At 39.5% G+C, this 72,089-nt stretch overlaps 2 pseudogenes; one reads left to right on the forward strand and one right to left on the reverse strand.

Annotated features, from left to right (window-relative positions):
* Window positions 1–37,143: 37,143 nt before the first annotated feature.
* Window positions 37,144–37,716, reverse strand: LOC147900192 (putative pentatricopeptide repeat-containing protein At3g11460, mitochondrial pseudogene; annotated as a pseudogene).
* A 3,915-nt stretch (window positions 37,717–41,631) lies between these two features.
* On the forward strand, window positions 41,632–42,206 carry LOC147900193 (ribonucleoside-diphosphate reductase large subunit pseudogene; annotated as a pseudogene).
* Window positions 42,207–72,089: the final 29,883 nt, after the last annotated feature.

Consider the following 72,089-nt stretch of genomic DNA (forward strand, 5'->3'; position numbering starts at 1 on the left):
CAAGGAAAACCTACTTGGGCAAAGAACTTGTGAGCATGGAGTGGCTTTGCCTCCCAAAAATTAGAAGAGGTTAAGAAAGAGAGAGAGAGAGAGAGAGAGAGAGAGAGAGAGGGCGGGGGGGAGAGAGAGAGAGAGAGGTGTTTAAGTTTAACTTTAGGTTTTTGAGTCTTTTTTCAGGTTTCTCTATTTTTTTACCTTTTCTGGGTTAGTTTTTAGGGGGAAAAAGCTATAAGTATCACAACCTACTTCATTTTAGCATCATGTTGGTTCTCTCTTTACACCTCGACTTGTTGCTTATTTTGCAAAAGTTTTAACACATCAAGTAGCAGGTAAATTTTCAATTTTTTGATTGTGCAACACCTTCAAAAATATTTGGTTTTTTTTTTTTAATGTTTAAAATTTTGAAACGTGACTGTCTCCCAATCTTTGGTGTGTGCACCACCTTCAAAACTCTATCTCTATTTCTTTACCAAAAAAAGCTCTCAAAATCTCATAAAGAAAACCTCGCAAAGAACTATCTCATGAACACCATAAGATTCAAGAAGGTTCAAAGAGCAGTATCTCCCTCATCGAAACTCATATTGACAAGATTTCTATGTCAAAATAGAGAGAAGATGAAGCTTGAGAGTAAGAGAAAAATAGATAAGAAGATTCCTTAAGAAGCAAGGATTGAGCCTAAGGGTTTGCACTCTTTGACAAAGGATAGAGCATGAATGGCTCCAATACCATGTTGGAGGACCAAAGGGAGAGAGTGTGGAGCACACAATAGATGATGAACTATACATTATGTTCTATTGAAAATGTTGATGAATAAATACATCTTTAACCCTTAGTCTTAAGTATTCTCCCTATATCCTTATAGTCCTCTCTAGAAGAGTACATTTTACACCATCCTTAACACAATGGAGTATATCTTAGAACCCACCAAGGACAAGATAGAGTATGCCACTAGACTAGGAGAGAGGATACAAGAGAGTTACTAGAGTATGCTACTAGACTAGGAGAGAGAATACAAGAGAGCCTTTGGTGGAGGTATTTCAAATTTGGACCAATCATCATTTTCTTTGATTATACATATTTCTTTGGATAAATTAGTTTCTCTGTTAATGGCCTTTTTAAAAACTAATATTTGATTTATCATGCTTGAATATGACTAGAATGGTAATGTTTGTTTTCACTTCAATAAAGATAATTATTTAGTAAACATATGTATATCAACAATTAACATCTACAAGATGGATGTAGGAGTGGAGAAAGAGGGATTTGACCAACAAATGCAAAAGGTTAGCTGAGCATAGATAGTAGGATGATCATAGTAATAGCAATGATAATAGGAGATTGTGGGTCATTATTGCCTTTAGCTCCTATTTTGATGCTAATCTTTGATGCTTATTACTTGATTTTTTTGGTGGAAAACTTATCCATGAATATTTTTGCTGAAAATTTGTTACTCCAAATTTTTTATCAATAATAGTGTTGAAATTAGCATTGATATTTGTGTGTCTGCTGTTGGAAAAAGTGTCAATTTAGTAATGATATTTCTCTAAACAAATTACAGCATCAAAAAAAGAGTCAATATTCAAATTGCAATAATTAAATCAAGTTGAAATGCTTTACAACCAAGTTGAAATTGTAATAATTAAATCAAGTTAGAAATATATTAGTTGTGGGGGTTAAAGGTCACTGTGCCTTTACCCCAGTTATGTACAATACTCAAACACATATATAAATGAATGAAAAAGAAGATTAGGGTGGTTCTGCACCCACCAAAACTTGTGTGGATCTCTGTCTCCCTCTCTCTCTCTCTCTCCTTCTTCCGTTCTTGCTTCCGTTGAGAGCACTCTCAACTGGTATCAGAGCCCGAGTGATCTAGCTGAGTGTGCGTGAATGCTTGGAAGCTCAGTAGCTCTGTGGGAGGAAAGAGAAGCTCTGTGGGAAGCTTTGTGGGTGACTTTACTTACATCCGAGTGTGCAGAGACCTTAGAGGAACCTTTGGAAAAGTCACTTTGGCTTTGCGAAGTGGTTTTGAGAGCCTGTTAAGTAGTTTCAAAGAAAAAGTCGTTTTTTGAGCTTTTCTCTGTTCCGTCCGATGACAGAGACTCCATATTGACTTGTAGAGGCAACTATTGCTTGCTTTTGGTGTCCACTTCACTTCAGGAGCTTGGAAACACCTTCATTCTTGAATCTGGGATCATTTCATTGGATTTCTGACTCACTGTATCAGTTCCTGCGTTTTTTGCCTGGGTGTTGGAACTCAAGTTTGGAGCAACCATTTGCAGATCTGTCAGTTCCGGTGGACTCAGGAGGTCCTAAAACTTCTATGTTGCTCATTATTCGCACTCCGATGGAGTTTACAAATAGCTCTGTTTCAAAAAACGTTTTTCAGTCCGTGTGTTGGACCCAGTGATTGAGACCACGGTTTCTAAAACCGTCTGTCCCATTGCATTCCGGACGCCCAAAAACCCCTACCTATCAGTTCTTGCGTGATTCGGTGGAGGATTTTCAGAGTTATAAATCTCTGTGTATTCGATTTCGTCTCTCTGTTATGCATTTTTCATACTAAGGTTTTGAAACCTTAGATTTATGCCACATGGCAGTGGATAAGTGTTGACTCTCATTTCTCACTCATCGGTTGGGATTTTGGAGTTCTAGCAGAAGAGAGATATTTGCAGATTTTCTTGCTGATTCCGATTATGCAATGGCGCCCATGTTTTGAGGCATCTCAGGTTCTATTTTCAGTAGCGCTCATTACCATGGGACTATGATTTCTTGAGCATACCTTATGCAGATCACTCTGGTTGCAGTTTGAGCAGTGTGCGCTCATTCGTGGTATGCATTGGGTTGCAATGGGCGCTTTGCACATGGATGCTATTTTATGCTGAGGGACAGCTTTGACACATTGTTGGTGATGCACTGATAGTGCTATGCTCTCTTGGATGAAATATTATTAATGCATATGCCAGTGGACAGTGTTTATGCTTGAGTCATTTGGCACTTATTGGCATTTTCTTTTGGGCCAGATTTGCTCATATGGATGCATAGTATATGCACATGAGTCAGATGCATCTTTTGATGCTTTGAGCTTTGAGTTTTTTGTGATATTTCAGTCTATTGTGGCATACACATTTGGGTGCACCTAGTATTTGGAGTGATTCTCTCTTGCAGGCACTAGCATTTGGGATTTTGTTTCATTTGCATCATGGCATCCTCTTCCACGTCTGAAAAGGAGTTTTTCAGCATTAAAAAGTTTGATGGGACAAACTTTTCTTTGTGGAAAGAACAAATAAGGGATGTGCTTATTCAAAAGAAGCAGATTAAACCCTTGGCAGGGATTGAAGCTAAGCCTGCAAATATGTCTGAGGATGATTGGAATGAGTTGGATGCATTAGCAAAGTCTACTATTAGACTTCATCTTGCAGAGTCAATTTATTTCACAGTAGTAAATGAGCAGACTACTGAAGATTTGTGGAAGAAACGGTGTGCCACTTATGAGAAGGAAACTGCCTCTAATAAAGTTTACCTCATGAAGAGGTTGTTTGAGCTGCAGATGAAGGAAGGGGTCTCCATTGCTTCTCACTTGAATGAATTCAATATTATTTTCAGCTAGCTTCAGGCTCAGAAGATGAATTTTGATGCGGAGACTAAGGCAATATTTCTCTTATGTTCATTGCCATCCTCATGGGATACCTTCCGTACAGCTGTCAGTAACTCTGCACCTGGTGGAGTACTGAAATTTGATGATGTTGTGGGTAGCTTGTTGGCCGAGGAGATTAGACGGAAGTCTATGGATGGCAACAAGAAGGATGCAGCCTTAAATGTGCAAAGGGGTAGATCACAGTTTAGGGGGAAGTCCCAAGAAAGAGGGAAGTCTCGTAGCAAATCTAGGGCACGGAACATTGAGTGTTACCATTGTGGCAAAAAGGGCCATATGAAAAAGGATTGCTACAAGCTGAAAAGAGAGCAGAAGGATAAGAAAAAGAATGCAAATTGGGGTGCAAATCAAAAGGAAGAGAGTCCAAGGGAGGACAAAGGAAAAGTGAAGATCGAGGAGATCAATGTAGTCACACATGATAGTGACAATGATGTTCTAACACTATATTAGAGAATTTGGGAAAATCCCAATTCCCACGAAATAAATATAGTCACTTCAAAAGTAAAATTTGATGTTTTTTATTGAAACATTAGCTCCATTGAGGACCATGCACAATACTTTCCCAATTCCTAGAAACCCAAGCAAAAATCTTCTGTATGTTGCTATGGCAAAAGGCCTTAATAGATGTGAACATGGCTCCATGGCCAAAAAATTTGTTGATTTGCTAGTGAAAGAAAGATGTTTGTTGTTTTGTATGCATCAAAACCACAAACAAAAGCCAATTTATAGATGTTGCGTTAGGAAGATTCATTGGAGTAAATTAAATTGCAGTATTGATATATGCAATAGGATTGTTATAGATCTTTGACATCCATCATATAACTGTGGTCTTCAAAAACAAAATTAAACTTGCAACAACTGTTAATTTTTATTTCGCATATAAGATGTATCAAATTAATGTCAAATGCATATGTTTCTATGTTGATAAATTGCAGTATTGACATATGCAATAGGATTATGGTAGAGCTTTGACATCCATCATATAAATGTGGTGTTGAAAAACACCATTCCATCACAATAGAGCTCATGAAACTCTCCATCACAATAGAGCTATAATCAAAACCATTGACACATAGCCAATTTTGCACCACATCGTTTAACATAATCATTAACAATTCCATACTAGTATTCATACTCACAAAGTAGCTCATCTCCGAAGGAGATATCCTTTATGGTTTGCACAGTAATGTAGCCATGGGCACTCAAATTTCCTTGTGACTTTTGAGCCCAAGGTGGTAGTTTAGGGATGTATACAAATATAACATTTGTTCTTTCTTTATAATACATTGAGCTATTTATATATCCAGCAATGTTTCCATACAATACATCTCCCACAATACATTTCACATCTGTCAATGGCTCAATGAATGGATCTTCAAACATTCCATAAGTCTTCATCCTTGGGAAAAACTTGAGGAGAGATCTCCAAGTATCATAATCATACTTTGGACCATTATATACCATCAAATCTTGTTTTTTCTTGATGCTCGTATGTACAAAAAGACCATATCCTGCCCCTGGTATTGTTGATTTCTTTACTTCATTATGGATGCCATCCATTTCGGACACGTGCTCAATGGGTATGGGCAATTTATGTTTCCATAAGCCATTGGATGCAGGATCAAAATTTGTAATAAGATAGCTCTTCAACTTTTCAGGACAATCTGCAACACCTATCATATGTTTAAAATCAAAGAATCATTCTTTTAGTGGAGGAATACAAACTCACATCACAAAGCACATAGCATTTTTTGGACAAGGTACTAACTCAATGTCTATTAATTCTTTCACAAAACAAATTGAAACATAATGTTTTGCTAGTTGAATCTAACCAAATAGTGTCCAAATATAAATCAGAATGTAGGTACAAATGTTTTAGTTGAGCATTTGTGTCTACAACTCTAATTAACAAGATCACTCACATTCCCTAATGGTTGTCTATGCAATAAAATTGAATCAAGTTGGCTAAGAATGCCCTTGCAACATCGGCAGTGATTCCCCTTTCCTTGCATCCAAGAACCATAGCAAAGCGTTTTGCCTCACTATCTTTCAATGGCCCCATTTTGGCAATTTTTCCTAGCATGCATTCTTCCTCTTCATTCAATGTAACATGTTGAGCATGCACCATACTTCTTGTAGTAGGACAAGTCCCTCTCACTCTAGTTTTGGTTATAGGTGAAGTAATACCTTTCTCTGTGTCTTTTTTTGAACTACGAGTAGACATACGAGATTCGACATTCATCCTTTTGAGAAATTCTTTGTTTTTTTCTTTGAATTCAAGGATCACTGGTTGAAAATAATAGAACATATCATGCCCTTCGACAATCGGAGCTTGACCAAATCTGTTAGAAGAGATGGCACTGCGCACATCTACTGCATCATCTAGCATCTATAGGTACGGTAATAACTCATGAAGCAAAATAGAATCACCACAATCTATATCAAATTTTGTAGGGAAAATGCAATTTTCTGCTGGATTAACACAACCCGTGTAAGGCGAAACATCAATGAACACTGTTCTTGCTGGTTTGCATTCCTCTTTAAAACAACACCACACTCTCATCAATGGTTTAAACTCCGCTTCCACATTCATCCTATCTGGTCGAATGATTCTACTCTTTGTATGCTTGTGGCATGCCATCGCACCCCAAACCATGAAGAAGTGTAACTTTCTGTTAACATGATGCTCCAAAGTGTCTAGCATGTGTTGCACCATGCCCTTTTCTCCTCCAGTGGACCAAATGCCAACATGGTAGTGATCGAGCAACCATTGTAGAAACTCTAAACACCCAGGATGGAGAACAAGCCAATGCTTCCCATTGTGCAAGCTCATATGTTTATTTGACTTCGAAAAACAACGCTCGAGCAATAACCCTTTCAAATCTATTATCACCACTAGTCTTATTTTTGTTATCACCTCTTTTGACATTATTTCTGAGGGTGACATTATGTCTTCTCCTTTACCTTCTAAGATTTCTTCCTGCACCTTGGCTTCATACAATGACATTGCATCTTCTCCTTTACCTTCTAAGCTTGCATTCACATTTGGCAATGGAACATTAACTGCAGACATTGCATCCTCAACATTTTCAATCAACCATGTTGAGCTTGGAACTTGCATGCTAATGTTCATATTAGGCACATAATGAATCATTGGATCAGGTGTCACATGTACAGGCAATGCTTCTAGCGATGTGAAATTGAGATGGCCAATATCTGTTGATAAACAAGGAAATGAAATTCATAAGTAGAAACAAACTGAATATTGAGATGGAAAACCAAATTGTCAAACTTTAGGTTGTGTGCTCTCAATGCAATTTGTTTGTGTGAAAGCATTCATGTTTTTCTTTTTCAAAACAAAATTGGAATACTAAAAAAAAGAAAGCATTCATGTTCATATGCTTAGTATACCCCCTAAAGTTGTTGAATCTATACCCTTTCAAGTTATTTTAATCCCCAAAACTACATATCCTTACAATGCCAAAAACCTTTGCATAATAGATAGAGTGGAGTCCAACATTATCTAGCATTGCCCGAGTGTTCCCACTAAGAAAAGATTTGGCCAAGCGGCCAAAACATATTTGAGCATTCATATGAAGTGAATAAGGATAGAAACAATAATTTACACTAATTCATTCCTTGCTATCTCCCTTTCAAAGCACCATGGTCTGTGAAGATTTGGCCATGTAGCCAAATTTTGCTGCCTAAAATTCCGTTGAGAGCACTCTCAGAGAGGTGAGGGGCATTTTGGGTAAAACAAAGTATTACAGTGCCTTGTTGATATGTTTTCTGAAAAGATGTATCCTATAAATTTATTGAGAAAGAAAAATGTATCTTTCCAACGGGGACTAGAGCAAGATGAGGCATTTTGTTTGCTTAAGGAATGCATGAGCCAAAGGCCAATTATGCAGCCTCCTAGGTGGGAGGATGATTTCTATGTGAATCCAAGTGTGTCAACTCATTCAGTGGGAGCTATACTACTTCAGAAGGGTGAGCAAGGATGCATGCAACTAGTGTATTATGCAAGTCGACAACTCACGGAGGCTGAGGAGAGGTACGGTGAAATGGAGAAAACAAATGCTATGTACTATGCAGATGCCACATTGAAAGTGGGACTTAAAGTCAACTTGCTTGTCAGTGGAAAGATTGTTGCCATTGGGACAATATTCTCTACATCACATGATGACATGTGCCAAGGTGTGCCCTTGGGAGAAAACAATGTATCGGTGGCGATCGATATTTGTATGGATGAAAGTGCACTTCTTCCATTTCCTACAATGGATGCATTCTTAGTCTATGAGGCTTTGGGTAGTGTTGTTCGTTGGAAAGCACGATCAATGAGTTCTGTGGACAATGTCAATGAAGCTATTGTACCAATGAATGATATAACATTAGATACCATTAACGTTGAACCTCTATGTGAATATGATGAGTTTTCCATTCGAGAATCATGGAAGGACAAGAAAGTCTTAATATGGGATGAGCAGAAAACCAAGAGCATTGCAGAGGGTGTTGTTTTATATGTCTACCCATTTGAACCTATAAATTTTGAGATGCTTGGTGAAGGTAATCTAGGTGTGGGAATTGAAAAGTATCACAATGATGTATCAGGCATCGATACCATCCACTTAATCAAATGGCCCATTGCACAAATAACCTTTTTAGATGGAACTTCATTAAGAATCGATGACGCCATGAATTCTTCAAGTGGTTCTGGGAAAAAGCACATGGAAGATGAGGACCCAATGGAAAAATCCACAAAAAAGAGGTGTTGCTGCATGATAAAGAGAAAAGCTAAAAAACATGGCATGCCATTAGCATCATCTAGACTCACAAGGGATGCAGTCATAAAAGCATCTATGATTGATTGTTGTAAACAAAATTGTTGTCAATTTGCCGATCGTCAAATGATATCCAAATTACACATAGAGTATTGGGGCCAAAGTTTGGAGGCTCGCACCAATTATGTATATGACACTCTTGGGGTTGCTTGTCGAAAAGATGACAATGCACAGTTCAAATATGTCTTTTCATTGAATGGTATTCAAGTTTGTTGTAGAGCATGGTATGAAATGCATGGTATTCCAAAAACAACATTTTATCGATATAGGGAGCAATTTGAAATCGGTATACGAAGGTGCATACATGGTAATAAAGGAATCATGCGGAGAGGTTGGGACCACACAGAACTGGGTAGAGCCATAATCCAAGATTTTGTGGATAACAATTCTGAGCGTATGCCACACAAAAGTAGAACACTTCAGGATGGATCAAGGGAAACACAGTTGGTGATACCAGATATATACAAGCAGGTTGATATTCTCTATGAAGTTAACATGCAATTAAAGCATAGTTTGGGTTGTAAGGAGATGTCAACTTCCACATTCAACCGCATATGGAACTCTGAATTCAAGCATGTAACTTTGTCAAAAACAAGTGAATTCTCTAAGTGTGGTTTATGTAGTGCAATCAAGGCTCAGCTTGCAGCGACAAAATGCCAAAATGAACGTAATAAGTTGATGGAAGATAGAAGAAAGCACATGTTACAACAAAAAAGTTGTAGAAATGTGTACTACACTTGGCGTAGATTTTCTGAAATGTATCCTCAGACATACTTGTGCATTATCCATGATAAGATGGACCAAAAGAAGACAGCCATCCCTAGATTACGCAATCGTTCAAAGGACACAGACAAATCCTTTCAGCTCCCAGTGGCTTTGACTGGCATGATAACACATGGACATGGTCAAGGATGTTATGGTCATTTTTCTTTGTGGCCGTCGGATCCTAAATTCACAATTGGTTCATTGGCTTTGTGTTTGAGAAATCTTGAAAGATTTGATAACCATGCACTTGGAGATTCGGTACATGATGGGATGCCAAGGTCTGACAATGCTCTGCTAAATGCACTAACCTCAAGAGAAGCATTGGATTCTCACTATGTTTCTAATGGCAAGCAACAACTTCATCTTGGAGCAGTGGGTGGAACATTCAAAGACCTTGGACTTGGAAGTTCCCATCAAGAAAATCCTTATAAGAAACTACCCGAACACCTATTGTTGCAGTTGGATAATTGTGGTTCTGAAAACAAGAATAGGTACTTGTTTGCATACCTATCATTACTTGTTGCTCCAGGGATTTTCAAGTCAATTCAATTGGGATTCTTGATGGTTGGGCATACATATGAGGATATTGATGCAATGTTTAGCAGGTTTTCAGAGAGGTTAAGAACTAGCCAAACATTGACATTTGCACATCTCATGGATACTTTTAGACAATGTGAGGAGTCTTCTCCAATGCCATTTTTGATAACGGAAGTCCCTGATTTCAAGAGCTATGTTGATGGATGCCTATGCGATGGGAAAGATTCTTTAGTGGGACACTCAAAGCCTCTCCAATTTCGGTTCTTTATGCGAAATGAAGTTCCTATCATGCAATATAAAGTGCATCCACGATCATTAGATTGGCAACCAAGTGAAGGTGGCATTGAGTTGTGGAAGAGACATCCGGATGGTCATCCAATGCTACCAAGTGGAGAGCCACCTTATGTAACCATGTTCAAGTATGTGAAGGACCACTTAGATGTGATAGTTGGTATCAAGGAGTATGTACGCTTTTGGGAAAAATGGGCACACTTGCAAGGTCCAGAAGCATCTTTCACAAAGTTTTACAAGCCAGTAGTGAAGTACTGGAAGAGCATGATTAATGAGCTTGATAAACCAAACAATAGTGTAGAGGGCATGTACGAGAGATTTTGGCCAAAGACGCAACATATTGATTGTGTGCAAGTAGTTGATAATGAAAACGATGAGTTTCAAGGAATTGAAGAGTTGAATGATCATTACTGTGGACCTCAAAGGAAAAAGCCAAAACAATCATTTGATCCAATGGTTGATGTACAAAAAGGACACTTTCTTTTGGTCCGACCAGTAGAAAAAATTTACCCAATTTGGCTAGGCATTGCTCAAACTGATGTACAGAAGGATAATAAATCTAAAAATTTCAAGAAGGTTTTCATACAATATTGGGCACCTATATGCAAAAGACACAATGCACAAATTGAGGAGGTATATGCAGATTGTTGGAACAAGGTTTGGATGTGCAATAAAGGTGATCCTCCACGTTGGGAATCTGTTGATGCTATTGTATGGTCATGGGTTCCAAAATGTAACCTCTCAAAGAAGGTTTCCTCAAAGAGCAGCAACCTCTTCATCAAGGTGAAGATACCAACCATTGCACGCAAGCGAGCTTTATCCAATTTGTCTCATAGAATAGATTTTGACTCTGATGCTGACTCCACAATGGAGTGAAGGTACTTGAAAAGCATGAATTTTTTTTCCTTGCACAACAATAATTTAATTGAATACTGACAAATATTTGGAAGGTATGACATTGATCTTTTTTCTTTATCTTTTTTTTTGCAGACCATTGCTTTGTGGTTGCAAGTTCTGCACACTCGACAAAATATCAAGGACTAGTGTTGCATTCTTACTTTTTCTCCAACTAAACTAAAAATGGTGTTTTTGAACACCACCTTTTTTCGAGAAGAGGCAAAAAATGCTTCGTTAAACTCAAACATATGATGTTTTTTTCTCAGCTAATGCAAAACAGGCACACCCCAAATTGTGAGTTTCATATACACGGCAAAATCCAGGGAGAAAGTCAATGGAGTGCACTCAATGCATTGTAATTATAACCCCTCAAAAAATACCATGCATTGGTCGAAACCTCAACATTTGACATTTTATTTATGTTGATGCAAACCATGCACATTTGCGAGATTTGGATGGACTACCAAATCTATGGGAAAAATCAATGAAAAACATTGAATGTTACATAATTACAACCCCTCAAAAGTTCCCAAATTATCAGGATTTTCCCAAATTCTCTAATATGGTGTTTTCTCTTCATGTCTAGTTTATCTGCAGAGTTGCTTACCACTTCAGATGATGCATATTCCCAGGATTGGATTTTGGATTCTGGTGCTTCATTCCATGTTACTCCCCATAGGGAATGGTTCTCCACTTATGATAGTGGAAAGACAGGTTGTGTGCATCTTGGAAATGACTATGCATGTGACATAGTGGGAGCAGGTGACATAAAGTTTTCTTTTGCAAATGGGTCTGCATTTGTTTTGAAACATGTGAGACATGTGCCTAAGCTGACCAAGAGTCTTATTTCAGTGGGTCAGCTAGATGATGCTGGTTTTCACACCACTTTTGGCTTTCAAAGTTGGAAAATTCAGAAGGGCTCTATGCTTTTGGCTAGGGGTGCCAAGTGTGGGACTTTGTATCCCTTACATGTATCAGGGGTATTTGATCATGTTGTTGCAATAACCGAGCAGCCAAGCACTTCTTTGTGGCATTGCAGGTTGGGGCACATGAGCTAGAATGGAATGAAACTCTTATGCCGTTTGGGTTATGTACCGCATTTGAGTTTCTCTGATTTTGAATTTTGTGAGCATTGTCTCTATGGGAAGCAGACTAAATCAGTCCATAAAAGAAGGGGAAAGAAAGAGTTTGAAAAGCTTGATTTAGTGCATTCAGATGTATGCGGTCCCATGCCTACACGGTCATTAGGTGGGGCTGATTCCTATGTGACATTCATTGATGATGCAACTAGGAAAGTGTGGGCTTATGCTATAGCTTGGAAGAGTGATGTGTTCCAAGTATTTCAAAAATGGCTGGCCTTGGTTGAGAATCAGTCAGGTAGAACGCTTAAATGCCTACGGACTGACAATGGTGGAGAGTATCTCTCTCATGACTTTCAGCATTTCTGTGATACTCGTGGGATTAAGAGGGAGCTTACATCCCCGTGTACTCCAAAGCAAAATCCAGTTGCAGAAAAGATGAACCATACCATTCAAGAAAGGTTGCAATGCATGCTTTCCAATGCAAGTCTTTCTGGTGGTTTTTGGGCTGAGGCAATGAAGACTGCAGTTCATGTGATCAATAGATCACCTAGTAAGAGTTTGGATGGTGGTATTCCTGAAGAGGCATGGAGTGGAAAGAAGCCCTCTTACTCTCATTTGCGTATATTTGGGTGTGAGGCATATGCACATGTGCCAAAAGAGCTTCGAAAGAAGCTAGATCCTAAGTCTAGGAAATGCATCTTTCTAGGTTATGGTGAAAGTGGAGAGATGGGCTATCGTCTCTGGGATCCAGAAGCAAAGAAGATCATACGTAGCCATGATGTGGTCTTCAATGAGAAGAAGATGCATAAGGCACCCATGAGGGATGTGGAAATGAGGAGAATCACTTTCCAGGATGTGAATCCACCTGCCTATGTTGATAGATAGCAAGCTGTCCATGCACCAAATGTGCAAGAAATGGTACCACCAAGTACTCCCACAGGTATACAATCAAGGGTAGATGATGGATCATCTATTGGTGGAAATGATGAGCCAAATGTGGCTGATATGCAAGTGGGACAGCAAGCTGAAATGCCCTTGAGAAGATCATCTAGAGTGTCTAGACCACCTGATAGGTTTGTTCCAGGGGTAGACTATGTGATGCTTACTGATTGCGGGGAGCCTTCTTGCTACAAAGAGGCTATGATGCGTGAGGATCAACGCAAGTGGGAGTATGCTATGCAATCAGAGTATGCAATCAGAGATGAGTTCACTTATGAAGAATAAGACTTGGGACTTGGTTTCTTTGCCACATGGAAAGAAAGCATTGCCATGTAAATGGGTCTACAAAATGAAGGTCACAGGTGATGATGTGCCTAGGTACAAGGCCCGTTTGGTTGCTAAAGGGTTCAAGCAAGAGAAGGGTGTGGACTTTGATGAGATATTCTCTCCGGTTGTGAAGATGACCACACTTAGATGCATGCTTGGACTAGTGGCAGTAGAGGATATGGAGCTTATGCAAATGGATGTCAAGACAGCTTTCTTGCATGGGGATTTGCATGAGGAAATTTACATGGTGCAGCCGGAAGGCTTTGAAGAAAAGGGCAAAGAGCATTTAGTTTGCAAGCTGAATAAGAGTCTCTATGGTCTTAAGCAAGCACCTAGAGAATGGTATCAGAAGTTTGATGCTTTCATTCGGTCCCAGGGTTTTAGAAGGAGTGAAATTGATCACTGCCTCTACACTAAAAGGGCTAAGGATAATAGCCTGATAATCCTGGCACTATATGTGGATGATATGCTATTGGCTAGCAAGAATACTTATGAGCTAGATGCATTAAAGGCCAAGTTGCATGAGGCCTTTGATATAAGGGATTTGGGACTTGCAGGTCATATTCTTGGTATGCGCATCACGCGTGATCGGAGTAGGAAACTCCTTTGGCTTTCACAAAAAGAGTATGTTACAAAAGTATTGCAGCGTTTCAATATGGAGGGGGGGAAGGCAGTGAGTACTCCATTGCCTCCATATGTGAAACTGAGTCATACAGATAGTCCCAAATCAGATGAGAAAAGGGCCATGATGGCCAAGGTTCCTTATGCATCAGCAGTTGGGAGTCTTATGTATGCTATGATAGCTGCTAGACCAGACATTGCATTTGCAGTGGGAGTTGTTAGCCGATATATGGCTAATCCAGGAAAGAGGCATTGGGAGGCAGTTAAGTGCATCATAAGGTACATGAAGGGTACCAAGGAGATGTGCATTTGCTTTGGTAAAGGAGACATGCGTGTACTTGGGTACACAGATTCAGACTATGCAGGGCATGTGGATAGTAGGAGATCCACTTCTGGTTATGTGTTCACCTTTGCAGGTGGTGCAGTGTCGTGGATGTCTCGTGCACAGAAGTGCATGGCTTTGTCTACCACAGAGGCTGAGTATGTTGCAGCCACAGAGGGTTGCCAGGAGGCTATATGGCTTGATCGGCTAGTGGGAGATTTGGGGATTCATACAGGTGTACTGACATTGCATAGTGATTCCATGAGTGCTATTCAAATAGCACGGAATCCGGTCTTTCATGCAAAGACCAAACACATTGAGGTCAGGTACCATTTCATCAGGGAGGTACTTGAGGACAAGCGCATAGAGCTTGTCAAGGTCCATACAGATGATAACCCTGCAGATATGCTGACGAAGAGTCTACCTAGTCAGCGGTTTGAGTATTGTCATGTATTGATGGGCATTGGATAGTATGCTCACTGGTTCTTCTCCCTTAAAGGCACATTGTCCTTTAAGTGGGAGGTTGTGGGGGTTAAAGGTCACTGTGCCTTTACCCCAGTTATGTACAATACTCAAACACATATATAAATGAATGAAAAAGAAGATTAGGGTGGTTCTGCACCCACCAAAACTTGTGTGGCTCTCTGTCTCCCTCTCTCTCACTCTCTCCTTCTTCCGTTCTTGCTTCCGTTGAGAGCACTCTCATTAGTATTGTATCAATGTTGTCCTCCATCCTTTAATCAAATGAAGTCTCACTGGAATCTTCATTGTGAGATTGATGCTCAACCTAGGTCATGCATATCTTTAGCATGTAGATCAAGGTCTCCAAAATCAATGTCTAAGAAACTCTCTAAGGAACTACAAATATCTTTGTATCACATAATTCCCTTTCATTCTCTACTTTCACATCTTCAAACGCATGTCAGTTTCTAGGTGCAACTTGAATCGCAAACCACCACTGGTTGTCGATTGGGTTGAAAGACCACCTAAAATAAAAATCCATGATATGTTCATGAAAGCTTGAATGAAGTTGAAGGGAAAATGATAATTGTGGGTCATTGCTATCATCCCAAAGTCAAGGCATGTCTAGCATGAGTTGAATAAGAAACTTCATAATGTAAAATATTGACTCTTGCAACATCCAACCTTCTTCCATGCTTCCCTCTAGTCTAGCTATTTGTCTTACATACCCTTTCAACACCTTCATAAATTGTTCCAAGAAAAACCTCCATCTGCTATGCAACATGCCTGCATATTCCACTTCTATGTGTTAATTACACAAGTAGATGCAAGTTTATGTATGCTTATTGGAAATGCTTTTTTAATCAACATATGACTTTAATAGAGAGAAGTCTCATTTCCAAAATGGATTTTTTCTTGATCTCTTTCGATGATATGCACTTGCTTTTATATGTCAGTAAGCACTGGGACTAACTTGTGTAATGTAAAGAGAAATTAGACATGCATTTGTAAACCCTCTAACATACCTTATAAATACACTATGCTCATTATGGATTTTGATGCATCTTTAATACTACAAAAACAATGATGTGTTTTCATGGCTAGAAGACCAATGAGGCATGTCTCCCTTGCTCACGCGTGATGAATGTTGAAAAACAAGAAAATATGGCTGCTTCACCATGCAAATGTGACCTAATGGTCATGATACTTTTCATGGGCCTCTTACCTGATGGCGGTCATGAATCATGATACTTATAATGTGCCTAAAAATCACTTATTTTAAGGCTTGTGTAAACTATTATGGCCACCGCATACCATTTTCATGGCTAGAAGTTTGCCAAGGCATGTTTTCCCTTGAACTCATTTATGATGCATGGTGAAAAACAATGAAATATGGTTGACCATGCATATGGTAATTGATGGCCATGATACTTTGCATGGGCCTTAAGTGATTTTAAGGTTGTGCAAAGTATCATGGCCATCAAATGTCATTTTCATGGCTAGAAGACCACCAAGGCATGTCTTCCCTCGCTCATGCATGGTGGAAAACAAGGTGGTACTCGATAATCATAATACTTTGCAAGGGCCTTAAACTAAGTGAATTGGAAGCCTGTGCAAAATATCATGGCCATCTGTGATACCGTTTGCATTGCTAGAAGACCATTGTGGCATGTTTTCCCTTGCTCATGCATGATGCATAGTGAAAAATAAGAAAATATGGTTGCTTCACCATGCAAATGGTACCTCATGGCCATGATACTTTGCACAGGATTCAAAATAAATGATTTCAAGGCTCATACAATATCATGGCCATCAAATTTCCTTTTGCATGTCTAGAAGACCATGAGGCATGTTTTCCCTCGCTCACATGTGATGCATGTTGAAAAATAAGAAAATAGGTTGCTTCACCCTACAAATGGAACTTGATAGTCATGATACTTTGCATGGGCCTTTAAACTAATTGGGTTAGAGGCCTTTACAAAGTATCATGACCATCGGATGCCATTTACATGGCTAGAAGACCACCAAGGCATGTTTTCCCTCGCTCATGCATCACGCATTTTTAAAAACAGCTTTGCCATGCAAATGGTACCCATGGACATGATACTTTGTATGTTCCCTTTTTTTTACCGCACTTTACATCAAATAATTTTGGATAGGATAAGGTTTCAAAATGGGTAGTTGATGGGCATTATACTTTCACAAGCCTTAAGCTAAGTGAGTTAGAGGCCCGTGCAATGTATCATGGCCATCGCATACTATTTGCATGGCTAGAAGCCATACCCCATCAAAAACAGATGTGGTAAAAAAAGAAGATACAAACCCTAAAACTAGGCATCATGATACTCCAAATATAATAATACCTATCGAGAATCTTTGAACCATCATGAATTAGAGTCCTACTAATTTGGGTCCTATTTTGCCCATGGATTCTTGGATGTAATGGACCACAGTGTCCCACTACATGCCTCATAGGGTAAGGGTTATATCCATGCAAATCTTTTAAACTGTATCAAGAATTTACATAGATAGAAGTGCAAAAACTTTAATTGATCTCAAATTTTTCGATCAAGTATAATGGGGCATCTATTTTTGAATCTTTTACCAATGCTAGTATCAATGATGTGGAGGGTTTAACTCAAAGCCCAAATCGTGTCTCTTTCATTCATCTCTCTCAACCTTCTAGTAAACCTTCACACCTTGCAAACAACTCTCCCTCTGTTCTTGTGCCAGAGAGACATCATTTGGAGTGAGGAGATACAAGTAGCTCTTAGAAACAAATTTGGATTCCAAGTATATTGATTTGGGTTATTCTTAATTTTTTCTTTCAATTTTCCCTCTCCCTTCCCCTTCCTCTTTCCTTTCTCTTCCTTCCCCTTTCCCTTCCCCTTTCAACTTCCTCTTTCCTTGTCCTTGTCTTTTCCCTTTCCTTTTCTTTTTTCCTTCTCCCTTCCCCTTCCCCTTTCCCTTTCCCTTTCCCTTTCCCCTTCCCCTTCCCCTTTTCCTTTTTTCGTTTTCTCTTTCCTTCCCCTTCTTCTCCTTCCCTTTTGCTTTTTTCCTTCTCCCCCCTCCCCTTTTCCTTTCCTTTTATCCTTCTCCCTTCCCCTTTGCCTTTCCCCTTCCCATTTCCCTTTTTCCTTTCTCCCTTTCCCTTTTATGATTGAATGTATGTTCCCTTTCCCCTTCCCTTCCATTTTTCCTTCCCTTTGCTTTCTTTAAAATAGAATGCATGTATAAATTGAATGCATATTTCCTTTTCCCTTCCCCTTATTTAAATTGGAATGCTTGTTTAAATTAGAATGCATGTTTTCTTTTATTTTCCCCTTCCTCTTTCATTTTCCCTTCTCTTTCCCCTTGTTTAAATTAGAATGCGTGTTTTCTTATTTAAATTAGGATGCATGTTTCCATTTTTCCTTCCCCTTCCCCTTCCCCTTTCCTTTAACTTTTGCAACTAATTTCCTCTTTCCCTTCCATTCCCCTCTTTTCTTTTACCCTTACCATTCCATTTTTCCTTTCGCTTCTCCTTCCATTTTCCCTTCCCCTTCTTTAAATTGAAATGTATGTTTCTTTATTTAACTAGAATTCATGTTTTCTTTTGCCTTGCCCTTCCTCTTCCCATTACTTGGCTACATTTGTTCCAAGAAGACCAATGACATTGCTTTGCTTCTACCTCAAGAGGCAGACAAACCAAGAGGTAGAAGAAGAGAAATTGTCACACTAGGTTTTTCCTAGTGGTAGAGATGATGACGAGTTAGAAAAAGGATGTCACATCTCTATTTATGGGAACTTGCATATAAAATTTTAACTATAGTGTTTGCTTTGATTCCATGAAGGATGGTAAGTGGAGGATCGAGGGGGGGGGGGGGAGGGGGGAGTCAAGTCGACTCTCAAACTTCCACCACTTGGGCTACAATGCAAGTATGTTTCCTTGAGAGAAATTTGAGGCCTTGTGCCATGAACAAGGCCTTGAAGGAGGTAGCATGTCAAAATTAGCATCACCATTGGCTAGAAGAACTCTTACAAAAGTGACATTAGTACAATAGCTACATGATCTATATAAACAATGCGATGACCTTAATAATAATGAGGTAGATTGGGCACTATTTCCTAGGTCATACCTTCTTTTAGGACTATGTGACTCTAGCAAAGATCCATAAGACATGGAAATGATTGAACTGGACATGCTGGAGGAAGCAATATCTATAATGGTGTCAAAGATTGAAAACCAGGGACACTAGTGATTCCCAAACTCTACTAGGAAAATTTCCAAGGGCTACGTGGGATGACTCATTGACTACACACTTTTTATAAATATCTAATATGCTTAATTAATATCCAAGACTCTTGATGATTAAAACAAGAGGATTTAGTGAGCTGTCCACTTGAATTAAATAAATTGGATTGAGCACTAAAAGTTCAACGACACATAAGATCAAGAGGTTGCAAAGTCCAATGATGGACAAACTTGCAACACCAGTATAGTACTATCCTTGCATTAAACTATGTCAAAGTGATCATACTATCCAATGTCCTATCTAAAGAATATTGAAAACATGCAAAATGACATGGAAGTAAAAGGGAGTGGTGGGCGACTTTGCATACAATCAAACCCATGACCTATGCATTGACATTACAATGCAGTAGCCATTTCATGGATTCATAAGACTTGGAGGTAGCTCAATTTTCCTTGTAGCATTTGATTGCTAAATTTTCCTTATAGAATTTTCTACATAGTCAATTTTCCTTATAGCATTTGCTACATGGTCAACTATAAAACTAACTTCATACGTGAAGACCTTCCACTAGCCCATACTTGCCTACCATAAATCAAATTATAGAATGAGAACCCAAGATAGCAGACACATGTACTAGACTCCAAGACTAGAAAGAAAATAAGAGACACATGTATTGAATGCCTTAGATGGGTGTAGATCCAAATTTCATAGCTGTATCCAAAGTAGAGGTTTGAGGTCAAAGATGCATATAGATCTAGTTCTAGATTTTTGCTTCCTATAATATGAACAAAATAATTCAATAAATTGTCAACTTGGATCAAATACATTGGATTGAGCACTCAACAATCACTCTCATATCTATTTGCAAGACACTCAGAGGATGGTTCCTGCTTCCAAAGTCTCTCTATGTCGGTTAAGTTCTATCTTAGTCCTCTATCCCACTTTTGAAGAGAACTTCATCTCTAAAATTCTTATGACTAGCTTAAAACTAATCCTTTGGACTTATAGAGTGTCAATAAGGAATTGTTGATGCAGAAAATAATGCTACTAAACTCTATATTAGAGAATTTGGGAATCTACAAAGTCCCCTTTTAAATAAGGTTTAAGATTTGACCATGTGGCTAAATCTTAGCCCCTGATTTGAAAGTGGGACTTGGGAGGATTCCCTAATATAGTGTTAAGAGTGGATTCCGCTTTCAAGTAAGGAATTAAGATTTAACCATGTGGCCAATCTTAACCATGTAGGGAATTACCAAACTATCTAAAACATCCAAAATTCTCTATATAGTATAGAGTGGGTATATGGATATGTAGAAAGGGCATAACAATTAGAAGGGTGGATAAGGCTCAGTAGGAGGGGGATAAGAATTTGTAGGGGGGAAATAAAGATTTGGAGGGGATCTAGCAAGGAATTTGTAGAGTGAGGATAAGGATTTGTAGAATGGTAGTAAAGAATAGTACAGTGAGTCTAAGGATTAGTAGGAGGAGCTTAAGGATTTGTAGGGGTGCGAGTAAGGAATTTTAAAGGGTTGATAAGAATTTGTTACATAATTCAATCAACTTTAACTTTTGATGGGTGTGTTAGAATGTCAAGAAACAAAAATGAAATTTGCTAATTTGAGCTCTTTGACAATTGTTTCCATAAGACCAAAGCATCCACCTTCAAGTTTGGCAACTCCCCTCACCCCAAATTAGTTTCTAGAGCTCACAAAGTACTAGTCGAAGTGGGATGAAAGATCCCATCTTGCATTGAATGTGATCAATTTCAATGTGAAGGATTTCATGATCCTTTAGGGTTAGAAATTAGTTGTGGTTGTATTGGATGCTCAAGAAAGATGGTTCAACACCACCAACATGTCTCGCATCCTCTTGTTCGAGAACTAGTTAAAAAACCACCCCAAGCTTCCAACTAAATCAAGAGAATAGTACTGCTTCAATTAAAGGATCCTGGCAATCAGGTCACTTCAATTGGGCAAGAGATCAAGTGAGAAAGGCTATTCCAGATTGCCATCCATGGACTACGGTAGACTACGAGCAATTTGTTGGCTGCAATAGTCACTCAAGAATGCACCTCCATTATTCTAGCACATGTTATGCATGCCCATGCAAGATGCTTGAGACATGGCATCTATATATTCAAATAATCATGACTCTACTTTACATCAAGATGAGGAGGAAGAGGGTCCCACAAGAAAAAAGGTAGGAATCCTCATCACCCAAAAAACCAAGGCAAAGGACAAAATCAGGGCAAATAAGCTCAATTTTAATTATAGTAGAATCAAAATTAGGAGATTCCCAAAGGCAAATAGGCTCAATTTTCATTATATCAAAATCAAATTTAGGATAATCCCAAAGGATAAGGTAACTCTGGAAGATGCGGAAGTATTGCTAAACATGACAGAAACTACAAATTATTATGGCATCCGAGGCGATTGGGAAGTAAAATGAAAGAAAAAATAGAGGTATTTAGACAACAAAGGCCAGTTAAACAAACCTCGCAACTCCGATTGAAACAACAATTGACAACGACAATCCACCAAAAATGCCTAGATGAAGAGAATTCTCACAACTCCACAAAAATTTCCCATCTCTATGCCCTCTCTGAAGCTTGTAACTAATACACAAAAAGATGAGGACACATGGCGGTTTGACTCTGATGCTAGAGTAAACACATGTCTCCTAAGAAGTAATGGTTCTATGACCCATCCTAAGAGGAATCCAAGGGAGAATGTTGTAGTGGGGGATAACACACTCCACAAAATCAAAGGGATCAGCAACATACCCTTGCACAATGAGCAAAGCATCATAGAGTGACCATTGGAGAAGCATTCAATGTCCCTAAAATGGCACAAAACCATCTCTCTATTTGGCCAAGACAGTTTAATGATGAGTACATTTGTGCTAGGGTAAGAATACATTTGTACTTGCTAAAACTGATTCTTATTTATTGTGGACCAAGCCAGATACTTGTTAGATCAAGATATACATAACTTTAATGACTAGATTTCTCAATTACAGATTGAATTCGAAGAACACATTAGAGATGTTGGAAGATGTACCACAATACCTGCAATCCCAAATCTGTCCTATTCAGGATGAACCTAAAAACTAACTGTTGTACACTATCTCTTTCTATCCAGGGGGTACAAGAAAATCTTTTATGTCACCAAGTGGAGTAGAGGTTGTTATCAAAGATCTACTGAGTAGATCAGGGAATCTAAGATCTTTTTGTTTGCATACTAGATATCCCTCTCTAGAGAAGATTTTTTTGTTCAGATAGGACCTCATTGTACCAATCATATGATTATAATATGGTCAAACACTTCTTTGCCCCAAAAAAAAAAAGACATCTCTCTATTTAAAATATGATCCAGAGTGATATGGAAATCATCTTTAACAAGTATGAATGAAGAGTGAGGATCTCAAGAGTTCCAAATCCATTATTGCTCAGGGTGTCAATATTGGGAAGAGTGTTCAAGATTCCTTCTAGTGTTCTAGTCCTGAGAACAATAGCGGCTAACCACCACAGTCAAGATGTCTATTTGAGTACATTGTGGCACAAGATGTATGGTCATATCAATTCCTTATATGGTTAGCTCAATTCCAAAAGCCTTGTATGGCTCAGGATGATAACCATGGTATAGAGGGTTCCACAAGAGTAGTTTAAAAAAGATGTGTATGACTCTTGTTGCATGGGTAAGCAACACAAACAAACATTTCCAACATCTTGGGATCAAAGAACAAATGTCCTCTAGATCATGTATTCTCATCTATGGGGTGTAACTTCCACACAATCCATTGGCAAGGCATTGTACATTATTTTCAAAGATGGCTACTCTAGGAATATATGAATCTATTTCCTAAAACAAAAGCCTAACACACTCAATATTTTGGAAGACTTCAAGGCCTTAGAAAAGAAGCGAAGTGGTAAGCAAATTAAGGTCCTTTGGATGTGACAATAGAGGAGAGTACAAGCCCACAGAGTGTTATTCCAAGAATAAGAAATAGAGTGATTGCAGATGTTGACTCAGTTAACATGATGCATGTTCAATGAGGAGAAGATTCCAAGACAGTATTGGGACAAATCATGTAACATGACTATGTACATAAACAAGAGCCCCACCACTATGTTCCTAATGGACTTAATAATAAAATTGATAGTAGTGTTGAGAGTTCACACTCAACATCATGTGATCATGTGTGCATAGCACCATCACGTGATCATATGTGCATAGCACTAACCTTATAGAGTGCTATAAAGGAAAGGGTTAGATCCCCCAACCCTAACATTAAATGGGTTTGTATATATTCTATTTTTTCAACTAAATCTAGTGTACAGTTAGTCATTTGTGATGTGCTCTCTAGCTGTCCCCTCTCTCCTCATCTCCACTCTTCTCCTCTTCCCTCTTCATATTTTGTCATGGTATCAGAGCCTTGTAATACAAATCAGAGATTTTATATATTGCAGTTCTATCTTCACCGATAGTTCAAAGATTTCACTTGGCATAGTTAGTGTATTTGCAGTTGATTCATACAGATATTTTCATGACACTTTTGAGTACATTTCTTGCACCATGTCTATGACTAGCAACCTCAATCTGGAGGCATCTCGTAAGTTAGACAACTCTAATTATGGTACATGGAAATACCGAATGGAGTCCATTCTTGTACTTCAGGACAAATGGGAGTATGTCAACGGGTCTACACCTAGACCATTGGATGATCCAGCCACAAGTAGCTCTACTCCATCTGTTGTCACTATGAAGATAGTGGGAGAGAGAGAAGGAGTCTCACTTGCATCTTTCTCACATACACAATGGGGGAATACACACAAAGGTGGAGGCTGAAAACAATTTTTCTCTTCTTAGTTGTGAAAGCCAAAAGAACTCTAGTAGAAATAGAAGAACCCTATATGTGGGTCTCAAACCAAACTCAACTAACTAAGGTGGCATACTAAGTGAGCCACGAACTAGAGTAGATAAGGATAGCTGTCATCCAGCTATTATTCATGGGCGGTGTACCAACCGCATCTGCAACTAACAAGTCGGTGACATAAATGCACAAGGGTCACCCTAGCATATCGCGAGTGGAGCTCAATATTTCAACACTCCCCCTCAAGCTCAATCCCAATTCCTGCACACCAAGTAGGTCTCTGAACTTGTGCAGCTTCTCTGCGCCCAATGCCTTCATGAATATGTCAGCTACCTGATCCTCTGTGCTGACATAAACTAGATCAATAAGACCTAGTAAAACCTTCTCCTACACATAGTGATAATGCACCTCAATGTGCTTTGTTCTAGCATGATAGACTGGGTTATTTGCCAAGTGTATACTGCTCATGTTGTCACAATAAATGACAACTGGCCCATCTGTAGACTGATGCATATCATAAAGTAGCTTATGCAACCAAGCTACCTCACAGGCAACCATTGTTGCACCCCTGTACTCAGCCTCTGTGCTCGACAAGGCAACTATAGGCTATTTCTTGCTGCTCCAGGTGACTATAGCACTCCCAAAAGAGAACACATATACACTGGTAGATCGTTTATCAGAAATACTACTAGCCCAATCAGCATCAATGTATCCATGCAACTGTATCTAAACCCCAGCCTCATAAAATATTCCACACTCCAATGTGGACTTCACATACCTGAGTATGCATCTAGCCGCATCCAAATGCGGTTTCCTTGGAGCCTGCATAAACTGACTTACCAATCCAACAGCATAGCTTAAATCTGGCCTGGTAATAGTCATATAAATCAAACTTCCTACTATGCGTCTGTACATAGTAGTGTCTTCCAGAAGCTCACTTGCATCTGTGCTTAGCTTCACATTCTGCTCCAAAGGAACTGAAATAGGTTTACAGCCTATCGTCCCATATTTGGACAGCATGTCCAATCCATACTGCCTCTGCAAGAGTTGTATCCCACTTGGTGATCTAATCACCTCAATGCCCAAGAAATAGCACAGCTCTCCCAAATCCTTCATCTCAAACTTCTGCTTCAATAGCATTTTTACATGAAGGATATCTTCATCACTATCACCTGTGATGATCAAATCATCAACATAAATGACAAGCAGCATAATACCTTTCTCTATTTTTCTCACATACAGTGAGAAATCTGCCTTGAAAATCTGAAAGACAATAGTGACAAGATACTGTCCTTTCTTGTCAGACCATGCTCTAGGTGCTTGCTTCAAGCCATACAAGGCTTTCTTCAACTTGCAAACAAACTCAGGATGAATAGCATGAACATAACCTAGTGGCTGCTCCATAAAGACCTCTTCTTGCAAATCACCATGCAAGAAGGCATTCTTTACATCCAGTTGATGTAAAGACCATCCCTTTGATGCAGCCATAGCAATGATTGCTCTTACAGTTGCCATCCTTGCAACCGGAATGAATGTTTCTTCATAATCAATGCCATATGTCTGTGCATACCCCTTGACAACTAATCTTGCCTTGTATCTGTTCACAAAACCATCTGCATTGTGCTTGATCTTATAAACCCACTTACAGCCAATTGCATTCTTGTCTTTAGGCAAAGGCACCAATTCCCATGTAGCATTTGCTTCCAAGGCATCCATTTCTTCATCCATGGCTTTCTCCCATTTTTCATTTCCCATGGCTTGCGCAAAAGAGGTGGGTTCTAGTTCCTGTATCACTTTGACCATATAGGCATAGTGAATGGCTATAAATCCATCATATTTCAGCCTATCCATAGGATACCTAGCTTCGGTAGACCTGCGCAAAATAGGCTCACTTCCAGGTGCTCTCAAAACATCCCTGGTCTTCCTTACTCCAGGTGTAACAATAGAAGGAATACCCAACTCATCATCAATGCTCTGTTCTGAGCCACTGGATTCCCCATCCACGTAAGAGTGACCTGCATTCACATCAAACATGGGCTGATCTACCTTCTCTTTTCCTTTTTGTGATACCTGTGTCCCACTATCTGCATTGCTTTGAGGAGATTCTCCTGATCTCAATCTGCCTATCCATGGTGAAGTATGTGAACCACTACTAGAAGACACTACAGGTCCACTGATATTTTGTGATTGCTGCTATGAATTCTGTGCAGCAGCATTACCATTTTGTGCATCTACATCAATCATCACATTTACTGGTTTATACCAGCTGCTCATCTCATCAAAAACAACATCTTTGCTCACTGTAAACTTACGAGTAGAAGGGTTATAGCATCTATACCCTTTCCGCTGCAGAGAATAACCAATAAAGATGCACTTCTCAACTTTTGGATCCAACTTGGACCTCAACTCATTTGGCACATGAACATAGGCAATGCAACCAAAAATTTTCAAATGAGAAATATAAGGTTTCCTACCAGTATACATCTCCTCTAGCATCATGCCATGTATTGCTACAATGGGAGTCCTGCTCATTATGTAAACTACTGTAGCAACTGCTTTAGCCCAATAATAATTTGGTAGATCTTTTTCATTTAGCATGGCCCGAGATACCTCTCCAATATGCCTATTTTTCCTTTCTGCAAGTCCATTTTGCTGTGGGGTATGACTGCATGAATATTGTTGCTTTATGCCATGCTCCTGCAGGAACCTTGCAAACTCATTTGAGAGGTACTCTCCCCCTCCATCTGACCTTAGGCATTTTATTTGCAGGCCTGTTTCTTTTTCAACCATAGCTTCAAAAGCTTTGAAGTGCCCAAACACTTCACTTTTCTTTTTCATAAAATACACCCAAACTTTTCTGTTGTAGTCATCAATAAAAGTGACAAAATAGTGACAGCCTCCAATAGATGCAGCTTTAGTAGTCCACACATCAGAGTGGATTAATTCCAATGGCTTTTTACTCTCTTGAATATGCCTAGGAAATGGTTTCCTTGCCTGTTTTCCAAATTGACAAGCTTCACAAACCTTATGCATTTTTGCAACCTTGAATTTAGGCAATCCTGCAATAATATTTTGGGCTTGCATTGATTTAAGTAGCTGTATATTAACATGAGCAATGTGTTTATGCCAGATATCAATATCTGCAACTACACCAGTCAATGTGCAAACATTGCTGTACTCAATTCAGGCATGTCTGCATCCAACGTAAACATCTTGCCCTTCTTCTTTCCTTTTACTATCAAGCGACCGTTATTTTTCATATCCTCAACAAAGCATCCATGAGGATTAAATCTGACCTGCAAGCCCTGCTCAACCATTTGACCAATAGAAACCAAGTTCTTGGTGATGTACAAGACATGAAATACATCAGACAGGTATTTCTTTTTCCCATCCTGCATAAACAAAGGAATTTTACCAATCTGCACAATAGGATGTGCAGTATCATCACCAGTCTCCACAAATCCTGGTTTTTCCATTTTCCTTGCATCTTGCATCCATTCTGCATGACCTGTCATGTGGTTTGACGCACCTGAGTCAACATACCACACATCATTTCGTTCTTCTGCACTTGTCACAAAATTGGTCATGTGCTGCACCACAAATAGATGCTCATTTCTATCATCACCGTGTCCACTAGAAGATGCATAATTGCCTTGCTGCAATTTTCCATTCATAATATCATTCTGCTTTTTGTAGCAATCCTTAGCCATATGACCCATTTTACCACAGTAGTAGCATTCAACATTGCTGTTTGCATTTTGGCCTCTCTGCCATCCACCACGGCCTCTTTGGCTCCCCCTACCTCTAGAGTTACCACGTCCTCCTCCATAGGACTGGTTTTCTTGAGTTTTCTACACACTCTGATTTCTACCACGGCCTCCAGATCGGCCTCCTCTACCTCTGCCTCTACCTCTTCCAGCATTTGAGTAGAAGATAGTTTCTTTTGAAGTTATTCCTAAAGAAGATGCACCCCCATTTCTCTGCTCTTCAGAAATTAGAAGAGCAAACAACACTTCAAAATCAGGAAATTTTTCACGGACAGCAATGGATGTCCGGAACTGTGCATAATCCTTTCCTAGACCATTCAAGGTCACAGAAACTAGATCATCATCTTCCACTGGTGACCCAATGGAAGCAAGTGCATCTGCAATTTTCTTCACCTTCATGTGGTAGTCATTGATGCTCATATTTTCTCTCTGCACATTGTGCAACTCCTACTTGAGCTACATTTTCCTGGCTTGCGTATTTGTGTTGTACATTTTTGCCAAAGTATCCCATGCCTCCTTTGGCGTACTTGCATCCTGAATATGCACAATCATAGAATCCGAAATACTGATAGACAGCCAGTACATAACTTTTCTGGCTCTCTCATGCCATCGTTTAAATTCCTGCATTTCCTATTGATTGGGAACATTAGGAAGAACTGGTTCTTCTTCATTTCTTGTAATGAACTCCCAATAGCCTTTTCCCATAAGGAAATTCGTCATTCTAAACTTCCATGCCTAGAAGTTATTCTTGTCAAGCTTTTCAGTGACAATCTGTGAAAGAGAATCAGACGCCATTATAGAACACTGCAAAATATTCTGTCACTACAAAAAACACAGCTTTTGCCTCACATGGGCAAATCTGCAAAACTGATGAAAGTGGCATTTAACCATACAGTCACTTCCTAGTGACAATTTTGCATCAACAGGCAACAAGCATGATTCTACAACTCCCAATATGTCTCCACACAGGCATACGATGCAATTTCAGCGACAACTTTTCACCGACCAGCAGAGTAGTGGTCGCACAGCAAAAGCAGGGCCTTTTTCTAAGTGCCTGCGAAGAACTTCCACCTTCAAAACAGGCCCCGAAATGGCCTTGAATCAGAAAAAAAAACGTAGCATATACTGCCCTCTCACCACACCGCGAAGGGCATCTCAATCTAAGACAGTGCACTCTTGCACTTCCGGCTGTGCTACCTACAGAGATTTGCTCCCAAACTTGAAAAAGGAAAGCAACACTCGTCCTCTTACCAGGACACCGCGAACTTGGTTTGCTTTCTTGAGCTCCTTACCACAAACCAGGCTCTGATACCATGTGAAGATAGTGGGAGAGAGGGAAGGAGTCTCACTTGTAGCTTTCTCACATGCACAATGGGGGAATACACACAAAGGTGGAGGCTGAAAAGAGTTTTCCTCTTCTTAGTTGTGAAAGCCAAAAGAACTCTAGTACAAAGAAATAGAAGAACCCTATATGTGGGTCTCAAACCAAACTCAACTAACTAAGGTGGCGTACTAACTGAGCCACGAACTAGAGTAGATAAGGATAGCTATCATCTAGCTATTATTCGTGGGCGGTGTACCAACCGCATCTGCAGCTAACAAGTCAGTGACATAAATGCACAACAGTCACCTTGGCATATCGCGAGTGGGGAGCTCAATATCTCAACAGTCACATCACCAGCAGCAGGATCTACAACGGGATCTATAGCTACACAAACTATTACCGCACTTGTAGCAGATCCTACCATCGCCCGAGCTCAAGCAGAATGGGATAAGAAAGACAAATACGCCTATCATCTAATTAAGCAGAATGTGCAAGATGTCATGCTAGGACAGCTCAACACAATCAAGACATCAAAAGAAACATGGGATATGTTTGCAGCTCTTTACGAGTCCAAGAACACATCTAGGATTCTCACACTGAGAAACCAGATCAACCAGAGTTTTTCCAATAGTAGCGAAACCGGTCATGCTTATGTACTCCGCATAAGAGACTACAACAATCAACTTGCATTAACAAGAGAGACTATGAACCCCGCAGAATTGGTTCAAGTCATTCTAAATGGACTAGGAGAGGGATATGAGAATCTAGTCTAGAGTATTGTCATCCAACGGTAAATTCCAACATTGGAAGAACTTTAGTCAATCCTACTTGGTGAAGAACTCAGGACTCAGGCAATTCAAGCATGTAAAGGTCATTCTAATTATCAAGCATTCACAACTTCAGATAGAAGCAGAGGCAGAGGTAGAGGCAGAGACAGAGGCAGAGGTAGATTATATCAGAAAAGTGGTCATCATCAGCAACAAAATCAAAATCAGCATTAGCATCACCCTCAACAGCATCGGAATTAGCAAAGGGGAAATCATTCCAACTGAGGAATATTTCAAGGATGAGGGAATGCATCCACCAACATGTCAAACATTCAGTGCAACATTTGTCACAAGTTTGGACACTATGAAAGAGATTGCAGCAAGAAGCTATACAACCAAGGCGGTCAATCCAGTAGTAATCGAGGGAATTTTTGAGGCAAAGGAAATCATCGTGGTCGACATTCTAGTCACAGTCATTTTGCAAATGAACATGGAAATATGTTTCTTGCAAACAATGAAATGCATCAGACTGATATAGTGTACCTAGACACACTGATTACAATCCCAAAGACGATTACAACTATTAAGTCGACCAAGTGGAATAGGATCCTTGGTACATCGACAGCGGTGCATCGTCTCACATGACAAATCATCAAGAATGGTTCACAAAAATGAAGCCATTAGAAGGTCAAAAAATGTCATCTACACAGCAGGCAATACACCGAATCCGGTTCAAGGGACAGGTGTTATCCCTATGAACAATTTCACTGGTACGAAAGGATTGGTGAAAGATGTGCTTTATGTTCCAAAGCTCAGCAAGAACCTCTTGTCAGTAGGTCAAATGACGGAACACAACTACAAAGTCATCTTCGACGTTGATGAATGCACTATTAGAGACAAATCCAAAAGATGTCAGCTAGTAGCAAAAGGTGTCAAGGAAGGACGCTTATACAGAATGCTAGCTACAGTACCATATAAGCATGCCATGTCAGCTCAACCGTAATAGAGGCCACTATCTGCAAAATGGCACAAGAGATATGGTCATGTTAATTTCAAGTACTTGTTAGATCTCAGGAATCAGAATATGGCAATTGGGATTCTGAAGCTATAGTTTCTTGGAAAAGTTTGCAAAGCATCTTGCTTCGGCAAACAAAAGCGAACCAACTTTGTCAGAAGCACCTCTCGTGCACGAGGTATCCTTGATTTAATACATACAAATGTATGGGGTTATGGCCAGACCCGTAGCATCAATGGTTCACTTTACTACTTGACTTTCATCAACGAGTATAGTAGATATTGTTGGGTCTACTTTCTGAAAGAGAAATCTGAAGTGTTTTCCAGATTCCAAGAATTCAAAGCCATGGTAGAAAACCAAATAGGCAGAAAGATCAAGGTCATGAGATCAGATAGAGGAGGTGAATACATGTCTTCAGCATTCATGAACTTTTGTAGAAATCATGGCATTCGAAGACAATTCACATGTGCAGATACTCCTCAGCAAAATGCAAGAGCTGAAATGAAGAATGGGACTTTAGCAGACAGTGCTAGAGCAATGCTTAGTGAAAAGCATCTTCCGAATCAATATTGGGCAGAAGCAATAGCCACTGCAAACTACTTGCTTAATTGGCTTCCTACCAAACCGATACAAGGTATGACTCCTTATGAAGCATTCACTGGACAGAAGCCACACATTGGGCATCTCTGCATATTTGGTTGCATAGCATATGCCCACATACATGATGATCATTGTAGGAAATTGGATGCGAAGTCACGCAAATGCATCATGGTTGGCTACAGTGAAGTGTGCAAAGCATACAAATTATATGATCCCATCAATTGCAAGGTCATTATCTCTAAAGATGTAATCTTTGATGAGGAATCAAAATGGAAAGCCTCATCTGCATAGGAGATAGAAGCATCGTCGACTTCATAGTCATCTACAGAACAGGTTAATGAAGAAGAGCAAGAATTGCCAGCAACACCCCCAGCAGAGCCATAGCAGCTTAGATGGTCTACTAGGGAAAGAAGACCTCCAGCCAGATTGACATATGCTCAGAAAGGCAAAGCAATTCAAGTGGAAACCACTAACTATGCTCTTATGACTACCATCATGGCTACAGAAGAGCCAGTATACTTCGAAGATGCATTAGACAAGCTAGAATGGCAAACTGCTATGAATGAAGAAATGGATGCTTTGTATAAGAATAATACTTGGGAATTATGCGACCTTCCACCAAGAAAGAAGGCCATAGCAAACAAGTGGGTATACAAAGTGAAGTATAATCCAAATGGCAGTATACAGCCATACAAAGCCAGACTAGTTGCAAAAGGATTTGCACAGCAATATGGTCAGGACTATGATGAGACTTATGCTCCAGTAGCAAAGATGGACTTGATACAGTTCTTGATATCACTAGCGACACTCAGCAGATGGAATGTGTATCAACTTGATGTCAAGAATGCATTTCTCAATGGTTATCTAGATGAGGAAGTCTACAGGCAAGAACCAGTAGGTTATGTTGAACAAGGAAAGGAGAATAAGGTTTGCCATCTCAAGAAAAGTCTCTACGACTTAAAGCAAGCACCCAAAAGTTGATACAGCAGAACCGACAAGTATTTTGCTCATCTGGGATACATGAAATCCAATGCAGATCAAACTCTCTACTACAAAGTTCAAGGGGAAGACATTACTATTGCACTTTTGTATGTAGATGATCTGATTATGATAGGAAGCAAGGATAGCTTCATCAAAAAGTTAAAACAAGACTTATCTGCAGAGTTCGACATGAAAGATCTTGGACTTATGCACTATTGTCTTGGAATTGAGTTCTGGATAGATTCAGATAGCACATTCATGAGTCAACTCAAGTATGTTGACAGTCTCCTGAAGAAGTTTCATATGGCAGATTGCAAATTCGCAACCACTCCCATGGAACAAAGTTTGAAACTTACTAAAGATTCAGAAAAGCCTATAGTTAATGATAGGTACTACAGGCAGCTCATCGGATCTCTTATATATCTGACAATTACACAGCTAGATATTTGTTATGCAATAAGCTCACTAGCACAGTTTATGGCAGATCCAAAACAGTCTCACTAGAATGCAGCCAAAAGAGTCTTGAGATACATCAAAGGTACAAGATAGTTTGGGATAGAATACAGAGGAATTCATCCACGGGAGATCCACGGTTGCATGGATACTGTGACAGTGACTATGCCGAAGACCATGAGACCAGGAGATCGACACAAAAATATGCATTTTTCCTTGATCAAGTTACTATATCATGGTTGTCAAACAAACAGCTAACTGTTTCTTTGTCTTTGACTGAAGTAGAATATAGAGCACTCACTACAGGTGCATGTGAGGCTATATGGCTCAGAAGACTATTGTCAGAAACAGATTATTTTGATGAGTCAAAGCCAACAGCAATATAATGTGATAATCAATCGGCTCAAGCATTGGCCAACAATCCACTATATCACTCTAGGACAAAGCACATTGATGTCAGAGAGCACTTCATCAGAGAAATAGTGTTACTTGGTGACATCACACTGTAGCATTGTGATAGCAAAGAGAATGTTGCAGACATCTTTACCAAACCACTCGGTAAAGAGCTATTTGAGAAACACCAACTAGCTCTTGGTTTGACGTAGAGGAAGGATATTCCCATTAAAGGGGTGTGATGGAATGTAATGCTCAGTCCTTCTTCGATTTCCCAAAATCATCATCTTGAGGGAAGGCCTACTTCATGATGTTGATCTTGAGGGAAGGTGTTGAGAGTTCACACTCAACATCATGTGATCATGTGTGCATAGCACCATCATGTGATCATATGTGCATAGCACTAACCTTATAGAGTGCTATAAAGGAAAGGGTTAGATCCCCTAACCCTAACCCTAAATGGGTTTGTATATATTCTATTTTTCAACTAAATCTAGTGTACAGCTAGTCATTTGTCGTGTGCTCTCTAGCTGTGCCCTCCCTCCTCATCTCCACTCTTCTCCTCTCCCCTCTTCATATTTTGTCAAGTAGGTCAGTTGAGTGCGTCTTCATAGGGTATGCTGCAAAATTGAAGTCACACAAGCTCTATGATCCAATCAAGCAATGATTGACCATATCCAAAGATGTTCTCATTAACAAGGCATCATCATACTTTGATAGAATGGATTCCTTTGCCTACATAGTCATATCATGTGCAACCTACAGTGACAACTCTAAGTAAAGGAAAAGAAAAGGTCTTTGCGATAGTGGATATTACCACTATCACAGTCTTTACTGGCATCTTAAAGAGTTCCACTGCTAATCTCAGATAATCTACTCATGGTCAAAAGGCATTTGAGAGGTGGACCCACAAGAGAAACTATGCATTCATGTGCCAAAGTGATAACATTTGATGAGCCAATTTTTTCCAAGAAGTAGTGCAAGTCCTTGAGTGCAACATGCAATGGATGAACAGTATAGTGCTATTCTCCAAAACTAGACATGGACCTTGATAGATCTCCTTGAAAAGAAGAAACACATAGGATGCAGATGGGTCCACAAAGTCAAACTCAACTCAAATGGAGAGGTTAACAACTACAAGCCTCAAGGGAAGGTTGGTAGACAAGGGATATGTTGAAGAGTATGGCACAGATTATGAGGAGACCTTTGCACTAGATGAAAAGATGACCATAGTCAAGATAGCCATAGCTCTTGCTACTCCCACCCATCCACTAAATGGATGAAAAGAATGCCTTCCTCAAGATTTTGGATGAGGATGAGGAAATCTACATGGTTTGAAATAGGCCCCTCATGCATGGAACGAAAGGATTAATTGTCACTTCCTAGCATCTGGTCTTTAGCCATTAGATTCAAACTCATTCCTTTACAAAATCCATCCTTCTGGAAGTGCTTTATGTGGTCGACTTGATCATCATGGGCTCCAATGGACATCTTATTTGTAGAAGCCAAGCATCAAATCACCTTGGAGTTTAACATGAAGGACATGGGAGAACTCCACGATTTTCTTGGGATATAAATATGGAAGGATGAAATAGGGTTTACATTTTCACAAGGCAAGTATAATCAAAGGGTACTTCATGGATACAACCCACTACCTACTTCCATGGAATGCAACCTGAATTTTTCACTAATTAACACTTCTCCAACTTCAGATCCTCTTAAGTATAGACATCTCATTGGCAACTTGAGCTACTTGACAATCACCAAGCCCGATATCTCATACGCAGTTGGTATGCTTAGCTAGTTCATGCAAAATTCCAAGAAGACTTACTTCATCACTACAAAGAGAGTGCCATGGTACATGGGATTATGGACCACACTATGCCAAGACATCAAAATTACACTTCCATGGTTACACTAATGCCACCTGGGCAAGAAGTAAAAATGATAAAAGATCCACCAATGGATATAGTATCAATCTTGGCTCCGTAACTTTGTCGTGGCAAAGCAAGAAACAACCAACAGTGACCTTCTCTTCTAATGAAGTAAAGTTTAGAGGATCCACCAATGCTACTTGTGAAGCAATTCGGTTCCAATAGAGATAGAGACCCTTTCTAGAGACCCCACCATGATCTATTTAGATAATATGAGTACCATCCAACTAGCAAGAACCCAGTGTTTCATGCCAGAACCAAAAACATTGAAGTGCAGTACCAATTCATTTGTGAAAAAGTCCTCAGTGAAGAGCAACTTGATTTGCTGTCTAACACAAGAGCAGGTCATATATACCTTTACCAAGCCACTTGCCCTCAACAAGTTCACACACTTTCGACATCAGCTTGGTGTTCATCCATTGCAACTTAAGTGTAGTGTTGGTAGGTTATACAAGATGTACTTGGTGTAAAAGCTTGCATTGTATAATCGATGTGTGCTACCTAGCACACGTTGCACTGATCTTTTCATCCTTTTATTTTTCAATCTTGGATGCTAGCATATGCACCTAGCAAAACCACAAAAACATATCTTGTACATGCACCTTCTACTTGTGTAGTGTGTTTAAGAGTGCGTGTTGAGCATAGTGTAATTTGCCCTATTCATAGAAGACTATAAGGGCATAGGAACACTCTATAACCCTTACCCTAATGGGTGATGTATATACTCGCCATCATGTTCATAATACAAGTAGTGCATAGTTAATATATTGTGTGCACTCCTCTCTCCCCTACTTCCTCAACAAACATCACCCATTGAATGCTTCTTGAATGCTCTAGGACATTGTGTTTATAATTAGGTATTTCTTATCAAGCACACTTTATTTTGCTTGATTAGGATATCAAGGTTTCCCTTCTTTATTATTAGCTTTGGTTCTTTGGCTTGCAACCTTCAAAGATTAATGCATCTGCTTACTTGGCTTGTGAGGAGTATTTGAAGATCCTTTCTGATTCATCCTCATGCATAGATTCCATATAGAGAGGAGAATCTCATCATCCTCAAGTATCTAGACTTGTTTCAGGCAAAATACTTGTCTTTTTCTCTCAATGTCCTTGCAAGCTTGCTTCTTCCATGCAACTTTCCTCTATGGTAGTGCTTACTTTCATTAAGGGAATTGAGGTAGATTTGATACCTCTTCTTCATTTGAACCAACTTTTATTTCTTTTCACGTCTTTGCTTGATATGCCACTTGATGATGAAATTGAAGATCCCTCGTCTTTCAAGCTATCCACTCTCTCTCCATTTAATTCCAATGCCACTTCACTCTACTCCTTAAAATATGGCGATTTGCCTCATGGGAAGTCGTAAGAGGAAATCAATTTGGGACAAAAGAAACCAAGTCTTCTGTTTCATCCTAAAGACTTCTAGTAAGTATGAAAAAAGCCCCGAGAGCTTTTTGAGACCCCAATTCTAATCCTCTCCTAATCCATTCCTTACAAGGCCCTTTTGAGACCCAACTCTCCTCTAATGAATACATAGTTGCAATGCACCATGTACTATTAGTAGCAATAATTTAATAGTTCAAAGCGCACATAGCAAGGAGGAGGGGATATGTTTGAAGTTTGAGTTACTTTAGGGCTCTTGACAAGCTTACATTACAATGATTATTTTTGCAAAGGTTGCTCTACATACCATACGTACTTTTGAGTGTCTTTTAAGGCGGTGCTAGTGATATTGCCCATTAATGTAGATGTTGCAACATATGAATCAGTCAAATATAGGTTTTCTCAACTTAATAGCATTTTCATATATATCTTTTGGTTCTCTTTGCAAATTTAAAAAAACTGAGATTTAATTGCACAAATGCTATCTTGTTAATCCATATATGTGATGTTCTTTCATTCTTTAAATGTGATAAGATGTATTTGGAGGTAATTCAAAAAGACCCAATCTATTCTAAAACTTAACGTTGTCATCATTCATTATATATTCTATATGATTCACTTCAATGATCATCATGTAACACAATACCTTCAATATCAGTCCACCCACTCTCTCTTGGTTTCTCTCAGCCTTGTTCTTTCAATCTGACTGCCTCAACCTTTCTCTCTTCCTCCATTTCAGCATCTACATAGATATTAAACATCAAAACATAAGGTGCAGAACCCTTTTCATCAAATTGTCCTGCATGTTCAAAGGCCACTCTTCCAAGCTCGACATTGCCCCACTTTCGACAAGTGCCTAACACGGTGAGCCACACCAAAATATTAGGATGGCAAGGCATCTTCTTTGCCATTTCTACTGCCTCGTCCAACTGGCCTGCACCACCAACGAGATCAACCATGCCAATGTAGTGCTCAATAGTTGGAGTGATATCCATGTGTCTTCTCATGGCTTCAAAGTACTTCTGACCCTTATCCACTAGACCCATGTGACTGCAAACAGCAAGCACAATAGAGAAGGTGACCCCATCTGGTTTTATCCCTTCTCCTCTCATTCTCTCAAGCATAAGGAAGACAATTTCCCTCTCTCCTAGCTGGGCATATCCTGCGATTAGCGCATTCCAGGAGACCAGGTCTTGCACTCGCAGCTTGTCAAATGCTTCGTGTGCTTCTGCAACCGCAGCACATTTAGCATACATATCTACCACAGTGTTGCCAACAAAAAAATGTTTTTCCAACCCCTTTCTCGAAATCTCTGCATGTATTTCTCGGCCCTTCTCTATGGCTCCTATGCTGCCACAAGCTTTCAAGCTGCAAACAAATGTGACAGCATCTGAGAGAGACCCTCGAGTTTCATCTGTTCGAGACAGTTCAACACATCATCACCAAGCCCATGCTCGGCATATCCTGCCATTAGTGCATTCCACGAGACCTCATTTTGAACTGGCAGCTTGTCAAACGCTTGCTGTGCTTCTGCAAGTGAGCCACATTTGGCATACATATCCACCAAGGTGCTGCCAACAAAAAGATGTCTTTCTAACCCCTTTTTTGCAATCTCGGTGTGTATGTCTCGGCCCTTGTCTATGGCTCCTGTACTGCCACACGCTTTCAAGCTGCAAATAAATGTGACAGCACTTGGAAAGAAACCCTCTAGTTTCATCTGTTCAAGACAGCTCAGCACTTCCTCACCAAGCCCATGCTCAGCATATCCTGTCATTAGTGCATTCCACGAGACCTCGTTCCGAACTAGCAGCTTGTCAAATGCTTGACGTGCTTCTAAAAGCAAGCCACATTTGGCATACATATCTACCAAGGTGCTGCCAACAAAAACATTTCTTTCCAGCCCATTTTTGGCAATCATGGCATGTATTGCTCGGCCCTTGTCTATGGCTCTTGTGCTGCCACAAGCTTTCAAGCTGCAAACAAATGTGACAGCATTTGGAGAGATACCCTCTGATATCATCTGTTCAAGACAGTTCAGAGCTTCCTCACCAAGCCCATGTTCAGCATATCCTGCCATAAGTGCATTCCATGAGACCTCATTTCGAACTGGCAGCTTGTCAAATGCTTCCCGTGCCTCTGCAAGCGACCCACATTTGGCATACATATCCACCAAGGTGCTGCCAACAAAAAGATCTCTCTCCAGCCCCTTTCTGAAAATTTCAGCGAGTGTTTCTCGGCCTCTTTTTCCATCTTTCAGCCTAGCACAAGCCTTTAGTACAGCTACGAAGGTATACTTGTCAGGATGTACATAATCTTCTAACATTTTCTGGTAGAGGTTGAGGGCATGCTGTGGTTCCTCACATTCAATATAACCAGAGATAAGAGAAGTCCAAGTGTACGCATTCCGATCAACCAATTTGTCCAAAACCTGCTTCCAATTTGGGCCAATAATGGGACGAGGTAGTTACCAAGAGATGTATGATCTTCCAGCCCACGTTCGCACATGTAGGCATACAAGCGCTTGGTATACACTAGATTCTTTAACTTTCTGCACTTATGCAATATGAGGGTAACGCTCTGAATTGAAGGCAGCTGGGACATCCGTTCCATTGACGTGAGTGCCTCCTCTAAGCTGAGAGTTTCCCAGCCACTATTGTCGCACAGTTCTTGTGCTTTAGATGCGTTCATCACCTTGAAGCTGGCCATGGCAGACTCCATGAAGCCACGGTCTTGGGCCTGAACGGCCGTTTTCTCGAGCAGGTCTTTAACCCAACCTGGATTGTACCAGCTGCGACTCGTTGGTGCTTGAAATCGGGAGATCTTGGATGTGTCTGTTGATGAGACGCGTCAGACACCGTTACCTGTCCAAAACCTTTAGATTGGACTCGTCTCACACTTTGCTCTCTCGGTTGTCCCACCAGTGGGAGGGATCCGTGAAGTCATAAGCGCTCGATCCCTAACCTATCTGCAAAGCATGATCGCAACGAAAACCAATTGGCCTTTTTCAGACCTCACTATCCAGTTACATAGCTAAATTACCCATGTAAACACTAAGAATGATGTTAGCCCGGTTTTGGGCAATTTCGAGCGTTGCAAAATACGGCAAGATTATCAATTATCGGGACACCACCCCTTCCATCATCGTGGAGAAATAACCACCTCTTCAAGACTGGTAACCTCTTCCCCTTCATCTCTCCCTCGCCTCTTGATCTGCCTAATCATGCTCCCTATCCTTTTTCCCCATCGCTTTGGTTCTTTTGACTCCAAGCTCTTGGCTATGGCGATCACCACCTCTTCTACACGCGACGCTCTGGTTATGGCGATTTGGATACTACAGATGCTTTTCATCCCCTCCTTTCCTTCTTCCTCTGTCGTTATGTCCATCGTCAACCTTACCTCATCCCTGCACTCTCACTTCGATGTGCCCCGACGCTTCAGCACACCCAGATTCATCTTCTAGAATTGCCACCTGCTTGTACTTTCCTGCAGTTTTCTTGCTGCATTTCCTTGCCTGTATTGCTAGCTCATCGTATCCAGCAAGTAAGCGGCTATAGAGGAAGAGGGCATGAGCGATTCTCCTTCTACTGCCGTGGCTGTTTGAAGGCTAGGTTCTACGCTAGTTACACAACAATAGAGGGAAAAGGGCGTGGTCGGCTCTTTTTCAATCCAGTGTTCAAATCTTGGCGATTATTTGCGAAGGGAAGCCCTATGTCATCGCCTTGGAGAAAACAATACCTGAGGTTTGTGAATCCCAAAATGGCCCTTGATGGCGGATGCACTGTTGTGAAGCAGTTTTGGACACGGATCATGATTCTCGATGCAATGCAATGGATGCACTGGAGGGTCACGTTGAGCAAGTGGACATGAAGACTATGGCGCATTTCCTTGATCAAAAGAGAGCGAGACTTCCCATCAATATGCAATCTCTCTGTAAAGAGAAGTAGCCAGGGTACACAAGCAGGAGGTGATACCTTTCATTCATTGCATCATGTCCTCTCTATCTTATGCACCCTCCCTTCCAGTGGAGGCTCATGGCAGCTCGAGCAGAGATCACCCTTTCGTCTCCATCATTGATCTGTAGATCGGAGGCCAAGTACTTGTTTTCCGCAAGCAAGCAACCAAGCAGGCTTCTTCAAGCAATTTACAATCTCGACGATGCGGATGAGTAGTGCAAGACAAGAAGAAGAAGGCGAAGGGTCAAGGGATCATTTCATATATAGAATTTTTGTTGTAGATGCTTCTTCACTACTAGGTATGTCTTCCCGCAAGCAATTTCATGTCGTTTCTCCACTCATTGCCATAACCGATGCTTTCTTCCACCCAAATTGCCTCTTCCTTCAATCCGCTGATAGGAGTAGGTAACTTTGACGAAATCAAAATCTTGCGGAGGTTTCTCAGAAGCGGCTGACCGAATCGATTGAAGACTCTTCCCTCCAATTGTTGGAAAATTCCGTTTGTAATGTTATGCCATTGCTTCAAGATTTTCGAAACTGGTAAAAGATGCGTTACGTAGACGAGAAGCAGCCACACTTTCCTCAATTGTTCATTTCGTGATCAATTGTATGCGCTGGTGCAAACTTTTTGACTCTGAGACCAGATGAATCACTGCTCGCCTTAAGAAGCTAAGCTATGGCTTGAACATGGAGCACTGTGATCTTGTTCAAGTTGCCTAAAAATTATCTGCTGGGGTTTAGAAGGGCATCACCACCAGTCAGTTGGATGAGCTTGCTGCCAAAACAGCAACTGCATTGACTACCAACCATCCCCACTATGCCATTGTAAGAACCTAGCCTTTCCCATTGCGTATTGATTTGGCTCATTCCGTTTTTCCATAGCTCGTCTAATGATCTGTTTTCCAAAAAAATTTCACAGCTGGCGGCCAGGATTGTAGTATCTAACCTCCACAAGAACACTAAAAAATCATTCTCCGAAACGTCAGTAGCATCTTGGCCTCGCTTTTGCATTTTGCATTCTTTTCACACTTCTTCAGCTAAGTTTTGTTCTCAATTGCACTGAGACTCTTCCGCCTCAAACGATTGCTTGTCCAGGGTAAAGATTATGTTCAGCCATGTGAACGAGCGGTCGAACTTACCAACTCCTCTAATTGTTTATTTGATTTTCTCTACAAAAAAGGTTCTCTTCTGAGTCATTAATGGACTTTTTTCTTGTAGAATTCTGCTCGCCTTGATGGCGAGATAATCTATGTCTGAGACTTCGTTTATGCTACTTTGCATTTAAGACCTTGAAGAGATCTTACCTCTTAAAGGTCAATGGAAGGGTGGTTGACAGGCCTCACGATATGCTTATGAGGGTATCTATAGGCATTCATAAGGAGGATATCAAAGCAGCTATTAAGACTTATCATATGATGTCCCAGCGCTGGTTTACTTATGCCTCAAAGAAAATAATATAAGCTTGTATGTACAGCTCAGTAGTTGTTTCCTGCTTTGTATGAAAGAAGACAGTATAGAAGGTATTTGTGCAACAAGTAGCTACATCTGAGGAACCAATGGAACTTCGAATGGCATTGTGCCTATGCTTTGAGTATTTAACGATACAGCCCACTATGTAGACTAGGGTGGAGGAAAAATAAAGGGTATGGGCATTGCTTAAGAGTGTGCCATAGAATCACATTGGGATATTATATACCTTTGACCCTTTTGGACAAAATTTGCACATGCATGTGATTGTTGGTGCATTTGCAATTTATGTGGAGCCATGGCATGCATATATTTTTGATTGGTAATTGTATTGTGTGATTGGAGCATGGCATCTTCTTATGTGGAATACCTTTGACAGGTAGAAAGTACGTGATTTATTTTATGGGTTATGGACGCCAGACTTGTTCATGAGGTGTGTTCAAGATAATGGACCCTAGTCTCTGTTTTGCCCCCTAATGAAGCTCCAAGATTGACAGACTGCTGGGGTGAAAAGTTTGAAAACCTTTATACCCAGTATGAGAGAGAGAGGGCTGTATTGTCAGTGCCTGATATGCTAGGGATACATTCTGATTCAAGCACTTCTTTGATAAATTAGACATTGCCCTTTGCAAGGGAAGGCAAAGAAGGTAGTCCAAGCTCAGAAGTTATGGTTTGCAATTTGGAAGCACAAGTCGAGACAAGCAATTCTTATATGCTATTTAAGGTCTGCATTACTCCAACCTAAAAGTAGCCATTCTTCAATTTTTATGGCAGTGATTTTGTTCGAAGTATTTTCTCTGTTTGTCTGCAGGACTCTTCCACTAGTCAAATATTAGGAAACAATAAATGTTTTGAGCCCATATACCTCTAACATCTACTACAAAAGACTGCTGAAGTTAGTGTCTAGATTGCCAGTGCCCTTTGATTGTGTCATGCCAAGGTAAGAAAATTGAGCAAGCAAGACAAAAGGGCGACTTTTCTTCAACATTTTGCAAGGTATTAAGATCTCTTAGTCTCCATTTTACAGTCTTTAGGCCACAACATACTAAGCAAATTTTGAAGTGTTGCATGGATCCTAGGCCAGCCACACCACAACATTTTCTCTCCTTATTGCAATGTTTAGGTGAGAAAGATTCATTTTCATTTCATTTATGCTTCAGGGATTGTGATGCTCCAGCTCTTTGTTTGCATGTAATAATGTCCTAAACAAGTATGCAGGTGAATGGCCTTTGATGGAAGCCATGAAACTAGCTTGTTTAAGCATGCGATGCATAAAGATATGTGCGCCGATTCTCCTCCCACACTAACAGGTGGTTATATATGAAATGTAAAGCGCCATGTACAAAATGAAGATCTAGGTACCAAATTCAAATTGCCGTATGCTAAATGCAAAATGTTATGTGATCAATTTAAAGTGATATGGGCCCAAGCAAGGGTACTTTCCTTAGTTGTATAATTTTTTGAGAGGAGGTTCCCTAGACACGTGTGGTGATGTGCTAAATGCAAAGTACTAGAAGCCAAATGCAAATTGCTATGTGCTGAACTCAAATTGCTATGTGCTGTATACAAATTGCTATGTCCTAGATCCAAATTGATATGAACCCAAGGAAGGGCACGTTCCTTGGTCTTATAATTTTTGGAGAGAGAGTGTGCTAACTCTCCCCCCACACAAATGAGTTATTATGTGCTAAATGACAAGTACTATAAGCCAAATGCAAAGTGCTATATGCCAGATTCAAATTGCTATGTGCAAAATTAAAAGTACTTTTGTAGAAGTATCCAACAAGTGCAAAGTGCTATGTACCAAATGAAAAGTGCTATGTGCTAAACTCAAAATGCTATGTGCTACATACAAATCGCTATGCGCTAGATATAAATCGATATGAATCCAAGGAAGGGCATGTTCCTTGGTCTTATAAATTTTGGAGAGGAAGTGTGCCAACTCTCCCCCCACATAAATGTGTGGTTATGTGCTAAATGAGAAGTACTATAAGACAAATGCAAAGTGCAATATGCCAAATTCAAAATGCTACATGCAAAACTAAAAGTGCTTTGTGGCAAATGCAAATTGAAATGAATACGATGAGAAATTTTGCAGAACTATCTGACAAGTATAAAGTGCTATGTACCAAATGCAAAGTGCTATGTGCTAAACTCAAATTGCTATGTGCTATATGCAAATTGCTATGTGCTAGATACAAATCGATATGAACCCAAGGAAGGGCACAAATTGCAAAGTACTATAAGCCAAAATGCAAAGTGCTATATGCCAGATTCAAAGATTCAAAATGCTATGTACAAAATTAAAAGTACTTTGTGCCAATTGCAAATTGAAATAAACCCAAAGAAGGGCACATTCCTTGGTCTTATAACTTTGGTAAGGAAGTGTGGTAACTCTCTCCCCACATAAATGTGTGGTCATGTGCTAAATGTAAAGTATTATGTGCAGAGCGTAAAGTGCCATGTGTTGAATGCAAAGTGCTATGTGCCAAATTCAAATTGCTATTTGCTGATTCAATTTTCTAAAAATAATACATCTGGTTATATGCTAAAATTACAATATTCAAATAAAACATATTATCTATCAATACAGCTACCTACCCAGATCTAGTTATAATCTCTAGAAGACGAGTTCTTTGAATCCAGCTAGAAGCTCTAAGGGGTAGGGAAGGGCCACGGGATCTCGGGAGGAATCTGGCCGAATCCCTGCGACTGCGGCCGAAGGCTAGGTGGGAGCTTTAATCTGGCCAGAGTTTGACTTGGAAAGGGCGACATGTGGCCCTTCTTGGCCGTCAAGGTGAGCTGGGAGGGCACGTGGAATTGCCGGTGAGTTTTGATCAAAGTTTGAGTGGAGGATTCTAGGTTTTAGGAGGTCGTAGGTGGACAGTCAGGATTAATCTTGGCCAACCATTGACCTTGACGGGTGGATTCAGACCACTCCATGGCCTCCTCATCACTCTATCAATTTGTCACCAATGTGTGATTGGTGTAGGTGTTGGAGTAGATGGAATTGGAGCAATTGGAGGAGTTAGGCCATGGAGTAGGTGGCCTTCATGGGCCTTGTTCGGGCCTATTGGATAGCATGTTGCCTTTCACACCACCTTTTGGAGGATAGCCGTGAACCCAGTCTAACAGGACGTTCCCGTTCATGGCTAAGGTATGATTCACAAATGTCCACCCATGGAGTCAGAATGTGGGCACATACTTCCACCATGGCTGGATTCCACTGGTCACTCAAAAAGTTTTTCTTGTCCATGGATTTTCTTATGGATAGGCTCCATAGGTTGCCCAAGGTCCCTACAACTATTTTGTCCAATAGTTTCTACATGAATCAATTAAGTACAAGTTTTGATTTTGCCATTGTTTGCAGACATTTGTGAATACTCAAGGTGCCCACTTTTCTAATGGAGTTGTCCAGCCATTTGTGAATCTGCCCTAAGTGAGCGAGATTGCCTGAAAATGCCAAAACTTAAGTTGTTCTCGCGATTTGATCAATTGCCCACCACGCCAAAATCAAGCGCTCTTCTAGCCAGGCATTTCGAGGCTAGCTCTTATACAGTTTTTACATGTTCAAACTTAGTGTTGCATTGGTTGATGATCTACTGTCAGTCTGACGTTTGGAAATTGCAACCAAGGACTGAGCAGGTGGGAACACAATCAGATGGATGATAGGACTTGCCATCACTTGCTCAATTTCCTTAGATGGGCGCCAAGCGAGAACATCCTCTAAGGTGGGTACACACCACCTCATGCTAGGGCTGCAAACAGGTCCTACATATATTAACAAGTTTGAACTCTTGTCTTTTATTTTGGTAGTGAAAAGAGGGATATTTTTATTAATACGTTATTAAGCAATATTTACAAATGCCAGTTTTTAAGAGTTGAACAAAAAAAGTAGTAAACATAACCAAACATACATCAACTGAGGACTGAACCCAAAAACATTTAAGAAATAGTCATCATCTTCATTTTTGCTAATGCTTCTAAAGGCCTTCATGATATTTATCAATAGATTCCATATATCCTTAATAACCAAGATGTGTTGATGGTAGCCACCATGACATCCTTCTTCAGATTAACACAACGATCTTTTCAATGTGTTCATTACACTCTTGATCTTGAAGACATCGGCCAATGAGAGATCATAAGCACATCATCTAAAAAAGTCTTACTATAAAACATTGAGAATAGCTCTTATCTCCCCACTGTGTGCTTTTTCTTGAATTAAGCAACCCAAAGAATCGGTTGCCATTGCATAGAGTAGAAGGGATAGAGCACCACCTCTCTCATAGAATGTTAAAAGGATGACTTGGAGGTCACGCTATTAGCTTCAACCTTTGCTTTGGAGTTAGAAAAGAGAGTCTCAACAAATCTATCTTCTAAACCTAGGACCCACACCCATGTCCTCTAGAGATTGTAAGATGAAACCCCACTTCCTCCTATTGTAAGCTTTGTTGAAATCGACCTTCGTACCTCTCTTCCTTCGCCTACTAGAGGCCTTTCCAAAGGGTCATAAGTGCTTCCATATAAATCCTTTTTGTTCCTATCTTATGCTTGCACTTTCAGTCTAAGCCCAAGAGCAAGGGCTTTAGCTATAATTTTATAGCTACCATTAAGCCCTCTTAAAGGTTTCCAAATTAGTATGGCTTCTTTGGGTCCTTCGTTAGGGATAGCTTAATCATACGTATATTATCCTCTTATCAAGAGAACCTTGTTTTACTATTTCCTCCCATAAATGAAGAAGCTTTGGACCTATTGTTTCTCAAAATACGATATAAAATTCTACTAGGAGTCTGTCTCCCCTCCTATTCCACTCTTACGAGTTGACTTAAAGGTGCACAAATGACTTGCCTCTAGGTTTCCCCTTAGGCTAATGAAGCACTCTTGTTCCACACCCAAGAATTGAGCTAAAGGTGCACAAAGGACTTCAAGGTGGGCAAACAAGTTAAGGGGGTTTGAGAATTTAATTTAGATCGAGGCTTTAGTAGGAGGGTTCATGTTTAGGCTAAAATACATATCCCACAACTGCACTAAGATCGGTCGGTTACAAATTGTCCATGTGTTGTTCTTCATAACTACTTTTTCCATCTCAAACTTCTCAAACCGTGAAGCCATTCGTCATTTAATCTGATATTCATCACAATCGTCCCCTTCTTGACCTAGTTCACTCTCCCACCCCTCGAGAAAAGCTGTAGAAGGACAAGATTCATGAATCAATCCAACAACTGCATTTGAGTTAAGCCATTTAATTATCTCATTCAGGAATCTTTTGTGAACTCAAATAGCTAAAGATTTACTTGGTAAATTGTCTCCATCTTTTGCATGAGCACATCCACCTGCTCTAGCATTGAGATGTCTTTCTGCAACTCTTTCTCCATCTTCAATTGCTCTCCCAAACAATCCTCTAGCTTGAGGCAAAAAGACATCAAAACCTTTACCTTTTTGTCAAGCCGGTCCTTTGCAGAAAGACTATCCTTGAGGGCCCCAATATAGCTTTGCTCAAACATTTTGTGCACGTATGTCCTACAAGAAGCCAGATCTCCCTCAAATTGGCATCTTCTCATGTAGCACTTTTCCATTCCCTTGTGTCAGATACTGGGTCTTTCTAAATGAGGAGGTTTCCAAGCATTTGGGATGTAGGAGGGGGAATGAAATTCTTTGAGTTGAAGTTCCTTCTATTTCTCTTGTTCGTGAAAGAAAGAAAACTCAAAAGGTAGTAGTCCAGGTGGATCTTTGGTCTCTTCAGTCTCCATCCATTACGTGCAGGGACATATTAGGACTTGAGATTGCATCATCCTATCCCCTGTATCATCAACTATCACATGAGTAAGCTTAGGGCCTCTAAAATGGTGCAATATCCTCTTCCACTCCCCACTAAGTTTTGCCAAGCCCTTGTCTTTTGTTTAATGAGGTCCATCATTCAAGGCTTAGGCAAGGATGGACAAATGAGTTTGGCTACCCAAGATTTTATCCAGCCTACTTTGGACATCTTGTTGTAGGGTATCCACCTCCTCCCATGCCCCTGCTACCCAACATTGGGTAGCTGGTGTGTAAAGCACCCTAAGTGTGTTAGTTGAAATAAAAGTCCATAGCTGGAGTGTAAAACACCCTAAGTGTGTTAGTTGGAAGAACAGGCCATAGCAACATAAGTCTTCCCAATTATTAGAACTAATGCATATGATCCTCAATAAAGGAGATAAGGGACTAAATAGACTAGATTAGCCCTTAAATAGCCAACTGCTATCCTTGCCCGTAAATAGTGATCACTACCCTTGCCAAGAGATATGATGTATTTTTTATCTCACCATCCTTACGACACTACAAAAGCTCCTAAGCTCAAAGCTAAACTACGATCAATCAAAAAAAAAATTGCTTGCAGCTTTCTATATTGTCATCACTTTCTATTTTATGTATCTTTCTTCCAATGTTATCTTGTCCAACAATGGAGTTTGAGCCAGTCAGCATAAATCGTCCATGTATCCTTCTTGCGTTAGCTTTTTTGTGGAACTTTGCTTGGTTCTCATTATAGTAGGTTTTGATTGGTTTATTTGTTCCTCGGAATGATAGAAGGCATTGATCTTCACTGAAACATTGATTTTTCTTGAGATTCTACTAAGGGTGACTGCCATTAGTGGTATTACTTTCGATTCAACATCACTTTAACATTTTGGGCAGTAGAAAGCATCATTATCTAAGCTTTTGTTGATTTGCACTTTCGAGCTTCAATTTGAGCAGAAATGGTACAAAGGTTTGCTTGTAGAATTAAGTCTAAATTCACCTTCAACCTACATAAAGCCAACAACATTTTCAATAAAATGTAATAGTATGGAAAGGTTTTTAAACATTTCATCACAAATGTAGATGCGATATAAAAAACATAATTCTTTGCCGGAATTTTGCCTTCTCTAGTGTCTTGCTACTTGTATCAGGTCTTCTTGTATTACAACATCATTCACAAGAGCGAGAATGCTAGATGTTTGAAACTGAATGTTTCTTTTGTTACTATATGTACTTACATATACATTCTTGAGAATGCACATGGCAAAATCCTTTGACCGTAGCTCAATTGAGCATCCAATTTTTTTCAACTTTTGTCTCGAAGAAAAAGGTACTCTTGAATTTGAAGGGGAAAAAAACCGTAATTTTATTATAATCTTGGTACTAATTTGTATGGTTACGTTAGCATCTCCTTTAACATATGTTGTTTTTTCCTGAAATGATAAAATTTTCAATTCTTGTGTAATGGTTCTTTTGTATGAATTGTTCATATTTTTCTATTAGCTCTATATCGTAACCATTACGAGTCCCTCATCATTTACTAAATCGGAACGAATATTCAAGTATCTTGTTGAAGTCAAATGTTCCGTAACGATTAAGTATCAATCCTTTAAACACAACTCCCTGCATTTGTTCAATGAGATTCATAACTTTGACCACTTTGAGTGTATTGTTGTATAGCTGCATAGCAGCCATCGTACATAATTATTTATATAGGGTTAAATGAAGGGAGGATAAAATCAACAATCAGAATGTAGTACTTGACTATAATCCAGTAAAGTAAAAATATTCAAAAAATTAGTATTTGAATATAATTCGAGTAAAAATGTAAAAATAAACCATCATGTTATTGATACATGTATAGCTTATCACATAGACATTTACTTATTGTGTAAAAAGACTCATGATGCAAGAATGACTTGTAGCTCGTTAAAACATATATATAAATGAGAACATATGGGTAAGAGCAAGGCCACATGCGTTTTCTTATTTTAAGAATTTTGTTTCTTCCAACAAAGTTTGTGGTATTAAATAAGAACTTGTTGGCTTATACTCTTTCTTTCAACTATTTAAGAATGATGTTTCCTTTTTTAACTTTTAGATCACATTATTTTATAAAATTAATAATAAGAGGATCATCCAAACTACTATTAAAGAAGTAATACATTAAAGAATTAATCACAAATATGTTGATCTTTAAATGTTTTATGTATGTACTTTTGAATTTTGAGTTATAATATGCTTACATTTAAATATTATTTTAGATGTTTGCATTTAAATATTATCTTAGATGCTTACATTTAAATATTATTTTAGAATTTTCAAAAATAAAATTACGTTGTACTAAAAATTCAAACATATAGGACTTTAGGCTCTAGAGTGACTATCAAGTAGCGTGCTCAATTCTGCAAGGCTTGGCCTGTAGGAGTCTTCTACATCTTCACTCCACGAGGGATTCGCTAGTTGTATAGTCCCCCCACTTGGTTGTTAGCCCCAGTACCAAAGATTCCCTAGGCAGTGAGCTGGGTTTCTCTGGAATAGGCCGGGTTTTTCTTTCAGCCCTTTCCTAGTTTTTTTTTCCATACTCAGCATCTTCGAGGCTGCTATTTGTATGAAGTCTTTCAAGCATTAATAGAATGTTCCTTTCTTTGGAAAAATAAAAGAAAAGAAAATTCAAACGTACAATATACAGATACTAAAATTTGAACACATGTATACAACTTAGAGAGTTTAGTAGTGTACTTGTAAAACAATTTATAAAGCAGTTGAAACTGTACACACATGATGCTAAAATGAAATTTTTTACAAACATGGTTTCATCTTTTCCATAGGTCGCATTGCAATCTTTTCATCAACTTGATGCATATGCAATCTTGTTAGGATGTCTCCCATTGTAGCTCTTTTGTCGCAATCTTTGTTGCATGGACTGTTGTGGCAATCCATCAAGAGCTTGACCAACGAATTGCCAGAGATGGACCCCCTCGGACAATAGATCCCAGTAGGGAGGTAACATAGAAGCTTGTTGCTTACTACGAATGCCAAATTCATATATTCGAGACCGGAAGGATGATGGAGAGATGTGCACCCAATCTAAAGCATCGTCCATAGCAACGGCCATGCTCTCTGGTCTCTCACAGACTAAGCTTGAACTTCTCAATTAGGTGACGCATGAAGCTACCTGGTGTCAATTGGAAGAAAGGATCAACCTCCCTTGTGAATCTTGAGTCCCATTCCTGCATTCCTCCTCCAACACGCTATGGTCTCCATGCAATAGTACATGTTCTCTTCTTCTTATGGTCCATCGCAAATATTCTCTTTGCACATGCTTTTTTCCCCTAGAGGTATACGAAATGGTGAAGAGGTACCCGAGAGACAAGCGAATTGCATATGGCACAGGAATCAGAGGTCGTCCACACCTGGACGAGATGGTGGTGGGCAGTGCATGGAAGTGGGGGGCTAAAGTTGTAATTGCCACCAGCCATTCTTTCTGTGAAATGAAACTACGATAAAGTGGTCATTTTGGGATTCAAATGATAAGGTGGGGCAAGCTTGAAGCTAAGAAAGAGACACAAAGGTACATGCAAATAAACTCGGATTGATGACCGAGTCTGGGCGCAAGAAAAATGACTTCATGTCTTGGAAAGTCACGCCCATTCATGCAAAACATAAATTCTATGAAAGATTAAATATGCTAGACCTAGGAAGATTGGGTCTCAATTCTAGCTCAAGAGCAAAGAGAAACATAGGAAATCACTCATGTGCATGTACTATGCATCCATATGAGCAAATCTGGCCCAAAAGAAAATGCCAACTGCAATGACAATCCAAAATGCCAAGAGGTGCCAAATGGCTCAACCATAAACACCGTCCATGGGCATATCCATTACTGATATCTCATCCAAGAGAGCATAACACTATTAGTGCATCACTTGCAATGTGTCAAAGCTGTCCCTCAGCATAAAATAGCATCCATGTGCAAAGCGTCCTTAAAAATAGCATCCCACAAGGCAATTTGGGCCTATCAGTGCATCCAATAAGGATCGCAATGCATCCAAATGGCCTATAAATCATCCACTGCAACCCAATGCACACCACAAATGAGCGCACATGGCTCAAATGGCAACCAAAGTGATCTGCATAAGGTATGCTCAAGAAATCATGGTCCCACGGAAAAGACCGCTACTAAAACTAGAACCTGAGATGCCTCAAAACATGGGTGCCGTTGCATAATTAGAATCAGCAAGAAAATTTGCAAATATCTCTCTTCTGCCGGAACTCCAAAGTCCCAATCGATGAGTGGGAAATGGGAGTCAACACTTATCCACTGCCATGTGGCTTAAATCTAAGGTTTCAAAACCTTAGAATGAAAAATGCATAACAGAGAGACGAAATCGAATACACAAAGATCTATAACTCTGAAAATACTCCATTGAATTGCACAAGAACTGACAGGTAGGGGTTTTTGGGCATCCGGAATGCAATGGGACAAACGGTTTTGGAAACCGTGGTCTCAATCACTAGGTCCAACACACGGACTGAAAAACGTTTTTGGAAATAGAGCTGTTTGTAAACTCCATCGGAGTGTGAATGATGAGCAACATAGAAGTTTTAGGACCTCCTGAGCCCACTGGAACTGACAGATCTACAAATGGTTGCTCCAAACTTAAGTTCCAACACTCGGGCAGAAAAACGTAGGAACTAACACAGTGAGTCATAAATCCAATGAAATGATCCCAGATTCAAGAATGAAGGTGTTTCCAAGCTCTTGAAGTGAAGTGGACACCAAAAGCAAGCAATAGTTTCCTCTACACGTCAACACAGAGTCTCCGTCATCGAACGGAACAAGGAAAAGCTCAAAAAACAACTTTTTCTTTTAGAACACTTAATAGGCTCTCAAAACCACTTCGCAAAGCCAAAGTGACTTTTCCAAATGTTCCTCCAAGGTCTCTACACACTCAGATGCAAGTAAAGTCACCCATAAAGTTTCTCACAGAGCTTCTCCTTCCTCCCACAGAGCTGCTGAGCTTCCAGGCATTCACGCACGCTCAGCTACATCACCTGGGCTCTGATACCAGTTGAGAGTGCTCTCAACAGAAGCAAGAACGAAAGAGGGAGAGAGAGATACAAAGAGCCACACAAGTTTTGGTGGTGCAGAACACCCTAATCTTCCTTTCATTCATTTATATATGTGTTTGAGTATTGTACATAACCGAGGTAAAGGCACAGTGACCTTTAACCCCCACATGACGTTCTTGAGATTCACACATATTCTGAGCTGCTTGCCTTTCTTAGGAACAATCACAATTGGTGACACCCAATCAGTATAATCGATCTCATAAATGAAACCAGCATCTAGTAATTTTTCTAGTTCCTCATAGACATGGGTGCCATATTTGGGATTTGTCATGTAAGGTCCACATACCTTTGGTTTGGATCCTTCCCTTATTGGTATGGTATGTACTGCAACTTTTGGGGAAATCCCTTTCAATTCTTTGTAGGACCAAGCCATGCAATCTCTATATTCCAGTAGCAATGCTTTCAACTCATTTTCTTCTTCTAGAGTGAGCTGTTCACTACAGACTTTTCTTCTTCACTGTCCAAGGAAAGATTCAATTTCCTTGTCTTGGATTGTCGTTCATAAACTGGGGTATCCTCAATATTCTCTATTTCTTTGAGCTTTGATTCCCTGACTGGCCTAAGCATTGCTATTGTTGCTTCTCCTCTAGTGTAATTTTTGAAGTAATCGGGAACTTCCCTTGGGCCTTCATAGCACTTTGAGGTGCTTGTTTGGCTGCTAGCTCCATTGGAAGATATTTGGTCCAGTTCACCTGTGTTCCCATGTTCTTCTTTTTTGTTACTATTCACCATTTCACTCTTCATTCTCAGATTGGGTTTGAACTTTCTAAGCTTTTTGCTTTGTGAGACCAGTGATGTATTTTCAATAGGAGTCGCACTCTCAAGGAGTGGTTCTTCGGCCATACAAACACCTTCAAGCCCTTTAGGATGCCATTTAAAATTTGGGGACTCAGGTACTTTTGTGGGCTTAGTTAAGTACAATTCAACCACTCTGGTCTGCATTCTTTCAAATTGGTTGAAGTGCTTTATCTTGGCTTTTTGGCACTGTACACCCTCCTTTTTTTTCTTGGACCGATTGCTATTGGAATGTGCTGGAGATATTCAATGGCCATGAGTGCTTGTAGGATTGCCAAGTCATTGTCAAATACTTGGCCTTCCAAGGTTGCATTAACGGCTTTTGTTTCCATATCCCACTCTATGTCAGCACCGTAGCCTTCTATTATGGTCTCTTCAGGGCCACTGTCTCATTCTACACTTGTCATGAAGACTGGCATTTCCACTACTTCTGATTCATCGTCCAAATTGGTGCTTCTAGTTGTATCATTTGGGCATCCACATCTGGCAACATTAGATGTGTTGTTTTACAATTATCTATTGTAGCCAACGTCTGTATCCAATTATTGATGTCACTTTGTGTATCCCCTTTGATGGGATTTAGTGCATTGATAGGTACAAGGGATGCATGACTGGTGGCTGTAGTGGAAGAAGCGTCTTCAACATTTCTAGGAATAGTGGTTTTGATTTCCCCTGTTTGCATATTTATCTTGATAGCGGTTTCTCTATTTTGGATAGTGATCCTATCAATGCCCCAATCATGGAGTACCAATGCTTCCCAAGCCATGGTCTTCCCAACAATATCTAGTATGCTGTGGTGCCCTTGGGAAGATCCAAGATAGTAAACTAGAGCGTGAATCTTACTCCAATGATTTTTGTTGACATATTGTCAACAATACCCAATGGCCTCATTTTCGTGTGGTCAACTAGGCGGACGTTAAATGTGGCCTTCTACATTAGAGGTAGGCCCCATTCTTCATATAGCTCTCTTGCCTAAATATTTACTCTGGCTCCACCATGTACTATTGCCAGGTATTGACCAAAGGCTTTATGCTCCAGCAGGATGGTTACATTTTTTATGTCATCCCTAGCACCGAATTTTACTAAAATTACCTTTTCCTCTTCTTCAGGTGGGGGAAAGTATTGTGAAGATTCGATCCATTTCTTGAAACTCTCCCACATTGTAGGCCAATTTCTTAGTATGTTCCCAATTGGCATTGTGACAAGGCAACTTATCAAGCTTGCTAGTGTGGTGCCATCCAATTGGGGATGTTTTGCATGTTTCTCTATTACCTGTTGGAAGTTGTTGGGATCAATCACCGTGTTAAATTTTTCTTGTTCTTGTTGAACCCATTGCTTCAAGGCTTGGTAACATGTCTTTTCAGTTTCAGCATTGGGGTATGCTTCCTTGGCTCCTTGGGTAGTACTTTTTATGGTTCTATATTGCCTAGTTGTAATGCGGGGTCATCTTGCATCCTTTCTATTTGGAATCTTCTTTTGAACTGGTCAGATAGCAGTGCCCATGTGCCTCTTTCCTCTATGAGAAGATTGAGGTACCATTCTGAAGCATCGTGTGTCGTGTTGTTTACAGGTTTCTTTTTTTAAACACACACACAGACATAGACACAGACACAGACATAGACACAGACATAGACACACACACACACACACACACACACACACACACACACACACACACACACACACTTACTACCCCTTTCTACGTTTGGTTTCAACCCTAGCTCCCTTGAAGAGCATCGAGGGCCAAAGAAAGCTCATGAAGGTATGCAAGGGCTAGTCTTCGTCTAGATTTGAGGTGCATACGGAATGCTTAAGTGTATCCTTTAAGTGAGTGCCTTTGACTTTTAAATGCACATTTGATTTCGACCTTTGTAGCCCGATAATGGCAAAAAATATGTAATGTCGAGTCAAAATTAGTGCCTACATAATGGTGACTATCGAGATTGAAAACGATGGTGAAAATACTTGAAAATTATTGTTTGAGATTGTATGTTGTATGAGTGGAGCTTGGCATCAGTTGGGTGCAATTTGGTCTTCAAACAACAATGAGACGTGCTCCCAAAGGAGGAGTAAAAATTGTGAGGGGGCTTAAAGTGCGTTAGTGTTGTAGGGACCATTGTGTTAAAAATGTGCCTAGGATTGGTCCACGTGAGTGAGAAAATGCGTTGGTGTAGATTGATTGTCGATCAGAGGTCACAGTGGAATCTCATTAGCAAAATAGTGCGAAAAGGGGCCCACATGGGGGTGCAAATTGATGAGTGTTATGGATGCCTAAATGGTGTGGTATTGAATGGAAAACATTCCCATAGCTCAATGGTTCTGTGTGTGAAGTTTTGGTAATTCAATCTGAGTCCAATTCGGGTCCCAAACAGATGAGTTATAGGGGGTTAATGGTCCTTTTTTGTGTTGGGGGGCTCGGGGGTTCCTTGGCCTTAAGTATGGGGTGAATGGCCCTAAACGCTAACTAAGGTCGACTAACTGAACTAGGGAAGTTAGGCTAACTGTGTAGTTATAGTAACTATCCTAACTAGCTACAGTTAGGCCACTAACTGGAGTACAATTAATCTAACCTAACTAGAACCTAACTAACCACTAACTAGAATCTATATAACCTAACCTATAATACTTAACCCAACCTAGGTTACCTAACCCTAGGTTAGGCTATGGTTAGGGTTAGTCTTTTTTCTTTTTTTCCCCTTTTTTTAAAAAATAAACAAAAAAAGGGGGGGGCGTTGTGCGGTAGCGGAGGGGGGTTGGAGATGCAAGAGCCAATTGTGCACGATGTCGCTGGGCCGTTGCTAGCCTTAAGGCAAGGGCTTAATAAGCCCTTCTTATCTTATCTCTTACTTCTCTTATCTCTTATCTCTTATATCTCTTACTATATATTAAGGAGAGTAGGAGGCAAAAGGTTGCCACATGTTGGATGGACAAGGAAGCCTTGGAGTTTGAGGGAGTGGGTTGGAGATTGCCAAGTGTCAAGAAGGAGCTAGGCGCTATGCCACTTGCTGCATGGAGGAGCTCAAGGAGGGCGGCAATTTGAAATTTGAATTATGCCCTTGCAACCGTCTCATTGAAGCTACCATGCAACGCCCTTCCACCTTTGCTACTCCTCTCCTTTCAAAATCTCCTTGGCGAGACACCATGACTACCTCCTCACCAAAACCCCCCTCACTCCCTTTCTTCCCTCGGCTTGATATATGGGTTTTCCATCTTCCATCTTGACCATGGAGTACCTGTGTGTTTTCATACAAGTCTCCTCCTCCCGGATTCCTTCCTCTTCACCTCCTCCTTGATCAGCGCCACATTTTTTCTGCCTAAATAGCGATGGCATCCTACAAGCTCTTTTTGCAACACTCTTTCTAGCTTGCTCTTTTGGTGAAAAATCATGGGCTCAAAGTTGGTTGGAGACCGCTCAACACTGGGGACTCTACATTGGAAGAGGTAGGGTTGATCGTAGTAGAGTCAGGCGCATCAATGCACTAAACATGAGGTCCATCACCAATGAAAGTATGTGATTTAGTGAGTAGTAGTGGAGGGGGATGATACAATGCTGAAGTTAGACTTCTTAAAGTTGTTGATAGCCAAAGGCGCATTCAGCCATATTATGTTCCTGAAGAAATCTGGGAGTTTTGATGAACTGGATGATCTCATTTGGAATACTTTCTTGAAGATACTCAAGAATGCGGAAGTTGCATTTGTGGTGATCATCACAGATGTAGACCAACAATGGTTGGTACTCGGTTGGTACTCCCAACAATTGAATTTAACAGTGTGCCCCGCCACCCACATCTTTGCCCATGCATCTTTGTTGCAGCTACTCAAATTTTTGCCAAGATGTCACAGTGGACGCAACGTTAGTTAGCAATGAGACTCTATTTAACGTATGGCATTTTATATTTTAGGAAGCATGCCATAAATGATAGCATCATTGTTTGAGTGTTTAGAGCTTGTAGCAAGCATGCAACATAAGTTGGGACGAGGGCATTGAGGCATGAGCCTTTCTTTCTAGGCCTTCCATCAACACAGAGTTCAATTTGGAGAAGTCCCGGCGGGGATATTCTTCATCAAAACAGTACATCTTGAACTTTCGATCAGGAAATGTACATCGTACAATCTTGACCAATATGCCTTAGATCTAGATCAAAATGCAAGGAAATGGAACACCAATTTTTTGGGACAAGAAGCATGTTGTACAATGGACAATACTACAACTCCAAAATTTCACATTACATATGTGTCATTGAGATATGCACAGACAAAGCATCGCACAACTCCAGTTGCTCATTTGCATGAGATGCAGTAAAGCTAACTAGAGATAGTAGATATCTACACGCAGAGCAGCACAGCAAGATCCGCATAATGATCACTTCAACTAAGACTCTAAAAGTCCACAATATAAGAGATCATGCTGCTATGATTTGTGGGTGGGTTTTCTAGACAATACATGCTGAGCCAATAGGAAAGAGTTTGTTTTGTTTATGAAGGCTGGTAGTTTAGCATGCAACTGTGTTGTAGGTTAGGCTTATTTTAATTAATTTTGTGGAAATGCTTGTGTTGGCAACATTTTTCCTTCCTCTAGACGATGAATTTCAGCCAGTTTTTTGGATTGGTAGAGATTTTAGCCTCACACCATTTGAATATGCTGCAAATATTTGTAGACATGAATGGAATGTCTTGCTTGCAAAGTGCAAGAAGTGTTCAACAAACTTCTAGCTTGAAATGCAGTCTCTTGGAATGCTCAAAATGCAACAATTTTGCATGTCGGAAGTAACTGGGAAGCATGCTTTGAGATAGTTCTCTAGAAGCATCTTGAAAAATGCTTGAGTGCAAATTTGGAGATCATTAAGGGAGATCTTATGCTTGAGTATTATTTGGGTCCAATATCCTTGTTCGCAAATGTTTCCTACCCGATTGGAGACATATCTATAACCACGATATCTTTCCTGCTAGAAAATTCATCCTGATCTGCAAAACAATAGATTTTTTTCCAAGAATCATTTGCAAGAAGCAAGCCAATGCAATTGAACCACACTACACGAGGGCCAATCCCATTGAAAACTAAGCTAATTCTCATATTTCTACTACAAAATTTGTGGCCCCAAAATATTATTGGGTGCCAAACACAAAATCTACTAGCAGCTAACCATAATCACTAAACATGAAAATCTGTCTACACTACACTAAGGCTCTTATAAGCCACTTAAAAATTTGGCTCCTTCCAAAATCGGGGTGCTATTCTCCTTAACTTGAGAAAAGAAAACCCCATCCCGATCCCTTCTTATAAAAAATAGATTATTCCACAATGCTTTGATGACTACAACTCAACATACCTACCACAACTTATAAATTAGATCACTTAGACCTCTTCTACCCCCCACATGGAAATTTGGAGTAAAATTTAAACCATTGTTTTGGACCCTTGGCATTTATGCAACTCACATGATTTATTTTTATGGGGGGACATCATCCACAAAAGGATTACAAAATAACTAAGGGAGATGCAGAGATCATGGTAGCTATTGTAGCTTGCAAGGCATCTAAGAAGATATCACAAGTGCAAGTCCCAATACAAAAGAAAATTTTTTGGTATGCACATGAGTTTAATGAGGAGTATGGGCTTAGTATGATTGGAATAGATCCAATGAAGATACGAATAGGTTCAAAAGACATTAGCCTTGTAGATTGGGAGTCTATATTGGCATGTACCAAATCGGTTTCTGGGCAAAAGAAAACAGATTCATATCATGTACGTGATGAGTGTGCCGAGAAGCTTGTGCGGCGTCACTATGAAGTCTATCAAGAGGGGCCACCTAATTACAAAATTGGGCTAGTTTTTGCAAAGTCCTTTGCCTAAGAGAAATGCAAGTCAGTGCATAGAGCTGAGGACATGCATCCTTTCACCATTGCATGGGTTCCATTTGTGGCGGAGAGTGAAATGAAACATGTTGAGGTCCAAGGGCATCTAGGTGCAAAGCACAAGAGGTGGGAAAAGAATATGAGATCTTTACATGGTGTGTTCCCTTCATCCAATGTAAAACCTATTGTTTCTACAACACTAGTGAAAAACATGTTTTATATGAGCCCAAAATTTCCTAAAAAATAGGAAGATGGCATTGTTGGAATGACAAGTGTAGCTGAGATTAGGTTGGGATGTCTGAAGTTGGCACTTGATGAGGAATGCTAGGTTCTTGAGGTTGCTAGCCAAGACTTGTATAGAGTAGAAGGCACGTGCATAGAGATGAATAGGATGGAAGCTGAACTATCCAGTCTTGGAGAGGATGCTGATTGAGAACAGTTGTTACAAATGTTGCAAAGATCGCATACCAAAGACGATGTACAGAGCACTTAATCTAATCTCTTAGGCATTCTACATGAGCTATATATCATGCAGTTTGCTATGTATAATATCTTTGATATATAGCATGTAATCTATTCTTTTGAGCATTCTTAATGAGCTATATTATATAGCTTATACTATGTGCTATACATTATTTCTATTATATATTGCTTTATTTCATCTTTCAAGCATATTGAATGAGCTATATAGCTCAAACTATGTGCTATGTACTTTATCTCTAGTATATACACTCACTCTATTCTCTCAGCCTACTAAATAAGCTTCATAGGTCATGCTATGTGCTATGTACAGTATCCCTACTCTATAGCACTCAATCTATTCTTCCAAGCATACTGTATGAGCTAAATAGCTCATACTATGTACTATGTACATTATCTCTAACATATGATAAGCAACCTATTCTTCCAAGCATATTGAATCAGCTATATAGTTCATGCTATGTGCTATGTATATCATCCCATGCTATATAGCACGCAATCTATTCTTCCAAACATAATGTAGCTATAAGCTCATCTTGTGTGCTATGTACATTATCCATGCTATATAGCACTCAATCTATTCTCTCAGCCTCTACCAAATAAGCTGCATAGGTCATGTTATGTGCTATGTACATTATCCCTGCTCTATAGCACTCAATCTATTCTTCCAAGCATATTGTATCAGCTATATAGCTCATACTATGTACTATATACATTATCTGCTATATAATAAGTAGTCTATTCTTCCAAGCATACTGAATCAGCTATATAGCTCATGCTATGTCTATGTACATCATACCATGCTATATAGCACACAATCTATTCTTCCAAACAAAATGTAGTAAACTCAAACTCTGTGCTATATAGTTGATCCCATGCTTGGAATAGCACAAACAGTGAGCTATATAGCATGCATAGCTCCACATAGCATATATATTGAAACTGTGTGCTATTTAGTTGATTTTGTGCTTGGAATAGCACAAACAGTGAGCTACATAGCATGCATAGTTCCACATTTTTCTCTGTGTGCTACATAGCATATTCCATTACCCACTGTCCTAAAGTCTTTGTCTCTTCTTCACTATGCTGGGCATCTTCATCTTTTTCTCCTCATTTGCCCTATTGTATATAGTCCCAATCCTCATGGCACATGAAAAGAAACCCCAATCTAGCCACAATGGCAAATTGCATGTGTTGTGTGCTAGCCTTTTATGAAATTGTAGATCTTTCCAAGTACACTTCAACATCTAGTCGAACAAGATCAAGAGGAAGAGAGGATTACAAAGAATATTACTATATCCTAAGTGTACAGGAGATCCATAATCTCATGGAAGCATGTGTTGTGTGCTAGCCTTTGATGAAATTATAAATCTTTCCATGTACACTTTGGTAGCTAGTGGAACAAGATCAAGAGGAATAGAGGATTACAAAGAATAATACGATCTCCTAAGTGTATAGGATATTTATAATTTCATGGAAGCCTATGATGAAATTATAGATCTTTCCAAGTATACTTTGGTAGACTAGTGGAACAAGATGAAGAGGAAGAGAGGATTACAAAGAATATTACTATCTCCTAAGTGTATGGGAGATATCTAGAATTTCATGATGGAAGGCTATATAGTGGGTTTCTTTTCATGTGCTGAAGATGTGGATTGCCATATCCTACTTAATGCTAGTTAGGACCTAAAGTATGATGCCAGAGACTTACACAAATAATGTTTTATAGTGCGTACATGTTGTGCCCGATGTTTGTGTATTGAAATTGTCTACTATGTTGTTGTAGTGTGCCACATAACATACACAGTTTTCTCTTTTCTTGTCCATGCAGACAAACTTCTTCAGAGCATTCAAAGTTGCATATCCAAGTATTTGTATAGGGCTCAAGTCCTTTGAGAAGCTAAAACCTTACTTTGTACGCAAGCTTAAGGATAAAAACACATGTTGCTATGTATATCACATTCAAATGATATACTTGAAGGAAGCTCTTAACTGTGTTCACACAACTGCATTTGGTTTACATGGAGTGTCATGTTCTTGTCTTTGAAGTATATGTCTTTCATCAGTAGGAGTAGGCAAATGTGGTGCAAAGGAGCATGCCTTTAGTGGGGTCACACAATTGTGGGAATCTTGTGTTTGGAAAGGCAAAGACTCAACATTCCATAATTATGAGTGCCTCATGGGAGATTGTGAAAGGTGTGGTGTACAAAAACTTGCAATTAGCCCAAATGAAAGAGCACATGAGCGAAAATACGTGATGGTTTAGGTGTTTGAGGATGTCAATGCTGGGCTGAACAAGAAAGGGGAAAAAAAAGCGCAAAGTTTTATTAGTCAAGGAGATGCCAGTCAATGTCATGTTCTCCATGTTAGAAACACACCACCACTTTCATTAGATACAACTTCATATACAAATGGAAGATAAACCAGTTTAGGGAGCGTTTGAAGAATTTCCCTTCAAATGTCATTGTGTCAGTTATAGATTTTGTAGAGAATTATATTCAAAGTCCAAAATGAAATTCAATCCATGCATTGGCATTAAGATCAGTGTACAATCCTTGTTCATAATACTTATCACCACAACTTTGTGGATGACAAAATTATCAAGGAGTTTCATTTCTACATTTTTTATGATAAAATGCACAAGACTCCTTCTGTACAACATTGCCTCTTGCTTCACTACAAGTGGCTTGAAGGACAAGGGGTATAATTCAAGAGGCATTGGGTGTGGTCCGATGGAGCAGCATTTTAGTTTAAGGTAGCAAGTCCCATTTACTTTGTTGCTAGATTCTTTGCAATGACCAATCTTGCGATGACTTGGAACTTCTTTGGGTTAGGCCATGGCAAATGAGAACACGATGGTGCAGGTGCAGTGATTAAAAGGACCCTTACACATGAGCATCTCCTTAGTAGCTCAAGACTTATGGTGTGGTATTGAAGCAAGCAACTGACGTAGTGCATTTTCTAACAAATTCATTGAGTACTACTGCATCTACTAGTTCCAAGCATAAGGAAGGACCATCCAAAAGAGTGTTTTGGGAGATCAAGTTGGGTGAAGTGGATAGAGCCAAGACATGGGGTTGTGCAAGGGTAGAGGGGTCTCCAGGATTGCATAGCATTCAAGGATTTTGCAAACATGATGCAACACAATTCAAGAAAAGGGAATTGTCTTGCTATTGCCATGCATGCATGTACAAAAGGTGGAGAACGTGTGAGAACAAGTCCTATGTTCAAGCTTGGGCGTCGGGCATTCTTTCTCTGATTGATGAGGTTTCAAGTGAAGAAAATGTAGTTGAAGAACCTATCTATGAGGGCTATGCAAACTTGCTAAGTGATCTACTTATAGAGGGAGACAATTTTGCAGTGAATGCTGAGGAGAGAAACGATGAGGGTGTGGACTTCTTCATTTTGAAATGGCGCCATGCAAAGCAAAGAGGTGGGAAAGTGGTTGCAGAGACAAGTGGGGCACTAAGCATGGCAAGGGCTCACACTATTACTAGATGGTACTATGAACAACACAGTGACCACCATCAATATTGTTTGCTCAAAAACAAGCCAGTCGCCATTATCTTTTCTCATCTTGTTAGAGCCATGAAATTAGACATGGAATTGGTGGATTCCAAAAGTAACATCTCACAGATACACAAATCAATCTACAATGCATTACCCTACGAGGCCTAAATGTGAGCTGAATGTGACCTGTGAACTCCGAAACATTTCATCAACCTTTTCAGTAACAACCAATTCAAACCTTTTTTTTGTGCATGGTTCATAGGGTTGTGCAAAATACTATCAAAAGATGATCTGTTGTGTTTTATTTTAGGCCTATTTTGTTCTACTATTATGTTCCATCTCTTCTACTCAATGCACAAACAGCTTTAAAAAATAAGAGAGTTAGTGTAAAGTTAAACCAACAATGTTGTCATCCTCCAATTTCATTGCTCTTATTTTTTGAAGACAACCATCCACACAATAGCCCTAAACTTATCTTAGTCTACATGATCATAAGGTCAATCAACATGAACATGAGAATTACTCCCAAAGTCGAGTAAAATAGCAGAGTCTACAACTCAGCACATGGATATCCTTAAAGGAAAAATACCAACCAATCCCACTATTGCAACCAAAATTTTTGGGCTTCTTATATTTGACTATGGTTTCAACATGTTTGGGCACAAAGGAAGAAAGTGTTTTAATCGTGGTGCAACATAATCATTATATCAAATAGTGAAATAGGGTGCAACCAAATCAGGGCTATATGGCACATATACTAATTGATTTGTTGCTATATAGTTGATCTATTGACAAATAGTAATCAATTTTGTGCTATATGGTAGGTGACAATAACTGATTCAGTGTTATCTAGCAGATATACTAACTATTTTGGTGCCATATAGATGATCTATTGATAGAAAGTAACCGATTTAGTGCTATAAAGCACACACAGTAACTTTTATCCATGTGAAAGAGAATTCATACAACTGCATAACATTAAGATAGAACTTGTGGATTGCAATCTGCTTTATAGCATAGACAAACATCTGAAAATAACAATTGAATATATGTTTAAATACAAAAAAGTATATGGTAGGTACATTAGTCTTACAAAAGCTCCAGCTCCTTCACAATATAGTTTTTATGTACAAGACTAATGACGAGAGTGCCCCTCATGTTGTCTACTCACAAAATGGTGGTAATATTGCTATGTGGGCATGGATACCTCATCCTTTGGATTACTTAGCTTGTTCATTTTACAACAAATTCTGCAGTCATGTGCACTGTTCCACATAGCTAGCCAGTATAACAATGTTTTTTTGAGATGAAATGGATCCTATTGATTGTCCTCAGGATCAAAAATCTCAAGACAAATGCATACATTCGGGTCATTCAAGATGGACTTGTACTGCATGTCGTGAACAAGCAATGTGTTGTCAGGGTTGAATTCAATATAGAACCTTCAAATGTATTCAAGATTCTTGAAGAAAATGGATTTTTGCTAGTAACTTGTAGGAACCCCAGGCACAACCACAAACTAAAATGGTGTCTCTATGCATTCATCTTCGCCTAGCTTTGCTAGCAAAGAATTCCTTCTCTTGCAGAGGTTAGGAAACGCCTGTTGCATTGTATTTTCCATATTGTGGTAGGTGCAGATACTCCAAAGAATTAAGCTAAACATATTTGAACATGCCTTAAGGAATCATTTAGCATCCTTTTGCACCACAACAACCTCATTTGTCTTATCCCGTAGCACTTTGAAATTATGAGGATGCTCAATATTGGGGTAGCATGTCCCCCTATAAATCCTGTATCTCTTTAGCAATACTCCATTCATGTCCAAAACCAATAGTTTTGTTTTTATACCCTCAAAGACATGTATTGTTTGTGGCATAACCCTTATTGGTTCTACATGATAGAGTACATGCTATTCAAGCCTCCACAATAACAACCTGTTATGCCTTGCCCTGCCTTGTGCATCATGTTCATTCTCAACATCAGCTGTTGAATCATTCTGTACATCAGCAGGGTTTGCTTTTGCATCAGCCTGTGCATCTTTAACAATATAAGCCAGTAAATCCTTTTGTGCATCTAGCAGGGTGCGCTTTTGCATTAGCAGGGTATGATTTTGCATCAGCCTATGCATCTTTCTCAATTTCAGCTTTGTGTACCGTTGCATCATCTTGTGCATCCTTCTGAACATCAGCATTATACGCTTCTGCGTCAACATGCGCATCCTTTTGAAAATCAACCTTAGCTTCTACATCATCCTTTGCATCCTCTTCAACATGAGCATTGTGTGGCGATGCATCAGTGTGTGTGCATCCTTCTGAGCATCAACTGTGAATGCTTTTATATCACATAATATCTTTGCTAATGCATCGAAATTTGCACCAAGCATTGAGTCTATCATCTCATCCTGTGTTTCTTCAACCTCATTAACCTACCCTAAAGTTTCTACATAATTAGAAGACCCTCTTGTGCCTTGTCAACTTGGAAGGACCTTTTCTCATCAGGATACCCTTCATCATTATTTGTGTCCCCATCCTCTTTAATAGTATGCTTCCTTCCTTTCTTTTCTCTTTCTGCCGCATGATCTTTTCTTGCGTGTGAATAATCATTCAGATCATTTGCATTGTGCACAATAATTGCATGCACATTGGATTTTTGGGCAACACATAACTTGCCTTAAATATTATTGAAACACATCAAACAAGACAAACATGGAGAGGATGGAACACTTGGTGGATCATGATTCACCAAGCATGGCACATCTTTATTATATTGCAAAAAACTCTTGCAAGCTACATTGTTGGCATGCTCATCTAACTAACTTGCAAATAACTACTCACATACAATGTATTCCATGTCATGGAAGTTCATTACACTTCAATGACATACCATTTCCCTGAGCTCTATGCTTCAAGGGTATTTTTTGTGTGAAGTGAGATAATGTAATGTCATCATTAGTGACATCTAGTGGTCCAATGGGAGCCTCCTCAAGCTCCTCAACATCCAGTGCCCGCCCTCTTGATCCTGCCAACTCGTCATCACCTCCATCTTCTTGTAACAATTTTGTCTCCTTCATTCTTCTAGTCACTACCCTTCTAGCCTCCGCTCCGGCTTTAGGGTATTGTAATGCTTGCTTTCTTCTTTTTTATTTGTCCAAGCCTACAAGTCCATTAAGCAACTAATACCACGATCCTCAAAGTAGGATGAACAATGGATTAAATTACAAATGTTAAGGATTCATACCTTCAACTTGTGCCCAGGCTCCTCCACATCTTGTGCCTACCCTCCTGATCCATCCAACAAGAATTGATTTGGATCTCTCAAAAATGGGCTCCCTATATGCACTATGTACACATGTACCAATCTCTATTGCTACATGACCTAGGGCACCAACTCAATATGATTTATGCTACTACCCTCATCCAAAATCTAAGTTGTGGGGGGACAAGGTCCTTATAGAATATCCATGGACTTCTTTAAAGAATTTCAAATCTGCAAGGGAAAAATATGAAATTCTCATGGCCCCCCTCCTATAAAATATAAAGTATATACCTTGAAAAATATGCAAGATTTTAAGATTTATACATATTTTTCATAATATGTGAGGCCCAAGGGGGGGGGGGGAACAAAAAATACACTAAAAATATGAAAACCCATGTCCTTTAAATTTAGTGTAACTTTTTCATGTGTTACCTAAATTTCATGTTGTAAAGACATATTTGAAGCTCTTTTAGTGTACAACACAACCATGCTAATTTGACTAATTTCTACTCATGGCATATTGTTAAATTCATCTCATACTCAAGATTCTGATAGGTATTCTTACTAAAGGGAGTTGGCGCCCAAGGCTACATGAGCAAAGCAAATAAAGTGGTACATGTGACAGCATTGTAATCCAAACACCTCAAATGACTGAGTCCCAAAAGGGAAGCTACGGGCTGAGCAGTGGTATAGTCATCAGCCTTCAAAAGCAAACCACCCACACCATCAACAACCAGTGGATGTGGACGAATAACAATGGGGGGCCTAGACTCCAACCCTAGACTTTGATTGTAAGCAAAAATCCCTGTGGGCCTGTGCGCCTCAATCATCCTTTCTATTTCTAAAACTGAAACCTGTGAATATATACAAAATATCAAAACTTTCCAAAACCTCCAAACATCTGTATTTTAACCAACCTTGTGCAATGATACTTAGGTGCATCTCATAAAAAAATATGAGCTATGTAGCATACAAAAAGCACATGATATGTGTTATGATATATAGCTCATTCAGCATGCTTGAAATATTATACTAAGTGCTATATAATAGAGATAATGTACATCACACGAGCTATATAGCTCATTTAGTAGGCTTGAAAGAATAGAATGAGTGCTATATAGCATAGATAATGTACATAGCACACAATATGAGCTATATAGCTCTTACATTATGTTTGGAAGAATAGATTGAGTGCTATATAGCATGGGATAATGTATATGGGATAATGTATATAGCACATAGCATGAGCTATATAGCTCATTTAGCATGCTTGAAATATTAGATTAAGTACTATATAGCAGAGATAATGTACAACACATGCACTATATAGCTCATTCAGTAGGCTTGAAAGAATAGATTGAGTGCTATATAGCATAGATAATGTACATAGCACACTATATGAGCTATATAGCTACATTATGTTTGTAAGAATAGATTGCATGCTATATAGCATGGGATAAATGTACATAGCACATAGCATGAGCTATATAGCTCATTCACTATACTTGGAAGTAATAGTATACATAATACACAATATAAGCTATATAGTTCATACAATATGCTCAGAAGAAGAGATTGAACTCTATAGAGCAAGGATAATGTACATAGCACATGGCATGACCTATGTAGCTTATTCGATAGGCTGAGAGAATATATTGAGTGCTATATAGCATAGAAAATGTACATAGCATGCAAGATGAGCTATATAGTCATGGCACACCATGAATGCTATATATCACATTGTGTGTGCTATACAACCAACAGAATATGCTATGTAGTACACATACATAGATGTGGAAGTATGAATGCTATATATACTTCAGTGTTTGTGCTATTCCAAGCATGGGATCAACTATATAGCTCACAGTTTGAGTATATATACTTGTGGGCACACCATGAATGATATATAGCACATTGAGTGTGCTATACACCCCACAGAATGTGCTATGTAGCTATATAGTAGATAGTTTGAGTATACATAGTTGTGTCACACAATATATACTATATAGCACATTGTGTGCTATACAGCCCACATAATGTGCTATGTAGCACATAGACAAAGATGTGAAACTTTGCATGCTATATAGCTTACTATTTCTTCTATTCAACTCACAGAATTAGCTATATAGCACATAGTTTGAGTATACATAGTTGTGACACACCAAGTATACTATATAGCACATTGTGTGTGCTAATATAGCCCACAGAATATGCTATGTAGTACATAGACAAAGATGTAGAACTTTGCATTCTATATAGCTCACTATTTGTGCTATTCAAACCATAGTAGCAACTATATAGCTAGTTTGAGTATACATAGTCATGGCACACCAAGTATTCTATATAGCAAATTGTGTGTGCTATACAGCCCACATATATGCTATATGGTACACAGACAAAGATATGGAGCTCTTCATGCCATATAGCTCAAACAGTGAGCTATTCAAACCATAGAATCGGCTATATAGGGCATAGTTTTAATAGTATACATAGTCATGGCACACTAGGTCTGCTATATAGCACATTGTGTGAGCTATACCCACCACAGAATATGCTATCTAGCACATAGAAAAAGATGTGGAACTTTGCATTCTATATAACTCACTGGTTGTGCTATTCAAACCACCGTAGCAACTATATAGCACATAGCTTGAGTAAACATAGTCATGGCACACTAGGTATTCTATATAGCAAATTGTTTAGTCTATACAGCCCACAGAATATGCTATGTAGCACATAGACAAAGATGTAGAACTTTTCATGCCATATAGCTCAAATAGTGAGCTATTCAAACCACAGAATCAGTTATATAGCACACAATTTTAATAGTATACATAGTCATGGCACACCAAGTTTGCTATATAGCACATTGTGTGTGCTATACACCCCACATAATATGCTATGTAGTACATAAACAAAGATGTGGGACTTTGCATTCTACATAGCTCACTGTTTGTGCTATTCAAACCATAGTAGCAACTATATAGCATATAGTTTGAGTATACATAGTTGTGGCACACTGTGTATGCTATATAGCAAATTGTGTGCTATATAGCCCACAAAATATGCAATGTAGTACACAGACAAAGCTGTGGAACTTTTCATGCCATATAGCTCAAACAGTGAGCTATTCATACCACAAAATCAGCTATATAGCACATAGTTTTCATAGTATACATAGTCGTGGCACACCAGGTCTTCTATATAGCACATTCTATGTGCTATACACCTCACAGAATATGTTATGTAGCACATGTGGAACTTTGCATGCTATATAGCTCACTATTTATGCTATTCAAACCATAGTAAATTGTGTGTGCTATACAGCCCACATAATATGCTATGTAGCACTTAAACAAATATGTGGAACTTTTCATGCCATATAGCTCAAATAGTGAGCTATTCAAACCCTGGAATTGTGGCTATATATCACACAGTTTTATTAGTATACATAGTCGTGGCACACCAGGATTGCTATATAGCACATTGTGTGCTATACACCTCACAAAATATGCTATGTAGCACATGGACAAAGATGTGAAACTTTGCATGCTATATAACTCATTGTTTGTGCTATTCAAACCACAATACAACTATATAGCACATAGTTTGAGTATACATAGTCGTGGCACACGAGGTGTTCTATATAGCAAATTGTGTGTCCTATACAAGCCGTAGAATATGCTATGTATCACACAGACAAAGCTGTGGAACTTTTCATGCCATAGAGTGCAAATAATGAGCTATTCAAACCATAAAATCAGCTATATAGCACACAGTTTTAGTAGTATACGTAGTCGTGGCACACTAGGTCTACTATATAGCACATTGTATGTGCTATACACCCAATAAAATATGCTATGTAGCACACTGTTTGAGTGTACTCATAGATGTGGAACTATGTATGCTATATAGTAAACTGTTTGTGCTATTTAAACAACAAAAACAACTATAAAGCAGACGATTTCATTACTCATAAACATGGCTTATAGCACACCATGTATAATGTTTGGCATATAGCACACCTATGTGCCTCATGTTGTCTGTTCTATGAATAGCACACTAATTGTATAGTGCCCTAGTATGCTAAACAACACATTATGCATGCTATGTGGTAGATTGTGCATGCTATGAAGTATTTATTTAGAACCCATTTTATTGCTATGTAGTAGACCTATATACATGCTATCCGTATAACACATTAATGCACCATTTCTTCCCAAGAAGCACTTTAAAAATTGCTATAGAGCACACAGCCACAATTCACAGCAAACAGTATGTATAGAAACCAATCTTACCGTGAAATCATCAAGGAAATGTATTGGGTGCTTCTCATATTCATTTTTTGCAATTCGATGACGGTAAATCTCCTTCTTGTTTGGTGTCACCCTTGTTTGTCTTGTCCAAAATTTGACGACGAGTTCCCTTACTTCAAAGCTCAACATTGTTTGTTTGAAAAGATCAAAAGACAACTTTCTTCCATCTCATCATTTGAAAACCTGTTAAGTGGTGAGTATAAATTCCTAAGGTGTATGTTCAGCACTCTTGAAGCTCTTGGAATAGAAATTTCATCCTCATTTAATGATGCTACTACCATGGTTTGCATGCTTCACTTCACAAAAAATCCAGTCCCCATTTCTAAAATAGTTCTAGTGGGAGTACTGGATACAAAGGCACGCAGTCTGCATCTCTAGATTTTCCATCCCTCTGACAGTACTAGCACTTTGTTTCAAGACTGTGCAAATCTTTGATTATTGTCAGCCATCAAAGCCATCCCTGAAAAATCTTTTGTGCTATTGTTTCATCGAAAAAATGACCTCATGATGCTCCTTGGTTAGCTTCTTATAACATAGCCTGCAACTTGTGTTTTGGGACACAGTGTCGGATGATTTGATTGATTCGGTGCCAATACAATGCTCTTGTGATTATCATGAATGGTTTCCTTCAGAGTGCCAATCGACGTCTTTGATCCTTTGTAAGTGTTTTTGGGAATACTCCATCCATGAGTAGCTATAGCATTTTATCATACTAGTGCATTGTGCGCATAGCCTGTAACAAAAACAGTGATGCATTCAGCAAATCATCCGAAAGTCCTCCCATCAAACTTTCTCCTATCTCCGGTCTACTCAAATGATCCACCATAAGATGCTTCCTTTTGAGAGTGTGCAATACTGTGTATTAGAATTATTGCAACAATAATATACAGTGAGCCAATATCTTGATGATTGGGGCTTATTCATTAGATATAGCAAGGCTTGATGATCCACATGAAATACTACATGATTACCTATAAGGTGATGATGAAATTTTTACAGTGCATAAATCCTATTCTCTTTCGGTGTGACTATGTCATTCCATTCTGTTGGTGTGACAAAGTTCATCTTGCATAACAAATTGGC

This window comes from Dipteris shenzhenensis, chromosome 7 (assembly GCF_047967505.1).
Source record: "Dipteris shenzhenensis isolate YYH24624 ecotype China chromosome 7, Dip_SZ_1.0, whole genome shotgun sequence".
NCBI classification, from domain to species: domain Eukaryota; kingdom Viridiplantae; phylum Streptophyta; class Polypodiopsida; order Gleicheniales; family Dipteridaceae; genus Dipteris; species Dipteris shenzhenensis.